Here is a 72,089-nt window from a genome sequence, read left to right on the forward strand (position 1 = left end):
AAACATTGATATTGATTAATTTATTAGGGTTAATTTATTCTTGTCATACTGAGTCATACTGCAAAATGGAATACTAAATGAAATGAATTATCCATATTCAATAAATATATTTCTCTTCCTGAAGTATTTTAATATATTTCCATAACAACAAGCATAAACAAGGAGCAATCAAGCAATATGACCATTCTTGATTCAAAAAGTCTAAAACAAATACTTTACCAATTTTTTCCTCACACTGATAGAGACTGAATTTCAGCTTGTTAGTAAAATATGTCATTCTCTCAATCTTCCAAGTTTATGAATATTTTCAAACATTATTTTGCCCAGTAATTATGAAGGCAAATAATTTGAACGATTAATCACAATTTATATATTTATAGAGATATTACATCCAGCTTTAGCATACAAAGTCAACAAACATTCATAATTTATTTTCTTCCTCATTATACTAAGGCAATCTAGGGCATCAAGCACCATCTCTGAATGAAAAGTTTTTCTTTGGTAACCTGACAATAATTCATTGAAAATTATTTTAAATGGTCTATAGACTTGGTTTGCCCTCTTTTGGCAAAGTTTTGAAGTACAAATGTAAAGACATTGGTGACAAATATATATTTTTTCTGATTTTGAAAAAGGTTACTATCTTTTTTTTTCTTTCATTCTCTAGACTTTCAACGTTATACTTCTGAGAACAGAAATTGTTATTGATATTACACTTAATGGTTTGAAACAGCAAATTTAATTAACCTCCAATATTAAAAATGACTCTTCAGTGATAAAAATACAGCTTACATAATTTTCTGATTTTAAGTGTTATGAAACTTAATATCCGTCCTAAATTTTGAAACTGCACAAACTTAATCATCCGTTGATTATTCATAAAAGCAAGGAGAACACTAAAATTATATTATGCTTTCATTGTCTTCCTAGTAAACGATCAATATTCGTTTTTCAATTTAGTCCAAATGGTAGCTGCTGTTTTCTGACCTACCAACACATTTCCATTCTTTTTATTTTGGAATTGTAAGCTCATTTCAACATGCCAGATTGGTGTTTACATTTCAAACATTAAAAGAAGATTTTAATTCCATAATTCTCAGTTACTTCCTTTCTTAACACATTTTTTTAAAACACAGAATTAACAGCTACAGATCGGTTTTTCTAAGGTAAGAGTTTAGTTTTAGATTAACAAAGGATAAAACTCTCCTTGATTTCATATTATAATACTCACTTTTGTAGCTGCTTAGAATTTTGATGTAAACAAATAATCATTAAATTTTAGGGGAAATAGAAGCTTAGTAAGTTACACTTTGACTGAATTCTGTTTTCTTGCACTTTGTGACAAAATTCTAATGTAGACTCTCAAAAAATATAATATTTCACCTTAAGCAATATAATCCTCAGCAGACTGAAACAATTTGTTTGATTCTGTGGCATACCATGAAATTTATTTTATTCTTTCCTTGGTACAAAAATAATTTCTATGCTATATATTTATTCTGCTTTTGAAAAAGGCATTGTATATATTCATTTTTGATGTAATTGGTTTTTTATTTTCTAGCTTGTTCAATTTAATATTAGATGTCTTAGTTTTATAATTAGAATTTTTAACTAAAGAATAACAAAACTTCTTCAAAGAGCATTAGTCTGAGAAATGTCTTTTAATTTGATCTTTAAATGCACATTCATGAATCTATTTCTTTTTATGGTAAAAATATCTTCCAAAATTATATATGATAAGGGTTAGAGTTGTCATCCTAACATTAGTGTATATTATATTTGTTACACTTGGATATACTAAATAGTATGCTGATTTATATTACTAAGACAACATAAATCTTCTTAGGTGACCTGAAGTAAATTAGTTAATCTCTCTGCTCTATTTTCACATCTTGAAAAGAAGGATACTAATAATACCTAAAAGTAATATGATGATTAAATTAGATTAATACATGTAAAGTGCCTAGCAAAGCGCCTGGCATAAAATGTGCTCCCAATAAAATATTAACTATTATTATTAAAACAATTAGACCTAGATATAGCTTAATATTAATTAACGTTAGTTATAGATCCTTGGGGTGATGTTAACTGTAGAAGAATTATAAACTAAGGGTCTTTCTTAGAATTTGGTTTATTGCATTGCTAATTTCTTCTTTGTTAAAGAAAAAAACAGGCTTTATGTATATTAGAATGATGTAAAAACAAATGATATTTAAACTAAAAGATTAAAGAAGAAATCAAGAACAGAAGGAGAAAATATTGTTTAAATAATTAAAAAATCAGACATAGAACTTGAAACAAATATGCTTAAGATACATGCCCAGTCTCATGATTTCCTAAGACAATTTTTACCTTGAATAATAAGTAGGCTTGAAGGAAATGTGCCATGTTATTATGTATTCTAGAATATGATTGGATAGTATATTTAAATAGATGTTTTTTAGTACTACACAGAAGAGAGGAAGCCCTTGACCTACCTTGAATACACGAAAGTTCTTCAAGATTTCCAAGAATCTGGGTAGCCTATATTATACACTACAATTTGCCAATTTGGATTTACAATGACAAATGAAGAGCAATGATATGTCCAACTTGAAAAACAATTGTCTTTATATTATTATTGCAGGACATCCTCCCTGAATACTGTAAGAGGGAGAAGAGAAAGGCGTGAATCAAGCTGTACTTTAAAATAAAAAAGATCTATGTGATTTTGATCAAATTATTGGACTACTGTGTTGATTGGTATCTTGTAGATTTTTGATGATGTTAAGAAATGAAAGAGGTCAGAGAGAGAGAAGGAGTGGGGTGGAGAAAAGAGAAGAGTATGGTTAGTGAGAATGAGAGGAGAGGTGAGAAAGAGAGAGGAAATCTGGAAAGTAGTAAACCTCAAAATGCTATTTGAATGAAATAAGATGTTCTTCATAAAGGATTTAAGCGCTGTCAGTTCAAGATGGTCAATTAAACAAACACAGTGGCCTCTCCATCCTAGGAAACCGGCATGGAATTAAATTCTTAGTGAATCAGAGACTTAAAAAATGCAGATGAATTACTATCTCTCAAATCATAACAAATAGATTATTTTTTCTTATGTTCATTGCCTAAGGTAAGCAGAACTAGAAGCTATTTGTACATGTCTTGTGTCACTACTTACACATTATTTGTGTGGTTTCATTTTAGGTACATATACTGTAAACTGGCATTGATTTTAATGATGACTCTATATTTAATTGGTGAATTCATCCTGTTGATCTTCATTGTAGTTTGTGAAATGTTTCTATTCATTGTGTTTTCTTATTTTTTCTTTTCCACGTCATGCTTTAAGTTTTATGTTCTTCGTCTCTGTACACATTCTGAACCATTAAGTTTTTCTTTTTTTCTGTTATGCAATTATTTAATTTTTATTCCATTTGATGAACACTTCTATTTATGAAAGTTGTGCATTATACGTCTTTTCCTTTGATCATTACATTCACTTTCAAGTCAGTGTTTCTCTAATCTTAATTTTCACCTCCACAAAATTATAACAATTGTAGGTGAGAATTTTTAAATTGTACACAACTCACCTTGTTTCATTTTTATCCAGAAAACCAATTTTTCTTCAATTATGAATTTACTAAATTATTTTCTCATCATTTCTTGTATCTTATTTCTTGCCCCTGAGTTTACTCAACTTTTCTCAGCAGTGTATCCTACAATAGTGTTTACTTTCAGGGGTTTCAAAGGTGATGGATTTTAACAATTTCTTAACATGTAAAAAAGTTGTAGTTGCTGAGAATCACCTTTAAAACAGTGCCAAGGTGGGTGGATCACGAGGTCAGGAGTTCAAGAGCAGCCTGGCCAACATGGCAAAACCCCCTTTCTACTAAAAATACAAAAATTAGCCTGGTATGGTGGCACACGCTTGTAGTCCCAGCTATTCAGGAGGCTGAGGCAGAAGAATCACTTGAACCTGGGAGGCGGAGAATGTAGTGAGCTGAAATCATGCCACTGCACTCCAGCCTGGGCAACAGAGCAAGACTCTGTCTCAAAAAAAAAAAAAACAAAAAAACAGAAACATAGAGATGTAATACGATAAAGCCAAGCTACTTATTTCCCAGCTTCAACAATTATCAAAAGTTTAGTAATCTTGCTTTATTTATACATTTCTTACCCATCCCACCATCCCATTTACAGAAATCGAAAGTTCTTAATTATCTACAGTACTTTAATATAAATCATGGACGTCACGTAATTTCTGCTATTATTATGTCAGTTTAATTGATAGTAATATTGAAAATTATATGGTCACCTGGCTATTATCACATCTAATAATTTTAGAAATAACTACTTAATATTATGTATTATGCAGTTCATATTCAAATTTCCTAAATTGGCTTTGAAAGGTCCCTTGAAATCCTATTTTTGAAATTAAAATCCAGGCCAGGTGTAGTGGTTCATGCCTGTAATCTCAGCACTTTGTAAGGCCAAGAAGGGAAGACTGCTTGAGCTCAAAAATTTGAGAACAGCATGGGCAACAGGGCAACACAGTGAGACCTAATCTCTACTAAAAAAATAAAATAAATTTAGCTGCGTGTGGTAGTGTGCACCTCTAGTCCCAGCTACTTGAGAGGCTGAGGAGAAAGGATCTCAGTGCTGCAGTGAGTTATGACTGCACCACTGCACTCCAGCCTGGACAACAGAACAAAACTATGTGTCCCAAAAAAGGAATGAAAATTCCAACAAGATCCAACATTCTCTTTGGTTTTCCATTGCATAATCCTTTTCTATTATCTAGCAGTCTTTTTATCTTCCCTTTCTGTCCTGTTTTTTACTGATGGAAATGGATAATTTGTCGGAAAGTTTTGCATTCTTTTTGGCATTGTTTAACATAGTTCTCTTTCATTTCCTTCAAACCGATAGGTGATTTGTGCACTTTCTGTTGCATCACATACACAAAATCATAATGATATTTGGTAGCATCCATACGGTGAAACTAAGATCAATTTGTGATTTTAATTTGTGAACCTAATCCCTCCATTACAAAGCCAATATTTTTAGCATCAATTTGTGACAGTTGCAAATATGAATGATAGTTTTGGCTGAACAGCAAACCCTGGAATAAAAGATTTTGTTTTTCAGAATTAAAAGACAATTGTTAAATGTGCTATCAATTGAATTCTAATCTTTTAAAATATTTTTATTTTCCTTTTTATAGAAAGTTTTGCAGTATATATTCCCTACTTTTGGCACTTTAAAATTTAACTATTATGTGTCAAGATGTGGATGACGTTCATTTTTGTCTGTTTGTTGTTGTGATCTTGACCTTAAACCATTTAAGTCTTTCTTCCATTGGGATAATTTGTTTCTATGATTTCTTTATATATTAATCTGCCCCATTTTCTCTTTCATTATTTTATTTTTTATTTTCTCTCAGTGCTAACTACTGAAAGAATACCTCAATCTGATTTTATTTTTCATTTTTATTTATTTATTTATTTAGTTATTTTTTTGAGATGGTGTCTCCCTCTGTCGCCCAGTCTGGAGTGCAGTGGCACGATCTCAGCTTACGGCAACCTCCGCCTCCAAGGTTCAAGCGATTCTCCTGCCTCACCCTCCTGAGTAGCTGAGATTACAGGCGCGTGCCACTTCGCCTGGCTAATTTTTGTATTTTTAGTAGAGACGGGGTTTCACCATGTTGGTCAGGCTGGTCTCAAACTTCTGACCTCGTGATCCACCCACCTCGGCCTCCCAAAGTGCTGGGATTACAGGCATGAGCCATCGCACCCGGCCTCAATTTGATTTTTTATAATTACTTTTTATTGGTAGAATTTTGTTATTATTATTTCTTCCTTTTCTTTTTCCTCCCCTCCTTCTTCCTCCTCTTCTTCTTCCTTTTCTTATTCTTATTTTTCTTCTTATTATTATTACATAATGATTATGGCAAATATTACTCTGCCACAAGAATATTAGCTCATTCATTTATCTGGACTTTCATATTTCTTATTATTGTGGTAGTTTATTCATAGCAGTAGAATATAAAATAAAAATTATATAATATATGTTGTATATTTTTCCCTTTATTTAGAATAAGAAATATATGCACTTCAGAATTTTTTTTTACTTTGTGTTCTCAAAATCTATCAATTTATAGTATATGGTGATATTCAGTAATCTCTGATTAATTTTATTAAAATGCATGAAACAGACTCAGGACTCTAAGTAACTAGAAAACTCTCATAAATAGATAATATAACTATTATAATTATATGATAAGTAAGGTTGGAACTATGGTAACATGACAAAATTAAGGACATTAAATGGGCCTTGGTGCCTGAGATCAGAGTTTTCAACATATCTAGGATGGCACCTAAACCCCCCTGGTTAGGTAGTTGCTATCTTCCCTTGAGCTCTTTTTCTCCAATTGTTGTCTTACTCTCACAAGGCTGAAGACTGATAAGGTGGAAGAAGCCAAGATAAAAAGTTCAAATCCTTGGGTGGGCTATTTTAAATGAACTCAGCTCCAAGGGTTTAAGGAGTAAATTCTGGTTTGTTCTTTTTTAGGTATATCCTGGGGAAAGGATAAGCTGCTTCTGGTTCAAGAAAATAAATTCTTCATATGATTCTCACCAAGGCTTATGTTTTATAACAAAAATCTTAAAATATCAAGAAAATCAATAATAACACTGTACATTTGCAGGAGCTTTTCTTCTATTTATTTAAGTTCTAGGAAGGTAGCTTAATGGCTGTGATTAATGTAGATGTCTGATTAATAATGAGTTCCAGCTATATCCACAGTCTTACTCTCATCCCCTGAGCTATGGCTTGCCTTTTATAAAAATGAGAAAGTAGGAAAACCAAATATCACAGAGTTTGGCTTAGGATTCCAAGTATTTGAGGCAGAGGTATAGGACCTAAGAGCAATAAAGATTTCTGCTTCTTTATTGTCCAGGGAACAATCTAGCTTCATCAAAATATATGATGAGCATGAAAATAGAAAAATAAACTCATCTTTTGACAATAAGAGGTTGAATTTTAACAGTGGTAAGCTTAATTCTGATTATTTGGCAAGGTGATAGAGCACTATTGAATATATTGCATAAGCTGGATAAATATGCATTCTATGATTACCACAATGTCTATAATACTGTAGGTGCCTCATTTTATGTTTTATAGTATGGCCATATGAATTTACTTCTCTGTAGTAAAATAGTTTGTTAGCCGCATTGCTTTTGAATGTATTACATACAAATAGGTATTTTAGAATACCTAAGTGCCTGTGAAGTTCACTGAAGGTATTAGAAAGATGAGACTTAACTTATGTAAAATGTTTAAAGTAAATTAGATATCCTGAATGTTATTTAAAATGGCAATGAAACAGCTCAATTCAGCAAACTATTGCTTGGTTCAAAATTTATGAGAATTAATTACTATAGACTGTTGGAGAATAGAGAGAACACCTTACCATGTACTGTGGGGAAAAGAAATCTGAGTTGGTTCCTGAAACATGGTTCAGATTTATACTGGCTAAGAGAAAAGTGGTGGCAACTGTTGATATGTGAAAGTGAAAGTGTGAAGACTAAAAAGTATGTTCTGAGTAAGTGATTGAAACTTTTAGCCTGAGTGAATTGCATTTTAGAGTTTAGGGACTCTGAGAAGATCATTTAGTCTTCATTTTTGAAAGCTTTGAGTGTCAAGCTCAGAGTGCAATTTATCCTGTAGGCAATAGGAAATAACCAAACATTTCTGAGCCGAGACGTGGCATGATAGAAGGTTCGTTTTAGGAGTATTGATTTATCACAGTATGAAAAATGAATTGCAATATGGAAAGAGAATGGCTCTTGAGGAAGAATTGAGAAGTTATCCTAGAAGAGAGTTTAGGCTGTACAGGAATGACATAATTCATTTTTAAAACTGATAAATAAACATTCAAGCACGAAGAGATAACAGTAAAGTACAAAGTAGAGAATTAGGAAATGATTATAATTATAATGGATAAGACTCAGTCACTAATTAGATTTTTTTTTTTTGGAAAAAGAAAGAATCATAAGCCCTCTGGTGGTACCAATAAAAATAAAAATTTGGTTATTTCATCTGATAAATACATAACTACTTTTAAAAATAATAACATATCTATAATTTTGATAGCAAATTTACAATCTCCTGAATTATATATATATAGTATGTATGTACACACACATGTACATATGGCAAAGATATAAAGTTTCTTTCTAAATATTCCTTATCTTGGAGGGAGTCCACATTGCTTCCATATTTTGATATGTATAGAAGCACCCTTTAAGTAATCTATATGATTTCAGGTGATTAAACATCACAGTCTTCCATTTGTTGAGGGATGAAAAATTATCTTATATTTTTGCAATATGAAAAATACATTCCTCAATGAAGTGAAAACTATTTTTAGGGAGTATAACAGACTTTATGAAGTTAAATATTGCTGATGATTCTAATTCAAGTAAGGAGGAAAAAACTCTCTTGTCACAGAATCATTTTTCTATAGGGTCTCCATGGGATTGTCAGAAGGCCTGCAAAAGTATATTAGACCACCACCTTATTTATGGCAAGGCCCACATCTACAAGAAGGCTAATTGGAGTAGGAAAATATAAAATGCTCAGCATGTTCAGGACATTTATTTCAATGCATATATCACATTCCTTTTTTTTTCTTGGTGACAAGCTAAATCTTTCCTAGTTCCACTGTCAAAATTGCCATGCCATGGCATCAAAAAGGTGCATGAATTCAGGAGATTCTATCTAAGATTCTTCAATTCTATCATAATATACCTATAATTAGTGCACTATTAGGAACCCAGAATGCAAAATAAAGCCAACAATAGTCAACCTTATACATAATTCAGGAATATCTCCACTTCCTATGGAGATTTTTCCCCTCAATTGAGCCCTGTAATTGATTTATATAGCCCATTTTGCTGTGGTTATGTCTGATTTCTACTTTCAACTTGTAATTAGTTGAGTAACACCTTTTGATTTTTCATGCATAGTCTTGCTTAACTCACCCAGATCGGTGAAAATTTATCATATTTATTGTACATATTAATTCCATAAATCAACCCTCAAAATATATCTTATCATTGCACATGAAGTTTCTGATTTTTGGTGAAGATGGCATTTCAACCACATATGTGATTTCTTCCCCCTTTTAAAATTCTCATTGAAATGGACAAAGGAATAAATGAGAGGGGAATATTTTAATTTTCATTTTTAAACAAAAGTATAAATAGTATACGATAAGACTTACTGGTTAGAGTCTTTGATAAATTGAGTTTTTCTCTTTTCTTTTTCTTCTTAAGATAAATAGCGCTTCAGATAAGGATCAAAATTGTCAGTATTTATGTATGTTAAGAAAATAACTTAAAGTGAGTAGATAGAATCCCTAGCAGAATCAAAAATAACCAAACCATCTGAAAGGCAGAGGGAAACTTTAGAACAATTGTGGAAATAAGTCAAACTCAATTATATGAAAAATTTGGAAGAACACCAAGTTCTAACATGTATATTTCAGGGTCTAAGATGTACTCAAAATGGTACAGCTTAATTTGACATGAATAGAATAGTAAAAAAGCAGGTTCTTTTTCTGAAAGCTCCAAGGACAGATAGTCATCCCACTTACAGAACTAGGAGTCATAACCTATCTAACCACTAATTGTCACAAGTATGAAGAATGAAATATCTAAGATGGTGGTGAGTATATGATGCCCATTTTCCCTGGCATTATATCAGTTCTCATTTGCAACAAGTCAGTTGAATCACATGTCAAACATAGACTCATCTGAGATGACAAAGAGTACAGAATAAATTCAGGGGAAGTTGATAGGCATATGAATCAACACTACATCTGGATTTAGGAATGTGGAATGCTAACACACTTCAAGGTAAATATGGTATGAGAATCTTAAAGAGGGAGAAAATATCTTCTATCATGTTGTTCTTTGATTCAAGGTACTCCTTGCTAGGTAGAGAAGTGAGTAGGGTGTAATGACTTACTAATCACAAAAGAAACAAAAAAAAAATAGTTTGCCATAGGAATAAAACTGCCTGACTTCATCTCCTCAATTTTCACAGCTAATGAAACTTTGCTATAGAAAACAAAAAGAAATCTGTGAGAAAATACATTACTATTTCTTAAGCCACCCAGCCTAAATAGACTAGTACAAAAAGCCTCTCTTAGAAATGAAGAATATTCAAATTATTAAATAAAATATTCAATAGAAAAATGTAATCTAAGATATAAGACAAAGTATATCCAATGAAATGGATTTACTACAAAAAAAGCAGAAAGTATGTATGAGAGAATATGGGTGTGTGTGTGTATGTGTGTGTGTGTTTGTGTATGTGCATTTAAAAAGCCAAAAAATGGGACTGAAACAGATAGGACAAAAACTAGAGACAATAGTGCAGTAGGAGAAAAACTAAGGACATGTGATATCATAGAAAAACAGATGAATTGAGAGAAAGGAGTAATCAACTGTATGAAATCTTACAGAGAATTTGAGAAAATCAGAGCAATAATTTGACACTAAATTTGTAACACAAAACTTGACTCATTTTTGGCAAAATCATTTTAAATAAAGTGAGAAATATCAAAGCCAAATTGGAGGAACACGAGGAATATCTGGGGCATGTGGAAGTGGAACAGTCCAGAAAACTTTTTCAAAGCGCTTTTCTATAAAATACACCAGAACAATAAGTTTATAATTGGAGGAAGGCATGATGTCAAAGGATGGCTGTTGTTATTTTAAAAGATGTTGAAGCATTGTATTGAAGGAGATGCTCCAGAAATAGGAGAACATGAGACTGGCCAGCAGTGTGAATTTTTAGTGTCCTTTTGTACCACGGAAGCTGAAAAGCTAAAAACAACATTTCCAACTCTGTCTTATAGACTATTCTGCATGAGAATTGGATTCTGACAATGAGATGTGCTATTTGAAAAGCAGAGTTCAGGCAGAGGACATTGTCATTCTGTTTCAGCTATTTTTTACTACCCAGACGGATCACGGAGACATGGATTTTTCTGTGGTAGAGTTCCAGGGTCAGGTGATGAGTATCATGGGTCTAGAGAAGCAGTTTCAGGGCTGAGAGCAGTAGCTTTTTGATCCCTAGATTGCATCCATGATGGTGTGTGCTGCAACATGACAGTTACAACAGAAACTTCTTGATTATCTATTCCCCCATTGTAGCACCTGTAGTAATCACCTTTCCTTTGGTTATTCTTGTGTCATTTTTTTCTGGGAGTCATTCCTTAAAGCCAAGACAATACAGACTGTTCTCTCAGTCTCAAATATATTAAAGTAACTTATATTTATTCATGAGTGGATATAGGTTTCATGAGAATGTTTGAAAGTCGATTACAAAGGATAAAATACAGAATTTTGTATATAGAATTAGAAATGAAGGTAAATATTAGAATGAGAAAAAGTGACAAAATATAAATTTTAAAAACTATAAAACAAGGGAGGTCGAGGCGGATGGATCACCTGAGGTCAGAAGTTCAAGACCAGCCTGGTCAACATGGTGAAAACCCATCTCTACTAAATATACAAAAAATTAGCTGGGCATGGTGGTGGGCGCCTGTAATCCCAGCTACTCGGGAAGCTGAGGCAGGAGAATTTCTTCAACCTGGAGGTGAAGGTTGCGGTGAGCCAAGATTGCTCCACTGCACTCCAGCCTGGACAACAAGAGTGAAACTTCGTCTAAAAAACAACAAAAAACAAAACTATAAAACAATATCACAAGGTATAGAAAAATTAATATAACTTAAAAGTATGTGTTTATATCCTTCTAAACATTTTCTTTTTTGGAAACACTAACTTTGATCACTTCTTCATATGACAATAACTTTGTAATATCATTTTATGCAGAGATGATAGAAATAATTTATTTCTGCCTCTAGCATGATTGCTTGAATATTCTTTTTAATTTTGAGAGTTATATGCATAAAACATGATTTTACATAAAGCCACATCCATTGTTTGTAACACTGTTATCATTTTCTGCCTTTCAAAACAAGAATTCTGAAATTCTGATAAACTCTATTTGGCACAATTTTTATCTACAATGGATTTATATTACATATATACCATATGTGTGTATATATATGACAATATATTCATCTCACACACACACAAATTTACATATGTGTGTGTACACACATGTACACACATAACATATCTAATTTTATTTGATGTTTTATAAGTATATTTCTGACATGAAGAGCTTCTGTTCTATTTAGACGTTGATGAAGGACACATTGTCACTTAGACTTTTGCACACGATGATTGAAATACTTTTGTGTCTACATACTTCAACTATTATTTAATCCTCTGTTGCAGACATTCTCTTAGTGACAGGAGCCATAGTACTTGTTTATATCTTGATGTAAATGCTGGCCTTGAACTTTCATAGGGTGAGTTAGGATTTTCAAATGTTGGTGATTAGGACTATTCCTCAATGCCGTTTCTAAACTGAAAGAGTTAGCGAGAGTTTAACTTTACTTGGAAATGATCCATATAAATGTATCCCACCAAGGCTAAATAAATGTATGTTAAATTCAGTTTTTCCATAAGTAAATCTCCAAATATGATGGAGGAGAAGGAAGAGTGGAAAGGGGAAAGAGTATTAATATGCAGATAAAATATCTTTATTTGGAAATTTTTAACCAAGAGAATATAATGCAACGTCCTCTCTTAAGGCTTAAAACCAGTACAAATGAAAACCTCTAAAACAAGCTTCATTAGCCTCATGGCAAGTCGGCCTCTCCATATATTTCTACCATTTCTGCTTAAACTAGTCAGAGTGGTTTCTGCTTCTTGAAAATAAACCCTATCACGAGACAGAAATTAACATTATTTTATGGACCCTTCACCTTAATAAAATTAATTTTAAAAACATCAATGGCTACCTTAATTAGATTGAAACCTTACTTCTCAACATGGCTTAGATCACTCTGCATGTTTCCTGTTCCTTTCCAAACTCCCATGTTGGTACGATTTCAACCATACTTCCTGTAAACTACTAACACTGATCTCTCTTCTCTTTCTCAAATGTGGCCAAACAATTCCCACACGAGGAGCTGTTGTTCCTGGGCCTAGAGCTGTGCTGTTCCAACAGAGTAGACACTAGCTACTTCGGGTATTTTGAATTTAAATTAATCAAAGACAATTAAACTCTAATTTCTCAGTTAAACAGCCATAATTCTAGTGCCAGGTGGCACATGTTCCTAATGACTGGCATATTGGATATCACATATATTGAACATGTTCATCATTGCTGGAAGTCCCAATGGTTGCTGTCGGCCTAGAATGTTTGGCTGGAATTTTTCATACTGACTCATTGTCATCATTTTCGACTGAGATATCTGGTTGCTGTAGTTATTATCACCGTCCACTCTAACCATTAGCTTCCAAACCCTATTATTTTCCCTTCTTGCCACTTACTACTAATCTGAATATGTATTTATGTATATGATTATTTATTTGTATATTAATATTTTGTTCTTGTTTTGATGAGTATATATGTGTGTTTGTATATGAAAGTTATATCCCCAGAATCTTCTAGGATGCTTCCTGGACATATTATATGTACAAAAATATTTGAAAACAAAAAGATAAAGAAAAAAAGAATCAATCTACTCTCATCCTGTTATTCAAAAATAGAAGACATTGCTTTTGGATAAAATACATGATAATTAACAAAAGTGGAGTAACGAAGCATGTATCTGGTACTGCAGAAAACTGAATCAGCCTAAAGGATTCTTATAGGTTAAGAAGTGAATTAAAATTCAAACTAAAAAAATAAGTCCCGTGTAAATATATCAAGAAACAAAAGAGATTATTATTAATTTTATTCAAGTAATTGCTTTTGTTATGTTTATTTTACTTGATGAGTTTTATTCAATGCCTATCATTCTATGCCCATTGCTTGGTAATATTCAGTGAAATGTTATTTTATTTATGTACTAAATAGAATAAAATAAATAAAACAATATTTCCTCGTTCTTTTCTACTAAATAATATGCACTTAAAATACTGCTAGATTCAATCATTTTTCTTTACTAGTATTGAAACAACAGACAAACACATTTCAGTAGTTTTGTTTTTAACTTGTTTACAACATTTGTAAAGATGTTTTTATAAATGTTAGAAGTGTTTGCCCAGTCCTTCTTCCCTTAGCTCACCTAAAAAACTACCAAGTTGTTCCAAATTTTCTTTAAACTCTCACGCCATCTATAACGTGATGACGCGTATTCAGTCTTTTCTATGTGAGACAGATACTGCAGTCAGGCAGTATTTTACTACTCCATTTACTTGTTTTTCTCTCTGCCCTTTTCTACATTAACAACATAATGCTATCCTTGTTGTCTTTCAAGACCAAAATGAAACACCTCCCCAGTGAAACCACCCAGACAGAATAAATGTTTTCTTTAATCTGCACACACAGGAACAACAAGTACATCTGAATTCAATCTTTTAAAATATAGTTATTTGTTAGTAAATTTATTCTATTAGATTATAAGTTGTTTAATACTAATGGGGTTATGTTCTACCCATCATTTTCTCAGGATCTTCCCTTAGTAAGTCCTTAATTACTACTGCTATATCAAATACTAATGCTTTAGTTTACAATAAATAGAAGGTATTCATGCAGTTTTAAAACACAAAATGATCAGGAGGATAACTTTATATTTAGTGAACACTTCAATACATGATGTGTTTAATGTATTGAAAATATATTGCATGTGAAAGCTTCCACTGTGTTCACCAAAATGATTTTCTGGAAATGTCTTTGATTACTGTATTTCTTTTTTTTTAAATTATTATTTATTTATTTTGAGTTTAATTTTAATTATTTTCTAATTTTTTAAAATTTATTATTATTATACTTTAAGTTTTAGGGTACATATGCACAATGTCCAGGTTAGTTACATATGTATACATGTGCCATGCTGGTGTGCTGCACCCATTAACTCATCATCTAGCATTAGGTATATCTCCCAATGCTATCCCTCCCCCCTCCCCCCACCCCACAACAGTCCCCAGAGTGTGATGTTCCCCTTCCTGTGTCCATGTGTTCTCATTGCTCAATTCCCACCTATGAGTGAGAATATGCGGTGTTTGGTTTTTTGTTCTTGCTATAGTTTACTGAGAATGATGATTTCCAATTTCATCCATGTCCCTACAAAGGACATGAACTCATCATTTTTTATGGCTGCATAGTATTCCATGGTGTGTATGTGCCACATTTTCTTAATCCAGTGTATCATTGTTGGACATTTGGGTTGGTTCCAAGTCTTTGCTATTGTGAACAGTGCCGCAATAAACATACGTGTGCATGTGTCTTTATAGCAGCATGATTTATAGTCCTTTGGGTATATACCCAGTAATGGGATGGCTGGGTCAAATGGTATTTCTAGTTCTAGATCCCTGAGGAATCGCCACACTGACTTCCACAAGGGTTGAACTAGTTTACAGTCCCATCAACAGTGTAAAAGTGTTCCTATTTCTCCACATCTTCTCCAGCACCTGTTGTTTCCTGACTTTTTAATGATTGCCATTCTAACTGGTGTGAGATGGTATCTCATTGTGGTTTTGATTTGCATTTCTCTGATGGCCAGTGATGGTGAGCATTTTTTCATGTGTTTTTTGGCTGCATAAATGTCTTCTTTTGAGAAGTGTCTGTTCATGTCGTTCGTCCACTTTTTGATGGGGTTGTTTGCTTTTTTCTTGTAAATTTGTTTGAGTTCATTGTAGATTCTGGATATTAGCCCTTTGTCAGATGAGTAGGTTGCGAAAATTTTCTCCCATTTTGTAGGTTGCCTGTTCACTCTGATGGTAGTTTCCTTTGCTGTGCAGAAGCTCTTTAGTTTAATTAGATCCCATTTGTCAATTTTGGCTTTTGTTGCCATTGCTTTTGGTGTTTTAGACATGAAGTCCTTGCCCATGCCGATGTCCTGAATGGTAATGCCTAGGTTTTCTTCTAGGGCTTTTATGGTTTTAGGTCTAACGTTTAAGTCTTTAATCCATCTTGAATTGATTTTTGTATAAGGTGTAAGGAAGGGATCCAGTTTCAGCTTTCTACATATGGCTAGCCAGTTGATTACTGTATTTCTATGAGAGACTTTAGACTAAAAGGATTATTTATGTATTTTTCTAATTACAGAGTCTATTAATAGCATGAAGTACATCTATCTGTCACTGAAAGGTAGGGTAAAACTGCATTCTATTGCTTCTTATTTATGTGAATTGCCTTTGAAGTGAAAACTTAGAATACAATATTCGGAAAAATATAGAGGACATAAACACCATCACCTTGCTGATTTATTGCATAAGAAATTTCATTATAGAACCCATAATTTCATATAATCCACACTTTAGAGAATTTAAGAATTCTATCACACAATGTTTTCAGTTACTTGTTTTTATTATTTCAATGTAAGCTTTATTTCAGTTTTAATGATCATTAATTGACACTTTAAAAGTTTAGTTATTACTGTAGATAAATTTTTAACGTGAAGTTTACAATAACAATTTAATATTTTTAAAAAGACACAGCAAATATATTTTAATATCCAACTGTGATCATCTTGAGTATGATACATTAAATAGCCTGAGATTAAAAAATAAAAATTCAGAAGTTATTTTCATTTTTATCATGGTATTTGTTAGAGTGTGCATTATGTTGTAAAAGGAGGTTGCTACCCCTCAACCTGAATATCAGTGTAGCTGGAAATACAGTTTCTCACATTTTCTTTTCCTCTGATGATGCACTTTTATTTCTACCACAATTACTGGTTTATATATCCTAATTTCATTATTTCCTTTACACATTAATATATTTTTCTACTTTCAAATTTCTTAGGTACTATTCTTCTATTGCATCTGACATTGACAATCCAGAGCTGAAAGCTTTCTTCTTGACTAACTGAAGGAGATGGATAAGGGGAGAGGAGCTGAAGCAAGACAAAATCCAAACTCATTCATCTTACTCCTTACAAGACAGAGTCATTTTCTCATTAGTGCTTTAATAAATGTAATTTTAATTAGAATGCATCATTTTATAGAATATGTCTGAAACAGAGATAAGGAATATCCTGCTATTTCATTGATTTAAATAAGTGTAATAATAAAAATTATAAAAGAACTAAATAATACAAATTGTAACTTATAATATACAACCTTTCTATTTTCATAGTTCCTGACATAGACTAAGTCCACAATTAAATGTTTATTGAAAAGAAACAAACTAAAAGAAAACATTTAGGAAAAATAAAATAAAATATGGTGTGGATATTTAAGCTCACTGCAAGCTCCACCTCCCGGGTTCACACCATTCTCCTGCCTCAGCCTCCCGAGTAGCTGGGACTACAGGCACCCGCCACCATGCCTGGCTTATGTTTTTGTATTTTTAGTAGAGATGGGGTTTCACCGTGTTAGCCAGGATGGTCTATTTAAGCTAATTTCATGAGAAATAAAAATATATTGTTAATTCCATCTGAAAAGAATCATTATTACTAATTTCTTTTAGAAGTTTTTAGGAATTAAATATTATTATCTAGGCATATTATACTTATGGTCAGTTTTTATTATTATGCAAATCTTTGTGTGTATGTGGTTGGGGGTGCTAAAACAAGCAACATAATATAAACTTTTAAATAATTTTTATAGATGTCAAGCAAAATGTGTCTCCATTGACTAACATCCATTTTATACATTATACTCAGTTTCGATTTTGTAAGGCCAAATTTTTCTTAACTCTGTGCACCATTTTACACTTCCACCAATGATGTCCAAACTTTATAGTTATCCATAGTTTCTTTAATATTTGACATCACAAATGACTTAAACTTTGCCAACTAAATGAATTAAATTATATCTCATTTGAGTTTTAAATTATATTTCCCTGATTACTAATGAGACTGATCATTTTTATGTTTAATCATCATTCATATTTTCTATTTTGCAAAATGACTGCTCATATATTTTGCTGATTTTGTTTCTTGTTATTGTCTATTTAAATATTATGTTTTACAAGAATTTTTTGTATATTCTGGATTTTAATCATTGTCAGTTCATAACAGTTTATTGTGATTTTGAAGAACACAATTTTGGAACTTTTAAAAGCCAATTTTAAATGTGTATATATGTGTGTGTGTGCGTGCATGTGTGTGTGTATGTGTTCTGACATTAATAATCCAATACTGAAAGCTTTCCTCCTAACTGACTGAAGGAAATGGATAAGGGGAGAGGAGCTAAAGCAAGACCAAACCCAAACTCATTCATCTTCCTCCTTACAAGAGGGCTTGTTATTTTTGTTTAAGAAATCATTACATAATCAGAGACTTTAAAAAAATCCATCTATATTTTCTTCAGAAAGTTTTAATCTGCCTGAAATTGGTTTTAATATGGTCAAAAGTTATCTTCTGCATATTGATTCTAGCTTCACAGTACCATTTAATATGTAGTTCAATTTTTTTCCATTAATTTGACACATGTAATATGCCAAGATGTTTCTGTATGTGTGGATGCCATCTCTGAGCTCTGCGTTCTATTCTACTGGTCATTGCATTGTATTCATTAACATAACTTTACTATTAATTCTTACATTTGGTAAGGGAAGCCTCATGCTTTATTGTTTTTCTTTAGGATTGTAGTTGGTATTCATATACATTGCCACTTCATGCATGTTTTAGAATTAGTTTATTTGAAACTCTTTCAGGTATTTATTGGACTACCACTGAATATACAAATTAATTAGGGGAGAAATGACTTCTTTACAATATTAGATTTTTTATTAGTTAACATTCTCAGTGCATTTAGTTTTCCAATATTTTTCAAAAAAGAATTATATATTAATCATAACATATTTTAAATATGTTCAACATTTTGAAAATCACAGTTTCATCTTTTTTTTGTTGGTGTAAAATACAATAAAATTAATTTGGAATCTTATCTGTATATCTTAGTAAGTTATTAATTTTTAAAATCATATATTATTTTTAATTTTCTATGTAAACAATCATTGTCTACTCAAGATTGAATCAGTTTTTTTTCACATTCACATATAATCTACTTATATTACTTGTTGCACTTACAAAACTTCCAGTATGTTACTGAATAGAATTGTTGAATATAAGTATTGAACGTTTCTAAGTTGAATAGTCTTACAAAAAAAAATTGGTAGAAATGCTTGACTTGATTTGATTCTGCAGTTCTTAGGCTTCTTAAAAAAAGTTAAATTAAATTATGAATGGCTGTTGAATTTGATCAAATCATTTTTGCAGATAATGAGAATATCATATTATTCTTCCTAGATCAATTTTATACTTTATAATATTTATAAACTTTCTAATGTTGAGTCACGCTAGCATTTCTGAAGTAAGCAAAATGTGATAAGAATTTATTATATTTTATATGATATTGGGTGAATTTTACACTAATATTAATATGCAAGACTAACTTGTAATTTTCTTTTTTATATTCCTCTTGCCTGTTTTTGATAGAATGTTGTTCTAGCCTTACAAAGGTAATTTTTAATATATTTTTTATTTTTATTCTCTGGAAAATTGCATACAAGTTAGATTGGAAAAACTCACTATTAACTTAGATAAGCCTGATTTATTCATGGTGCCAAGATTTAAAACCATTAATTCAGAACCATTCATGCTTTCTATTACTTTTTGAATTATTTAACTATTTTTCTAGTATATATCTTTACTTTTGCATTTTCACCAATTATATTAAAAACATATAATGAATAATTCGATTAAAATATTTTCAGGTGGAAGTGACCAGGACAGTTCACTAGAAGCAGCTAGTGTGAGTGGCGCTCACAGAGAGGAATAGAAGGGGCCAGTAAATACAGCACCTTCATCTGTAATATCCAGGTACTTGCATTAGGACTAATCAAGGAAATACTTTGACCCACGAAGAATGGAGTAAAGCGAGGCAGGACAATGGCCTACCTGGGAGCAACACAGAACCAAGGAAACCTCCCCCACCCGGGAAGTGGTAAGTGAATGTGCGACCCCTGGAACCCACTCTTCTCTCACGGATCTTCGCAACCCTCAGGTCAGGAGATCCTCTTGTGAACCCACTCCACCAGGCCTTTCAGTCTGACATATAGAGTTACATGGAATCTTGCACAGCAGCAGCTCAGGCATGCACAGAGACCTCAGAGCTTTAGATACTCGGGCTCTCTAGGCTTCCCAGCAAAAGTAGCTTCAACTCTGGCCATGTGGGAGGTTATACCTCTGTACCTACCCCTAAAAAAGAGGCTGAATCCAGGGGACTGAGCAGCGACAGTCGACTGGCCCCACTTCCATGGCATCTAACAGGAAAAGACCCACTGATATCGTGTCCGGAATTGGTGGGTTCTTCATCTCACTGACTTCAAGAATGAAGCCACGGACCCTCGCAGTGAGTGTTACAGTTCTTAAAGGTGGTATGTCCGGAGTTTTTTCCTTCTGATGTTCAGACGTGTTCAGAGTTTATTCCTTCTGGTGGGCTCGTGGTCTCGCTGGCTTCAGGAGTGAAGCTACAGACTTTCGCAGTGAGTGTTACAGCTCTTAAGGCGGCGCGTCTGGAGTGTTCGTTCCTCCTGTCCAGAGTTGTTCGTTCCTCCTGTCCAGAGTTGTTCATTCCTCCCGGTGGGTTCGTGGTCTTGCTGGCCTCAGGAGTGAAGCTGCAGACCTTTGTGGTGAGTGTTATAGTTCATAAAGGCAGTGCAGACACAAAGAGTGAGCAGCAGCAAGATTTAGTGCAAAGAGCAAAAGAACAAACCCTCTACAGTGTGGAAGGGGACCCCAGCAGGTTGCCACCACTGGCTCCAGCAGCCTGCTTTTATGCCTTTATCTGGCCCCACCCACCTCCTGCTGATTGGTCTGTTTTACAGAGAACTGATTGGTCCGTTTTGACAGGGTGCTGATTGGTGCGTTTACAATCCCTGAGCTAGACACAAAAGTTTTCCAAGTCCCCACTAGATTAGCTAGACAGAGAGTACTGATTGGTACATTTACAAACCTTGAGCTAGACACAGTGCTGATTGGGGTATTTATAATCCTTTAGCTAGACATAAGGGTTCTCCAAGTCCCCACTAGATTGGGGAGCCCACCTGGCTTCACCTAGTGGATCGCACACCTTGTGACAGGCGGAGCTGCCTGCCAGTCCCTGGTTGTGCACTCACACTCCTCAGCCCTTGGGTGGTCAATGAGACTGGGCGCTGCAGAGCAGAGGGTGGCACATGTTGGGGGGAGGCTCCGGCTGTGCAGGAGCCCATGGTGTGGGGGAGGCACGGGCATGGCAGGCTGCAGGTCCTGAGCCCTGCTCTGTGGGGAGGCAGCTGAGGCCCGAGGAGATTTCCAGCGCAGCGCCTGTGGGCCAGAACTGCTGGGGCACCCGGAACAAGCTGCTGGCCTGGGTGCTAAGCCCCTCACTGCCTGGGGTAGGCGGCACGGGCCGGTGGCTCTGAGTGCAGGGCTGCTGAGCCCATGCCCACCTGGAACTCACCCTGGCCTGTGAGCGCTGCAAGCAGCCCCGGTTCCCACCCACTCATATCCCTCCACACCTCCCTGCAAGCAGAGGGAGCTGGCTCTGACCTCCGCCAGCTCAGAGAGGGGCTCCCACAGCAGTGGCGGGCTGAAGGGCTCCTCAAGGAAGGCCAGAGTGGGCGCCCAGGCCGAGGAGGTGCCGAGAGTGAGCGAAGGCTGCCAGCATGCTGTCAACTCTCAATATGAAATTCCAGCCAGCCACCAGTAGCAGTATTGCACCTCCCTGGGATGAAGATCTTGGAGACAGGGGTGAGTCACCATCTTTGCTGTTTGGGCAACTGAGCCATTCCAGCCTTCAGGCTTTGGAGTATCTGAACCAACTGAGAATGGAAAGAATTCCTATCACCACACAGCTGCTCTATGAAAACGTGGCCAGACTGCATTTTTAAGCAGGTCCCCAGTCTTGCTCCTCCCGCTGAGTGGGACGTCCCTACAAGCCACCCCCATCAGTGTTCTCCACCTGACACGGATTTGAAGCCTCTCTGGAATCTTGGGGTGGAGCTCACAGAGGGAAGGCTGGACCACTGTCTTTGCTGTTTGGTGACTTACACTTTCTAGCCTTCAGGCTTTGTAGAGTCTATGTAAGGCTGACCTGGAGCAGATGGAGTACCCCAACAAAGCACAGCTGTTCTGTGAAAATGTGCCAACCTGCTTTTAAAAGCAGGTCCCTGACCCGGTTCCTCATTACTAGGTGGAGCTTCCTAACTGGGGTCTCCAGCCACCCCTGCCAGTGTTCTCTGTGCAACTGAGATTTGAAACATCCCTGGGATGGAGCTCCCAGAGAGAGGGGAAGGCAGCATTTTTTGCTGTTTGGGTGGCAGCTATTCCAGCCTTCAGTCTTTGGAGAGTCTAAGGTGATCCAGGGCTGAAGTAGAACTCCAGAACAGCACAGTTGCAACTGCAGCAATTCTCCAACAAGAGTCCTTAGCAAGGATGAACTAGAAGGAATGACAGAAATAGAATTCAGAAAATGAATAAGAACAAATATCATCAAGATTCAGGAGGATGGCAAAGCCCAATCCAAGAAAAATAAGGATTACCCTAAAGTGATACAGGAGTTGGAGGATGAAATAACCCATATCTAAAAAGAACCTAATGGGTCTGACAGAGCTGAATAACACAATACAAGAATTTTGCTATGCAATCACAAGTATAAACAGCAGAGTAAATCAAGCTGAGGAAAGAATCTCAGAACCTGAAGATGAGTTATCCGAAATAAGACAGTCAGGCAAAAATAAAGAAAGAAGAATAAAAATAAATGAACAAAACCTCCAAGATGTATGATATTATATAAAGAGGCCAAATCTATAAATTATTGTCATCCATGAAAGGAAGAGGAAGAAAGAAAGCAACTTTGAAAACATATTTAAGGATATCGTCAATGAAAGCTTCCCCAACATTGCTAGAGAGGCTACCAGTCAAATTCATGAAATATAGAGAACTACAAGATTCTACACAAGAAAATTATCCCTAAGATGCATAATTGTCAGATTTTTACAAGGTCAAAATGAAAGAAAGAATGTTAAAGGCAGCTAGAGAGAAAGGGCCGGTCACTTACAAAGGTAACACCATCAGGCTAACGGCAGACCACTCAGCTGAAACCCTGTAAGTCAGAGATTGGGGTCCTATATTAAACATTCTTAAAGAAGAAAAATATTAACCCAAGAATTTCATATCCAGCCAAACTAAGCTTCCTAAGCAAAGGAGAAGTAAGATCCTTTTTCAGATAGGCAAATGTTGAGGGAGTTTTTTACCACCAGACCTGCCTTACAGGAGTTCTTGAAAGGAGTACTAAATATAGAAAGAAAATAATGCTAACAGCTAATACAAAACACACTTAAACACACAGACCAGTGCCACTATAAATCAACCACACAAACAAGCTGACATAATAACCAGATAATAACACAATGGGAGAATCAAATCCACACATGACAATAGTAACATTGAATGTAAAAGGGTTTAATGCCCCACCTAAAAGACACGAGTGGCAATCTAGATAAAAAAGCAATAACCAAAGGGATGCTGTCTTCAAGAGATCTGTGTCACATGAAATGGTGCCCATTCACTCAAAATAAAGGGATGGAAGCAAATTTAACAAGCAAATGGAAAACAGAATAAAGCAGGGATTGCAATCCTAATTTCAGACAAAACAGACTATAATAAACCAACAAAGATAAAAAAAAGACAAAGAAGGGCGTTTCATAATGGTAAAGGGTTCAAGTCAATAAGAAGACCTAACTATCTTAAATATATATGCACCCAATGCAAAAGCACCCAGATTCATGAAGTAAGTTCTTAGCCACAAAGAGATATAGACTCCCACACAATAAGAGTGGGAGATGTCAACACTCCCCTGACAGCATTAGACAGATTATCAAGGAAGAAAGTTAACAAAGATATTCAGGAATTGAACTCAACATTTGACTAAATGTATCTGATAGGCCTTTAGAGAAGTCTCCCCCCCAAAACAACAGAATATACATTCTTCTCATTGCCTCAAGGCACACACTCTAAAATGGAACACATAACTGGACATAAAGCAATCCTCAGCAAATACAAACAACTGAAATAATACCAAACACACTGTCAGACCATAGTGCAATATAAATAGAACTCAAGATGATGAAAATAGCCAAAACCATGCAATTTCATGGAAATTAAACATCATGCTCCTGAATGACCTTTGGATAAGTAATGAAATTAAGACAGAAATCAAGAAGTTCTTTAAAACCAATGAGAAAAAAGATATAACATACCAGAATCTCTGGGACACAGCTAAGAGAGCATTAAGAAAGAAAGAAATAGCACTAAATGCCCACATCAAAAAGTTAGAAAAAATCTCAAATTAATGATCTAACATCACAACTGGAAAAAAAAAAAAAAAAAAAAAAACAGAAGTAAGAACAAATCAATCCCAAAGCTAGCAGAAGACAAGAAATAACAAAAATCAGAGCTTAAATGAAGAAAATGAAGATGCAATAAACAATTTAAAAGGTAAATAAATCCAGCAGTTCTTTGTTTGTTTGTTTTGAAAACATTAATAAGATAGATAGGGCTCTAACTAAATTAATGAAGAAAAAAAGTAAAAAAAAATCCAAATAAACACAATCAGAAATGATAAAGGAAATGTTACTCCTAACCCCACAGAAATACAAATAACGATGAGAAACTACTAGGAACACCTCTATGCACACAAACTAGAAAACCTAGAAGAGATGAATAAATTATCTACACATACATTCTGTCAAGTCTGAACCAGAAAAAGTTAATTTCCTGAACAGAGCAAAAATGAGCTCTGAAATTAAGTCAGCAATAAATATCCTACAAATCATTTTTCTGCATATGGCTAGCCAGTTCTCCCAGCACCATTCATTGAATAGCGAATCCTTTTCCTATTGCTTGTTTTAGGTTTTTTGAAGATCAGATGGGCTGTAGGTGTGTGGTCTTATTTCTGAGTTCTCTATTCCATTCCATTGGTCTATCTATGTCTGTTTTTGTACCAGTACCATGCTGTTTTGGTTACCGTAGCAATATAGTTTGAAGTCAGGTAACATGATGAAGGCAATGCAAGCTGCTTTTTGGTTCCATATGAATTTTCAGTTTTTGCCAGCTCTGTGAAGAGCTGGCCCCTTGATGGGAATAGCTGCTTGGTAGCTTGTTGGTAGCTTGACGGGAATAGCATTGAATCTGTGAATTGTTTGGGGGCACTATTGCCATTTAGTGATATTGATTCTTCCTATCCATGAGCATGGGATGTTTTTACATTTGTGTGTGCCTTCTCTGATTTCTTTAAACAGGGTTCTGTAATTCTCAATGTAGAGATCTTTCACCTCCCTAGTTAACTGTATACCTAGGTATTTCATTATATTTATGGCAATTGTGAATAGGAGTTCATTCCTGATTTGGCTCTTGGTTATTATTAAAAACTCAAAAAACAACAGATGCTGGTGAGGTTGCTGAGAAAAGGAACATTAATACACTGTTTGTGGAAGTGTAAATTAGTTCAACCACTGTGGAAAGCAGTATGGCAATTCCTTGAAGAGCTAAGAGCAGAACTACCATTTGAAAGAGAAATCTCTTATTTGCAATACAAAAACTGGAGCTTATGACTACTTTGATTTTCTCTGTAGCACAGGATAACCAGTATTAGTGGAGAACACTACAAAAAGTGGCTTGCGGTGAGTTCTTTGCATAGTGGTTTTAAAAACAACCTAGCATCAGAATTAAGAGACTTCTTTAAAACTCACCTCTGAAAAAGCTGTTTGAGTATAAAGATATATCTCATTAGGAAATTCTATTATGTTTTATTTGGTTAACAGATAAAATCGCAGGCGAATCAACAGTATAGAATTATAGCAGCAAAACTGGTTTTAGGTGTTGTGTACAAACATAAAAGCGAGGAAGCAGAGTCTCCAAGTGGTGTGATGTGCTAAGCAGATGGCCTTGCACCAAGTCAGTGCATCTTTCTACATCACTAGGCACACGCCTCTACCACTCAGGAACATTATGGCTAAATCTGAATGTTCTAGATATAAATCAGGAGTGCTCATCAATGCTTAGTCAGTTGTTAAGTCAGTTAAATCAAAGAAATTCAGTATTAAGTATACATGCTGATTCTTGGAAATCGATTCTAACATTAGTGGTTAGGGAGAAAGAAAAGGAAAACATTCACCTCACAAAATACAGAGTATAACACAGCAGTGAAATGCATATGTTAAAAGTACTTCATACAAAAAACACATCAAAAGTCTTTTAAAAATTAAATTCTCAGGCACAGGTACTGTTAAAATATGGATGGCACCCTCCCAAGGATTGAAAACACACAGCTGGATCATGCATCTGGAATGTTTTCTTTTTTATCCAGGAAAGTGTTTTCTCTGACTTTTTGATATGTGCACATCACCTTACACGTGGCGCTCGAGAGCCCCACCATTGCCATATCCACCCTGCGTCTGCATCTGCATCTGCGCCTGCATCCTTGCGATCATCTCTTGCATGCGGCGGAGCTCAGCTTCTTTTTCCAGCAAGATCTGGTCTTTATTCATGTCCTCATTCTCCACTTTCCTGCCTCCTCTCTTGAGTCTCTCAGAACGGAAGTTTTCATAATGAAGGTCCTGGGTCACCTCATGGAGATCCTGCATGTGGGTGACGAGCATGGTTCTCAGCTTCAGAAAGTCATTGTGCTCTGGGTTCTCCACCTCCACAACACCCAGGGGTAGAGGAGGCCTCTGACCTTCTTTTCTTTGGCTTCAATCAACTGATTGGATCCAACCACAGAGAAGGGGATGCTAGCCTTGAGAAGTCTAGTCTGCTCTTTAAAATCTTCATCTTCATCTGATTCTGCATCAGGTAAGTGATAGATTTTGATGTTATGTTCTTCAATTTCATCCAGAATCCTTTTATTCATCCAGAATCCTTTTCTTCAGCCACTCCCGTTTCTTCAGAGTGAGAGTGTCAGCTTTTGCAATGACAGGTACAATAGTCATGAGCTCCAGTTTTCATATTGCAAATAAGACTCTTACCTACAAAATGAGATTCAGTAAACTATTTTTACTCAACCAAATTAAGAATTTTTTTAAGGAAAATTAGCAGTTGGTCTATTCAGAATCCAACTTTTTATATTTTATACTGCACTTTAGTGTATTTTCTGTAACTGTAGGTATTGAAGATCTGCCTCCCCTGTGGAAATTGGGGTCTGTTGGTGGGCGTGCCCTTGAAGCCTGGCTTGCATTGAAAAGTGTTCCTGCCCTAAGGCCTTGGTGCCCTGAACCTCTGATGCCTACCAGGTTCTCCTGATTTGGGCTTCCTTTAAATACTCTCTTTTTGAGTGATTTTCTGATGGGAGGAAAGTAGCAGTAATCATTTTTTGTGTGCAGGCTGTCTCATTTATTTTTAGCCATAGTCGTTTCATTCATTTTGTGTAATATAAACTGTGTGTCATATCAAAGTGAAAGACATTTCAAATCTGTAGCATAGGCTAGTGGGCAGGTGCGCACAGTCAAAGCCACACCTGGTCTGTTTTCTGTGCATTGTAGCCTTAGTGTCACCTTTCCTCTTGTGTCTCCCTGTGGTACACTCCAGTGGTTGCCTTTTTTATCATTTCTACAGAAGTTGGGAAATTCACCCCAGAAAGTGACAGATGAAAGGAGACAATGGTTGTGTAGGGAGATGGAGAAAATGCTTAATCTGAGGATGAGACAGGGTTTTTTTTTTTTGTGGGGGCTAGAAAAAACATAAAATGAGGCAGTTAAATAATAATAGTTATGAAGGTGTGCTACAGAAAATAATCTGGTGTTCTTGCTAACTTTGCACTTCATTGTTGCTTAATTGTGAATAGCCAAAAGCTATACGTTATGGCTTATTGTGTGAAGGTAACTAAGAAAGTGTTCCATGACTTCAGAGTACATCCATGCGGAGTCCATTATTTGAGTTTGACATTTAATAACTTTGCTGGAAAATCTGCAAAAAAGAAAAACAAATTTGCTAGTGACTAAGCCCCACATGCCTGAGTGAAAGTACTTCAGGCACGCTGCCTCCTGGTAACAGCTATCCAGGGAGGGAGGACCCACACTGCTACACTTCTGATCCCCTTTGGTTTTACTACCCAAATCTAAATAGCTACTTTTGGTAATAGATAACTGCTCTTTTACTAAGAGATAGTCTCTACCTATAGAAATGTATTTTGAAAACACTTATTTTACACAGCAATTTTGTATCCATTTAAACTAAACTTTTATCAATAAAGCACTATTGTTTAGATATTAAAAAAAATTAAAGAGCAATCTCATTACTGGGTATATACCCAGAGGAGTATAAATCATTCCACCATAAAGACACATGCATGCAAATGTTTACTGAAGCACTATTCACAATAGCAAAGACATGGAATCAACCAAAATGCCCATCAGTGACAGAATGGATAAAGAAAATGTGGTATATATACACCATGGAATATTATGCAGCCATAAAAGGAATGAGATTATGTCTTTTGTGGGAACACGGATGGAGCTGGAGGCCATTAGCGGGCAAACTAATGCAGGAACAGAAAATCAAATGTTGCATGTTCTCACTTATAAGTGGGAGCTAAATGATGAGAACTTATGAACACAAAGGAGGATACATCAGACACTGAGGTCTGCTTGAGGGTGACAGGAGGGAGAGAATCAGAAAAGATAACTATTGAGTACTGGTCTTAATTTCGGGTGATGAAATAGCCCAGGTATTCCTGGGCAATGAAGTAATCTGTACGACAAACACGCATGACATGAGTTTACCTATGGAACAAATTTTCACATGTATCCACAAACCTGAAATAAAAGTTTAAAAAATTGTCAAAATATCTATCATGCTTTCCAATGTCTTGCTTAACTATAATAAAATATATTTTTCTTCAAATCCCTATTTTTCTAGGAAAAGATGAGTGGAATAATTTTTATACTGTTACAATATGGAATAATCCTGTGAAAATTAAACATTCTACTATTTAGTAGCTCAGTACTTATATGGAATCCTGTACTTGTTTTTAGCGTGAATATTAAATACTATTTTAATTTTCTTTACTTCTCCAAAAGCTACTGTCTTTTATGTGTCTCATTTTTACAGAGATTCTCATCTCTACTCCAAACTTTATAAACCCAAAAGCCTTTTAAATATTTTACAAGGTTGTTTTATTCTGCTTTTTTTAAATGCCAATTCATATTTCCTTTCCCCTCTTGGAGTAGTTTGGCTCTCATCTGCGTGAAGCTGTAGCTCAGCCTCTGACACCCTCACTCCCAAACATGACAGAAGTCTACTATGAGCAGATGCAATTTGTTAAATAAGGAAGTAAGAAAGAGGTCCAATGTTATTAACTAATTTTATCTAGAAACAGATATTTTTAAAGAAATGTTTTCAGAAAGAAAATGTGCCAGTTGATATTCTTAGATAGTATATCATACTCATCTTTTATTTTATATAAATGCAGAGAATTCCACTTCTGGACAAGATGGACTTGTACTGGATTTATCTTACTATGTGAAACAACTAAAATTGCACAAAATATATAGAAAAAATGAGTTACAAGATGCTATATGTCAGGTAACAGACAACAGTGTCTACTGGTGGAAGAGTTTCTTGACTTGGATACAAGGAAAAAGAGTCAAGGCTGAGCCTGGCAGATCGCCTGAACTGAGCTGCAGACAGACTGATAAAACAAAGAGGCAAGGATTCTCAAGGGATAGTATCTCAGAGAAGAGTGGTGGACAAAGCTAGAAATCTGGAGATCTGCATAAGATCTCCTTCAGCTACTCAACTGACTATTGATTCTTGCATGAATGTACAGACACTATCTAACATATGGAAAGAAATAGTCAAAAGGATTAGAACTAAAAATGCTTAGTGTTCATACAGGTCAGAAATAGTGTACGTTTCCACTAGCCAGAAGGGAAAGTCTCAAGATTCATGGGGTATGGGGTGAAGTACACAAAGACTCTTACCTTAGTAGTGGCAGATAATTAGAACTAGTCTAAGCTCTGCTCCAAACCTGAAGAAAAAAATATCTTAAAGTCAACGCACAAAGGATCCAACTATTTTCATGTGAATTAATTGCATCCCTGAACAAAACTTCACGTTTAAGGAATATAAAATTGTCCAACACCAAACAAAGTAAAACCCATAGTATCTAACACCCAGTCAGAATTTATTAGGAATGCAAAAAGTTGAAAACACCAACGTGTCATGAAGAAATAAATCAAAATCAAACCAGAACTGAAATAGATATCTTAAAATCAGATAAGGAAATCAAAATAGCTATTATAAATATTTCATAACTTTTTAAACACATGGAATATTTATAACAACCATTTTGATTTCAGTTATAAATGTAATGCTATTTATAATTATATAAGTATAATCATAAATTATAATTGGGATATATGTATACACATACATATAAATACACACATATGTATATATCTTCCAAATTAATCTTATAAAGATGAAAACTTCAATGTGTGATGAGAGTACTCCATTGGATAAGATAAACAACTGATTAAATATTGAGTAAGAATTAGTGAATTTAAAAATGTATCAAAATATCTCAAAATACGAAATACTTAAGGATAAATCTGGTATATCATCTCAATATACTTGGACAAATCATTTGACTAAATCCAACACCTATGCCTGTTCAAAATTTTCTATAAGGTAGGAGTGCAAGGGAATGTCCTAAATAAGATAGAGGCCATCTATGTGATGAAAAAGTGAATGTTCACTCTGATGGTAGTTTCTTTTGCTGTGCAGAAGCTCTTTAGTTTAATTAGATCCCATTTGTCAATTTTGGCTTTTGTTGCCATTGCTTTTGGTGTTTTAGACATGAAGTCCTTGCCCATGCCTATGTCCTGAATGGTAATGCCTAGGTTTTCTTCTAGAACAGGCAACCTACAAAATGGGAGAAAATTTTTGCAACCTACTCATCTGACAAAGGGCTAATATCCAGAATCTACAATGAACTCAAACAAATTTACAAGAAAAAAACAAACAACCCCATCAAAAAGTGAGTGAAGGACATGAACAGACACTTCTCAAAAGAAGACATTTATGCAGCCAAAAAACACATGAAAAAATGCTCACCATCACTGGCCATCAGAGAAATGCAAATCAAAACCACAATGAGATACCATCTCATACCAGTTAGAATGGCAATCATTAAAAAGTCAGGAAACAACAGGTGCTGGAGAGAATGTGGAGAAATAGGAACACTTTTACACTGTTGGTGGGACTGTTAACTAGTTCAACCCTTGTGGAAGTCAGTGTGGCAATTTCTCAGGGATCTAGAACTAGAAATTCCATTTGACCCAGCCATCCCATTACTGGGTGTATACCCAAAGGACTATAAATCATGCTGCTCTGAAGACACATGCACACGTATGTTTATTGCGGCATTATTCACAATAGCAAAGACTTGGAACCAACCCAGATGTCCAACAATGATACACTAGATTAAGAAAATGTGGCACATATACACCATGGAATACTATGCATCCCTAAAAAATGATGAGTTCATGTCCTTTGTAGGGACATGGATGAAATTGGAAATCATCATTCTCAGTAAACTATCGCAAGAACAAAAAACCAAACACCGCATATTCTCACTCATAGGTGGGAACTGAACAATGAGAACACATGGACACAGGAAGGGGATCATCACACTCTGGGGACTGTTGTGGGATGGGGGGAGGGGGGAGGGATAGCATTGGGAGATATACCTAATGCTAGATGATGAGTTAGTGGGTGCAGTGCACCAGCATGGCACATGTATACATATGTAACTAACCTGTACATTGCGTACATGTACCCTAAAACCTAAAGTATAATAATAAATTTTAAAAAATAAAAAAAAAGAAATGTAAAGAAAAATGAAGGGCTGCACGTCTCTGGGAGCGTCTTCAGTGAATCTGAAATTTCAAGGATGGCTTGGAGGTCCCAATGACTCATGAAACAGGAATGTTAGCCAACCCTGATGTAATATTTTATATGAAGGGCTTTTCATTTACAAAGGTCTCAGTATTTAGCAAACTTAGCTATCCTAAGGCATTCATTTCATCCTTCACAGACTAATGATGTGCAAATAAGATTGGATGGACCTGAGAAGTCATTTAACATACAGCAAGTGTTTATAGCAACTGAGCTAAGTGGATAAAAAAGACCCTGTTCTTTTGAAACTACAGGGTAAGGCTTTAAGCCAGCAGCTACAATGATCCAGCTAAGCTGACTCTGTCCAGGATTCTGGGCTATGGGGAACATGACCATGGACCAACTGTATTTGCTAACCACACATTATAAGTTATGAAATGTTAAGAAAAAAAAGTGAATGTTATTAATCTAAGATCAGACAAGGATGTATATTCTTATCACTTCTAGTCATCTATTCATACATGTAGGTATTATGTCATATATAAGCATTATATGTAATGTGTGCATATATATATTCTATACATAATGTATAGAATATATATGTATATTCTACTGGTACATGTGATGTAAACTATGGTAAAATTTAAACCTGTTAAAATCAGTCATTCTTGAATTTTGTAACTCAATAAATTATGGTGATTATGATTCCTACTATTCAAATAATTATAATGATAGCTAGATTTAGAAAGAAGTGAGCATCAAAAAAATTTCCAGATATAATGTTGAAATATTGTGGTACCTGCAGTCAAAACATTAAGGCAAATTGATAGCAAAAATGAAAGAGATGTTGAAGAGTGACTTTTTCTGCAAATATATTAAAATCTGTCATAAATGTCAATGATTGAAAGTTTAAATTATACAAAATCCTACTTTAAAATCTTTCTTTTCTACTATAAAAAATCTTTTTTTTCCATGTTAGATAGTGTCTGTACATTCATGCAAGAATCAATAGTCAGTTGAGTACCTGAAGGAGACCTTATGCAGATCTCCAGATTTCTACCTTTTTTCACCACTCTTCTCTGAGATACTCTCCTTTGAGAATCCTTGCCTCTTGGTTTAATCAGGCTCTCTGCAGCTCAATTCATCTATTTCTAACTTGGTGCATTGTTCATACAAAATATTATTTACAAGGTACTAAACATGATGCAGAGAAATTAAAAGAAACTAACGTGGTGGTATGTGGGTGGCTTTAGGACTCCTGTTTCAACACTCAAAGACAATTTCTGGAGTTCCAAAATTACCTGGCAATATATCCCCTTCCTATCTTACATAAGTTCTGTTGGGTTCAATATAATTTTGTGATTTGTCCACAGATATTATGTAGCATAAATAATGACAAAATAAACATATAATGTATCATATAACTTTTAAATTATGAAAAGTTTTTAAAAATTCAATAAGCTGGAGGAGCCAAGATGGCCGAATAGGAACAGCTCCGGTCTACAGCTCCCAGCACGAGCGACGCAGAAGACGGGTGATTTCTGCATTTCCATCTGAGGTACCGTGTTCATCTCACTAGGGAGTGCCAGACAGTGGGCGCAGGTCAGTCGGTGAGCGCACCGTGCGCCAGCCGAAGCAGGGGCGAGGCATTGCCTCACTCGGGAAGCGCAAGGGGTCAGGGAGTTCCCCTTCCAGGGGTGACAGACGGCACCTGGAAAATCAGGCCACTCCCACCCGAATACTGTGCTTTTCCGACGGGCTTAGGAAACGGTGCCCCAGGAGAGTATAGCCCGCACCTGGCTCAGAGGGTCCTACGCCCACGGAGTCTCGCTGATTGCTAGCACAGCAGTCTGAGATCAAACAGCAAGTCGGCAGCGAGGCTGGGGGAGGGGCGCCCGCCATTGCCCAGGCTCGCTTAGGTAAACAAAGCAGCCTGGAAGCTTGAACTGGGTGGAGCCCACCACAGCTCAAGGAGGCCTGCCTGCCTCTGTAGGCTCCACCTCTGGGGGCAGGACACAGACAAACAAAAAGACAGCAGTAACCTCTGCAGACTTAAATGTCCCTGTCTGACAGCTGTGAGGAGAGCAGTGGTTCTCCCAGCACGCAGCTGGAGATCTGAGAACGGGCTGACTGCCTCCTCAAGTGGGTCCCTGACCCCTGACCCCCGAGCAGCCTAACTGGGAGGCACCCCCCAGCAGGGGCAGACTGACACCTCACACGGCTGGCCAGGTACTCCAACAGACCTGCAGCTGAGGGTTCTGTCTGTTAGAAGGAAAACTAACAGAAAGGACATCCACACCAAAAACCCATCTGTGCATCACCATCATCAAAGACCAAAAGTAGATAAAACCACAAAGATGGGGAAAAAACAGAGCAGAAAAACTGGAAACTCTAAAAACCAGAGTACCTCTCCTCCTCCAAAGGAACGCAGTTCCTCACCAGCAACGGAACAAAGCTGGACGGAGAATGACTTTGACGAGCTGAGAGAAGAAGGCTTCAGACGATCAAATTACTCTGAGCTACGGGAGGATATTCAAACCAAAGGCAAAGAAGTTGAAAACTTTGAAAAAATTTAGAAGAATGTATAACTAGAATAACCAATACAGAGAAGTGCTTAAAGGAGCTGATGGAGCTGAAAACCAAGGCTCGAGAACTACGTGAAGAATGCAGAAGCCTCAGGAGCCGATGCGATCAAATGGAAGAAAGGGTATCAGCCCTGGAAGATGAAATGAATGAAATGAAGCGAGAAGGGAAGTTTAGAGAAAAAAGAATAAAAAGAAACAAGCAAAGCCTCCAAGAAATGTGGGACTATGTGAAAAGACCAAATCTACGTCTGATTGGTGTACCTGAAAGTGACGGGGAGAATGGAAACAAGTTGGAAAACACTCTGCAGGATATTATCCAGGAGAACTTCCCCAATCTAGCAAGGCAGGCCAACATTCAGATTCAGGAAATACAGAGAACGCCACAAAGATACTCCTCGAGAAGAGCAACTCCAAGACACATAATTGTCAGATTCACCAAAGTTGAAATGAAGGAAAAAATGTTAAGGGCAGCCAGAGAGAAAGGTCGGGTTACCATCAAAGGGAAGCCCATCAGACTAACAGCGGATCTCTCGGCAGAAACCCTACAAGCCAGAAGAGAGTGGGGGCCAATATTCAACATTCTTAAAGAAAAGAATTTTCAACCCAGAATTTCATACCCTGCCAAACTAAGCTTCATAAGTGAAGGAGAAATAAAACACTTTACAGACAAGCAAATGCTGAGAGATTTTGTCACCACCAGGCCTGCCCTAAAAGAGCTCCTGAAGGAAGCGCTAAACATGGAAAGGCACAACCGGTACCAGCCACTGCAAAATCATACCGAAATGTAAAGAACATCGAGACTAGGAAGAGACTGCATCAACTAACGAGCAAAATATCCAGCTAACATCATAATGACAGGATCAAATTCACACATAACAATATTAACTTTAAATGTAAATGGACTAAATGCTCCATTTCAAAGACACAGACTGGCAAACTGGATAAAGACTCAAGACCCATCAGTGTGCTGTATTCAGGAAACCCATCTCACGTGCAGAGACACACATAGGCTCAAAATAAAAGGATGGAGGAAGATCTACCAAGCAAATGGAAAACAAAAAAAGGCAGGGGTTGCAATCCTAGTCTCTGATAAAACAGACTTTAAACCAACAAAGATCAAAAGAGACAAAGAAGGCCATTACATAATGGTAAAGGGATTAATTCAACAAGAAGAGCTAACTATCCTAAATATATATGCACCCAATACAGGAGCACCAGATTCATAAAGCAAGTCCTGAGTGACCTACAAAGAGACTTAGACTCCCACACATTAATAATGGGAGACTTTAACACCCCACTGTCAACATTAGACAGATCAACGAGACAGAAAGTCAACAAGGATACCCAGGAATTGAACTCAGCTCTGCACCAAGCGGACCTAATAGACATCTACAGAACTCTCCACCCCAAATCAACAGAATATACATTTTTTTCAGCACCACACCACACCTATTCCAAAATTGACCATATACTTGGAAGTAAAGCTCTCCTCAATAAATGTAAAAGAACAGAAATTGTAACAAACTGTCTCTCAGATCACAGTGCAATCAAGCTAGAACTCAGGATTAAGAATCTCACTCAAAACCGCTCAACTACGTGGAAACTGAACAACCTGCTCCTGAATGACTACTGGTTACATAACGAAATGAAGGCAGAAATAAAGATGTTCTTTGAAACCAACGAGAACCAAGACACAACATACCAGAATCTCTGGGATGCATTCAAAGCAGTGTGTAGAGGGAAATTTATAGCACTAAATGCCCACAAGAGAAAGCAGGAAAGATCCAAAATTGACACCCTAACATCACAATTAAAAGAACTGGAAAAGCAAGAGCAAACACATTCAAAAGCTAGCAGAAGGCAAGAAATAACTAAAATCAGAGCAGAACTGAAGGAAATAGAGACACAAAAAACCCTTCAAAAAATAAATGAATCCAGGAGCTGGTTTTTTGAAAGGATCAACAAAATTGATAGACCGCTAGCAAGATTAATAAAGAAAAAAAGAGAGAAGAATCAAATAGATGCAATAAAAAATGATAAAGGGGATATCACCACCGATCCCACAGAAATACAAACTACCATCAGAGAATATTACAAACACCTCTATGCAAATAAACTAGAAAATCTAGAAGAAATGGATAAATTCCTCGACACATACACCCTCCCAAGACTAAACCAGGAAGAAGTTGAATCTCTGAATAGACCAATAACAGGAGCTGAAATTGTGGCAATAATCAATAGCTTACCAACCAAAAAAAGTCCAGGTCCAGATGGATTCACAGCCGAATTCTACCAGAGGTACAAGGAGGAGCTGGTACCATTCCTTCTGAAACTATTCCAATCAATAGAAAAAGAGGGAATCCTCCCTAACTCATTTTATGAGGCCAGCATCATCCTGATACCAAAGCCTGGCAGAGACACAACCAAAAAAGAGAATTTTAGACCAATATCCTTGATGAACATTGATGCAAAAATCCTCAATAAAATACTGGCAAACAGAATCCAGCAGCACATCAAAAAGCTTATCCGCCATGATCAAGTGGGCTTCATCCCTGGGATGCAAGGCTGGTTCAATATACGCAAATCAATAAATGTAATCCAGCATATAAACAGAACCAAAGACAAAAACCACATGATTATCTCAATAGATGCAGAAAAGGCCTTTGACAAAATTCAACAACCCTTCATGCTAAAAACTCTCAATAAATTAGGAATTGATGGGACGTATCTCAAAATAATAAGAGCTATTTATGACAAACCCACAGCCAATATCATACTGAATGGGCAAAAACTGGAAGCATTCCCTTTGAAAACTGGCACAAGACAGGGATGCCCTCTCTCACCACTTCTATTCAACATAGTGTTGGAAGTTCTGGCCAGGGCAATTAGGCAGGAGAAGGAAATAAAGGGTATTCAGTTAGGAAAAGAGGAAGTCAAATTGTCCCTGTTTGCAGATGACATGATAGTATATCTAGAAAACCCCATTGTCTCAGCCCAAAATCTCCTTAAGCTGATAAGCAACTTCAGCAAAGTCTCAGGATACAAAATCAATGTGCAAAAATCACAAGCATTCTTATACATCAATAACAGACAAACAGAGAGCCAAATCATGAGTGAACTCCCATTCACAATTGCTTCAAAGAGAATAAAATACCTAGGAATCCAACTTACAAGGGATGTGAAAGACCTCTTCAAGGAGAACTACAAACCACTGCTCAAGGAAATAAAAGAGGATACAAACAAATGGAAGAACATTCCATGCTCATGGGTAGGAAGAATCAATATCATGAAAATGGCCATCCTTCCCAAGGTAATTTACAGATTCAATGCCATCCCCATCAAGCTACCAATGACTTTCTTCACAGAATTGGAAAAAACTACTTTAAAGTTCATATGGAACCAAAAAAGAGCCCGCATCGCCAAGTCAGTCCTAAGCCAAAAGAACAAAGCTGGAGGCATCACACTACCTGACTTCAAACTATACTACAAGGCTACAGTAACCAAAACAGCATGGTACTGGTACCAAAACAGAGATATAGATCAATGGAACAGAACAGAGCCGTCAGAAATAATGCCACATATCTACAAGTATCTCATCTTTGACAAACCTGACAAAAACAAGAAATGGGGAAAGGATTCCCTATTTAATAAATGGTGCTGGGAAAACTGGCTAGCCATATGTAGAAAGCTGAAACTGGATCCCTTCCTTACACCTTATACAAAAATCAATTCAAGATGGATTAAAGACTTAAATGTTAGACCTAAAACCATAAAAACCCTAGAAGAAAACCTAGGCATTACCATTCAGGACATAGGCATGGGCAAGGACTTCATGTCTAAAACACCAAAAGCAATGGCAACAAAAGCCAAAATTGACAAATGGGATCTAATTAAACTCAAGAGCTTCTGCACAGCAAAAGAAACTACCATCAGAGTGAACAGGCAACCTACAAAATGGGAGAAAATTTTCGCAACCTACTCATCTGACAAAGGGCTAATATCCAGAATCTACAATGAACTCCAACAAATTTACAAGAAAAAAACAAACAATCCCATCAAAAAGTGGGCGAAGGACATGAACAGACACTTCTCAAAAGAAGACATTTATGCAGCCAAAAAACACATGAAAAAATGCTCACCGTCACTGGCCATCAGAGAAATGCAAATCAAAACCACAATGAGATACCATCTCACACCAGTTAGAATGGCAATCATTAAAAAGTCAGGAAACAACAGGTGCTGGAGAGGATGTGGAGAAATAGGAACACTTTTACACTGTTGGTGGGACTGTAAACTAGTTCAACCCTTGTGGAAGTCAGTGTGGCGATTCCTCAGGGATCTAGAACTAGAAATTCCATTCGACCCAGCCATCCCATTACTGGGTATATACCCAAAGGACTATAAATCATGCTGCTCTAAAGACACATGCACACGTATGTTTATTGCTGCATTATTCACAGTAGCAAAGACTTGGAACCAACCCAAATGTCCAACAATGATAGACTGGATTAAGAAAATGTGGCACATATACACCATGGAATACTATGCAGCCATAAAAAATGATGAGTTCACGTCCTTTGTAGGGACATGGATGAAATTGGAAATCATCATTCTCAGTAAACTATCGCAAGAACAAAAAACCAAACACCGCATATTCTCACTCATAGGTGGGAATTGAACAATGAGAACACATGGACACAGGAAGGGGAACATCACACTCTGGGGACTGTTGTGGGGTGGGGGGAGGGGGGAGGGATAGCATTGGGAGATATACCTAATGCTAGATGACGAGTTGGTGGGTGCAGCGCACCAGCATGGCACATGTATACATATGTAACTAACCTGCACATTGCGCACATGTACCATAAAACCTAAAGTATAATAATAATAATAATAATAATAATAATAAAAGAAAAAAAAAAAAAAAAAAAAAAGAGCAACAGCCCCAATACCTGGAGTCTGCTGGACTCAGTACAATGTGGAAAAATGTGTTCTCCTGTTCACACTTAAAGAACAAAATAAAGATTGCACCTCCTTCTACCTTGAAACTGAAAAAAAAAAAAAAAAAAAAAAATTCAATAAGCTTAAAGATGCATGATTTATTTATAATTGTACAGACAGACCCTATTCTTAGGTAATAAAAATAGAAAACTTCAGTTAGCAAATACCTTTAAATTACTAAATGAACTTCTTTCAAAAGTTTCTGTAACCTATAAGTTTACTTGCTGGAATATTTGGCTAAATAGGTAATAGTAAATTCATGTGAGAGTATTACTTAATTTGGTGAATAGATTTTTTTGTATCAAAATAAACATAAAATATGTATTGTTTTATTTTGATAACTCATGTTCAAACACCTTGTATCTGGAGAGAAGTCTAATCAATAAATATGTTGTAATGATTCGTTGGAAGCACAAGGCAATCTGAAGAACTAATGGAATGTTGGGAAAATGACAGCTAAAAAAAACAAATTGGAGCTGTCGGCATGGTGGTGATAGTGCAGCTGCAAGCTAACATGGAAAAGGTCAGGTAAGGGTTACAAATAAGGGCAGAGAGTAAGTCCTATTCAGATTTAGATACAATAAAGTGTCACTTAGCAGAGTTGGAAACATGCTTTGATGTGAGGTTACACAGAGTACAGAAAGAACAAGTATAAAAAATTGCCTGGTCATGGGTGGAAAAAATAAGAGTCCTTCTTGTTAACTAAAACTGTTATCTGGATCATCTCTAGATCTGATCTTCACAATGGAAGAAAAATAAAATATAGCTTTAAGTAGTCAGAGTTTCACACAATGAGAAGCATAATAGATCATATAGCCGTAAGTACAATTACTTAGTAATGCTACGAACTTCAGGTATTGGTACTTATACTGGAAGTAGAGCCAGGTTTTATTTTAATTTTGGGGGTGGTGGTTGGTCTTATTAAGCCTAAAAGGTCAATATAATAAAAAGCCAGAATCAATTTTCATATTAATGAATCTAATATTTAAAACTTTATGATATGTTTCAAAAGATTGTGTAGTTTCATTTTGTCAGTTATAAACTCTTACATAAATTTTCTCCTCTGCATTAAACACTGAATTGATATTTGACTGTCTTTGTGATTAGATAGAAAGAAGAGGAATATAAAGACAAGGGTGAGAAAAATTGATTTACTTTGTCATCATGTAATATAATGATTATATTATAAAAATTAAAATATACATAATATATTTTCTCAAGTCGTTGGCTTGTTAGTTTGTGCTGCTTTAAAAAATATAAAGTTTCAAATTTTAAAATCTTGAAGAAAGAGGCAAGGAAAGTCTTTGGTAATTGACATTAGTTTAAAAAGTGTAGTATAGTAGACCTTTTAGAAAAAATTAAAGTGTCACTGGAGAAAACATATGTAAATAGGAAAAATATATTGAAAAAGATGCTATAATACCTGGGGGTAACCATGAAAGTAAAGAGGAAAGCTGCAAATAAAAACACAATTTATATGGTTATCTTTTTCCTATTGATTTCTAAACAACAAGCGTTTGCTTAGGACTTGTTTCAGTTGTGTAACAACCATCCCCTTTCTTGATGATTTAGAGTGATGACTTACTGTTTGTCAGCCTCATGTGGGTTTACTGGACTGTTCTGTTCCATGTGGACTTAGATGGGACTTTAGGGCAATTGTATCCAACTTTAGGCTTGACTGAGGGTTAAGCTACTGCTGTTGACCAGAGAGGCTGGATTCTCTTTCAGTGGCCTCTTCTTCTTGTTGCTGGAGAGTCCTGAGGAGCATAAGGGCTGGGTTCCAAAAAACAACCTTCAAGGAGGGACCATTTCAAGAGTAAGATAGTGATAACTACCAGGCCAAGTAAAAGTCCCATTTCAGAAAGAAAACTTGCCAAGGGCCAGGATGCAGAGATGCATGGTCACCAAAGGTCTTCATATAGAATTTTGTATATAGACAATGACAGCCAGTGGTCATCTTTAAAAATGATTTAATTTTATAAATATAAATGTCCTGAGACTTGGTTTGATAAATATAAAAAGTGACCAATGCAAGGAATACCCATTTAAAAAACAAGGGAAAGAGGTTGGCAGAATAGCAGAATGATAAAATAAAGAGACTGATTTCTACTTTATTCTAAATTAATATATACAAAATATTCTAGCAATTGACTGGCTTTTTGAGATTAGTGTGTAATCTCCCAAAGTATTTTAAGTCACCAGTACCCAACATTTTGGGCACCAGGGACCGGTTTCATGAAAGAAAATTTTTCATGGGATAGGGGAGGGAGGTGTTTCAGAATGAAACTCTTCCACCTCAAATCATCAGGCATTAGATTCTCATAAGGAGCAGGCTATCCAATCTCTCACATGCACAGTTGACAATAGGGTTTGGGCTCCTATGAGAATTTAATGCTGCCTCAGATCTGACAGGAGGCAGAGCTCACCTACCACTCACCTCCTGCTGCGTAGCCCGGTTCTTAACAGGTTACCAACCAATACTGGTCTGCAGCCCAGGGAATGGGGACTCCTGCTTTAAATTATAAAACTTAATTACATGGTAAGTTTTAATGTGTATGTTTAAAACTTTTGTTTTGGAATGTGTGTGTGTGCAGATATACTATACAGTGATAATATGTTAAATGTAATCTGCTAATATTAAAAACTCACAACTGTATAGATGGATATCAAGACAATATACAGCACCATGCAAATTAAGCAGTGCATAAAACATATTTAAAACCAACTGAGAAGAGAAACATCAAATTTCTAGTCATGTCACTTACTAGGGGTATTAACCAGCATTTATGGTTGAGCACATGAGAAATCTGACTTACTTAAGCATTAAAAAAAGCATTTACCTATGCAGAAATGCAAAGAAATCTGCAGAAATGGGCATGGACGATAAAACAGGAATAAGAGGTGGCAAAACATCAACAGTCACAGCAAACATACTCCAGGCCTTTCCAGTAGGGCCACAACACTGTTGGCCATAGAGATTGCAATGCTGTAACCACAGGCATTGGCTTTGGATCACAATTGTCAAGTTTGCTTGTCGGTGCTGCCACTGCCTCTCTGAGGACATAATATAGCCTCATTGCTACTCTGTCTTCCTTGAAAATGATTGCAGTGTGGTCCGTGCTTCTGGTTGTCACTGGCTCCCAATTCAGTCTGGTTTCCTGCTCCTAGCTACAAGTGGTAGTGGACCCTTTTTTTCCTACCAAGGCTTTATAGGAAGGAAATAGGGCTTTGTGGCTTCTTCTTTTCCCATCCTTCCTGATGTCCCTCTTTTCTTGGACCAAACAAACAAAAACATATTTTGAAAAACTGAACTATTTTTCTTTTCTGAAAACACATTTTAGAAGTCTAAAATGGATTTAAAATTCTTTACTGATTCAATTACAATGCATAGATTTATTTTATAAATTATCTATTAATATATGAATAGATCAATGGAAAGATCACATTAGCTGAACATTCCTATGTGTTTTTTATGGTAACATTGAGGTTCTGTCTCAAACCTACAAAAGCAAGAAGTAACATGCAATTCAGAAACAATGAAAATATAGTAAAATAGAAATACAGCTATTATATTCCACAGGGTGGAAAACTTAATAATGAACAAATAGAATTCCCTTAAAATCCCAGTTATTAAGAAGTTTATTCTTAACTGAGTGCAGTGGCTCGCACCTATCAACTCAGTTAATTAGGATGCTTAGGCAGGAAAATTGCTTGAGTCCGGGAGTTTGAAACCAGCCTGGACAACAAAGGGAGGCCCCATCTCCAAAAATATGCAAAATAAAATCATTTTGTGGCTGTTGTGGTACACACCTGCAGTCGTAGCAACTCAGGAGGCTGAGGTGGGAGGATTGCTTGAGCACAGGAATTGGATCAATCACATCCCCAACCTCAGCATCACACAATATACCTATGTAACAAACCAGCACATGTACACAGTGAATATAGAAAAAGAAAAAAGTGAAACAATTGTTCACAATTTGGATAAAAGAACTTTTCCTTTATACTATTTTTTTCACTCAAGCAAATTTAAATGAAAAGGCAAAATGCAATAACTTATTACTCTTGTAAGTGAGCTTCAAGGTAGTTAAATATGAAATAATGAAATAACACATCATAAAATATCTAAAAATAAAAGGCACAAAAATGTATAACCTGAATTTTATCATGAGGAATAATTAAATAAAAACAGAGGGACGTTGTACAAAATAACTGGCCAGTGCTGTTCAGAAGTGGCAACATCATGAAAGAATAAAAGGACTGCGGAATATTCCAGAATAAATGAAGCTAAGAAGATATAACAATTAAATGAATTCAGACACAGAAGAAAAGATATTAGAAAGAGAAAATGACAAAATGAGCATACCACGTGTGGATTAATCACTTTACAGCTTCACATCAGTTCTAACTTCCCAGTTTTGAAAATTGTGCTCTTGCTATGTAAGATGTTAACATACGGGGGAGCTGAGCATATGGCATGTGAGAATTCTTTGTCCTGATTTTGCAACATTTTATAATTGAAAATTAAAATTAAAACTGTTTAAAAATTAAGTTAAATAAGTCAAATTTTATAAATTAAATAAATGAACAAGCAGAATAAGTATAATTGAAATCATGCACCTCTATAGACAGTTTTTTCTAACTGGGTTAAATATATCTGGAATTAGACTTTACTTAACATAAACACTCTGTGTATTGATATAAACCTTATTCTTGTTGTCTCAACTATTCACAGAATTCCAAAACAAGTAGATGCATGTAATGAGTGTTCTGTACACAGACAGTTTAAAGTATATTCAACACGAAACTGAGATAAATAAAGATTTTAAATTTATACTTTTATTTTCAACAGTTTTCTTAATGACATAAAATAATGAATAACAGGCCGGGCGCAGTGGCTCACGCCTGTAATCCCAGCACTTTGGGAGGTCGAGGCGGGCGGATCACGAGGTCAGGAGATCGAGACCATCCTGGCTAACACGGTGAAACCCCGTCTCTACTAAAAATACAAAAAATTACCCGGGCACGGTGGTGGGCGCCTGTAGTCCCAGCTACTTGGGAGGCTGAGGCAGGAGAATGGCGTGAACCCGGGAGGCGGAGCTTGCAGTGAGCCGAGATCGCGCCACTGCACTCCAGCCTGGGCGACAGAGCGAGACTCCGTCTCAAAATAAATAAATAAATAAAAAATAATGAATAACAAATCATGAGCCGTTTTAAAAGGCTAATAAACAAAAAAAAACATATTTTATTTATATTCTTCATTACCCATAAAACAAATTGTAAACTCTGTGTAAACAATGGGTTGGAGAGAACTGAGGTTAAATGGTGCAAACTGGTGGATGACATGAGGTTTTGGAGGCCTGAACGAAAGCAACTGCTCTTAAGATGCACACAATGGACCGATAAGAGGAATATTTAGGGTGCAATATTTCAGAAAACCATGTTTTCCCTAGAATAAAAGAAATAAAATAGTTTGCTCTTCACCCCCAATCTATTTAGAGCAATTTGTCCCATCCCACTGCTGATATTTCAGTCAAATTTTGTGACTTTTTGCTATTTTTGTTTGTTAAAATTTAGGGTGTTAAAAAAATCTATATCCAGTTCACAACTTAGTCAATGTAAATTTAATCTTCACATGAGGATTGTCTTGTTTCTTGAAGGTTCTTCCCTCTCCCTCCTTTACCTTGGATTGACATCCAAGTCTGAGCAAAATTGAGACATTACTGATGGCAGAGGCGGCCCGTCTGGACAGGCCACTGCCATGAGGCCAGGTGCAGTGGCGGAGGCGTGGCTGGGGCTGGAGCCCGGTTCTGGAAACAGGCGGGAGCCCCACCTGCTTCTGAGTTTGAGGGGCAGGATTCCCACCCTCTTGGGTACAACTGCAGCTGCCTATTGGCGGCTGCAGATCCGGATAACTCCGCCTCACAGGGACCTGTGAAGCTCACCTCTCACTGTAGGATCAGAAGTGCCTGATTCCACTACCTGGCCTCTCCCAGCTCTCAACACCCCTCCGATTTCGGAACAAAGTTGAGGTCAAACCCAGGTGCTGTCACAACCCAGCCGGCTGTGTGTGCACTTGGGAAAGTGCTAACACACCATCCCCCTGCCTCACTGGCCCTCCCCAGACATTGATTCGTTGTCGAAGAGCATGGGAGGGCCATGGGGGCACTGAGGGCAGCTCCACGTGGGCCTGCAGGTGCCCCTTGGCACCAATAGCCAGGGAGCTGTGGGCATTGTGGACGGCAGTTTGATGGTGGCAAGACGCAGATAGGCTCCTGGGTGGAAAGGGGCGGGTCCAGGTGAAGCTCCACCTTCAAGCCAGGGATGACCTGAATCCTGGGGACCATGCTGCCAGTTCCAGGGACTAGAGTGAGAACTTAGGGTGTTTTGTCTGGTCCCACCATGGCCGCCCATGGACCAATCAGCATGTACTTTTTCCTCTCTGAAGCTGATAATAGCCCCAATTTCCACTAGACTTGGGTAGACAGTTGTACGACCTGTCTGTGGATACAAGCTTCCCACTTCAGGTCTCCTCTTCCCTGCGGGCTGCATAGATGATGGGTTAACCTGTCTGAGAATAGGAGCTATGAACTCCAGGTCTCCTTTCTGCTGAGGGCTGCACAGATGTGGGGATAACCTGCCTGCAGATAGTAGCTATCCACCTTGGGTCTCTTGAGAACTCTTTGAATAGGAGCTACCCACTTTGCGTCTCCTGAGGACTGTTCTACCTCTCAGTGAAGCTCTTCTTCCCCTTGTTTGCCCTCCAGTTGTCTGCTTACCTCATTCTTCCTGGACATGGGAGAAGAGCTCAAGACCCAGTGAATAACAGGACTAAAAGAGCTATAACACAAACAGGGCTGAAACACACCCCCCCATACACACTTGCCACATTGTGGGGAACAAGGAGAGAAGAACTGTGGCTCTTTGGGGATCTCAGATCTAGGGGCTCCCCAAGCCAGGCCTGTGACACCCTCTTTGAGGTTCTGCCGTTCCTGGCATCTCCAGGCTTCTGGTGTCACCCCTTCCCCTTGTCCAGGTGCAGGTGCATGCCCACAGCCCATGTGCTATATGCCTGGTGTAGCTGCAGCCTCGCATGGAGCTGGAACCTGTCACAGTGCCTGGAACTGCCTGTCCCAACTCAGCAGCCAGCATGCCTGGCTGTGACAGTGGCTGAACACCTCACTCACTCACCCACACACCCTTTGCCACTCTGCACCTGGACTCGAGCAGAAGGTGCTGCCGGCCACAGAGGCTTCTCTCAGGCAAATCAACACTCTAAGGATCCTGTGACATTACAACATAAGGTAATGGTCAATGTGTTTTGGTCCCTATTTTCTCTCTGCTGATTGCCATCATTGGCTTATCTTGTTGCATTCTGTTTTGTGAAAGACCTCCAAACATTTCCTTAAAAAAGCTACACATAGTCTGATATAGATTATGTTTGGCAGAAATCCCTCTGTGTTGAGGATACCCCTGGGAGACTCAGCTACCCCTTCTTTTTGAGACTATCAGGCAGAATCATGCTCTCATTCCTTTGATGGCTGTGTTTTTTTGTCTCATGTTAAGATATTCCCTGGCAAGCAGACAGACCCACTTTCATGTAACTTCTGTGCTTTCATTGTCCAGAGAAACTGTTACTATCCTGTTTCACATTATTTGAGGACATACATAAGAAAATTAGGGGAAAAGTGGTGACTGCAATCCTTCCTCTTCCGCATGGCCACAACCTCTACCATTTCTCTCCCGTTATTGTGTCTCCTCTTTCCCTTCATCTTATAGAGTATTTCTCCTTCATTCAAAGAGACTGCCTATCACTGATTTCTACTCAGGAAAGGAAAAGTAGCAGATCCTTCTTTTTCCTTAGATATAAAATCATTTAGTAGGAAATCCTCTCATTCCCTATCCAGCACTCTATCTTGGCTAAATAATGAAACTTTTATGTGTCGTGAATTCCCACTTTACATTTCATACTAATGTGTTCCAAAAAAGGGATAATAATGTTGCCTGGTTCAATTAATACTTTAGTGAAAGTAACTTCTGACTTTGAGTAATAATCTATAATCTATTAGTGAGGTAAAATGACAGCATGAGTTCCCCTGAATATTGCTGAGAATTGTAGATTTATCAGAATATGATTTCCTATTACTGTGACTTCCTATCTTTCCCCTCATTGGTACTCTGATTGGATTCCCTTATCCTGTCTTCTTACACAATGACATGAAACAATCATGGGATGTCCTACTCTTTGAGGTGTAGTACCCCACTCCAGCTTGCATCAGCTGATATTTAAATGTAACAATCTGGAAGTATCAGGGATATGGGACAGGATTGCTAATGGTTAACCACTATTAGTAGTTTTATCTGGCAGGTGTTTGTTTTCACAGAAGCTGAGTTTTATTTAGTCTTGACTCATTGAGCCTGAAATGCCTAGAGACACTTCAGGGAACTTAGCTCCCTGCTGTTCAAATGGCAGGGCTCTGTAAATGAGTTCCTTAGGTAGATGCCAGCACATGCTGCTTTAGATTGCAAGATTACATTTTAAAATCTACCAGAAAATTATAACACCAGGTTTTAAAATGAAAAGGAGTATTAGTGGCTGCCCTGAGGACCTTATAATTGATGGAGATTTATCATAAAGACATTTGGGATTCTTAACCCTTCCATATTTTTATTCTTAATGTTTCAATATTTTGTTAATATCACCACATCTGTATATATTAGGACATAATGGTTTATTCAGAATTAACAAAAACAATGCAATATCATAAAATAATATTTTAACAGCTGATGGTAACAAATGTCACCTTCTTGAGAATATCTAAATCAATATGCAAGTTTTAGCACTGTCTACATTTAAAAAGAAAAAAGTGCTAGATATATAATTACAATGTACAGAAAATATAAATATTTATGAAATTTTATGCCATGGAATATAAAAATTCAATTAGAAACATGTCCTCAATGAAAATCAGAAAAATTCCCTTCAAACGTATATATTTTAAAACACATCATTTTGCCTCATTGAAATGGGAAGTAGAATAAGATGTTTACATAGATAAATAAGTAAAATTATTTGAATCTCATGTATTCCTTAAAACTTTTTTAGTCAGCATTATTGTGGTATAACTGACATTTAATGAACTGCATATGTTTAAACTGTACAATTTGACTTTATGGCATACATATACACCATGTAACTATTACCAAAATACAGATACTCAATGTGTGTATTACTACATGTGTTTCCTCATGTCCTATGTAATTATTGCTTCTCTGCCACAGCTATCCCTGTCATCAAGTGTCCAGGAAACCACAGATCTTTCTTTGGCTGTGCAACAGTTTGCATTTCCTAGAATTTTATACAAATGAGATCACAGGGTATGTACCTTTCTTTGGGTTGTATCATTCAGCATAATTAGATTTCACGTAAGCAACAGCAGTGTTTGAGTTCCTCCGTTCCAAAAATTAATATAAACTGTCTTTTAATTTTTAGCCATTCAAGTAGTTGTACAGTAATATCACATTGCAGTTTTAATATGCATTTACCTAATGACTAATAATATTGAGCCTTTTTTCAGGTGCTTACTTGGCATCTGAATATAATCTTTGGTAAAATACATGTTTTTATCATTGAACAATTTGATTTTTTAATTGAATTATTTTCTTTTTATTGAGTGACTGTTTTTTATATACTCCACTTCCACTTACGTATATTATTAGATACTTGATTCACATTTTATTAAAACAGTTTAAACATTTTTTTATCTTATTTTAATGAGGTTCATTTTCATAATGTGTTAATTTTCTAGTCTAATCCAAGGTCACAAAGGTTTCTCATATGTTCTTTCAAAAGTTTAGAACTTTAGCTCTTATTAAGGTATGTGTTCCAGTTTGAGTTAATTTGTTTATAGAGTGAAATATGTCTGAGTTTGTTTAATTTTAATTTTTACATATGCATTTCCAATGGAAAATTCTCTGCCTTTTAATTGGTGTATTTAGACAATTTACATTTAATGTGATTATTGATTTGATTAGGTAGAAATTTATCATCTTGCCATTTGCTTTACATTTATCTTACTTCTTCCTTTTTTTCCCTTTTATTTTTGTATTTCAGTGATTAATTCAATAAATTGTATGCTTCTATTTTATCTTCTTTGCTGGTTTAGCAACTATAACCTTTTGTTTTATTTTAGTGGTTGCTTTTCTATTTATAGTATAGATTTCTTATCTTATTATTATCTACCTTTAAGTAATATTATAAAACTTAGCCTATAGTTTAATACCATAAGTAAAAAAGTTTCCTTTCTCTCCACTAGACTTTTGTGGTAATATTGATGCGCACTCTACACAATATATTGTTTTTATTGTTTAAATAGTTGATTATATTTGAAAAATATTTATATAGCAAGATAATGTATTCATTTTATCTGGATCTCATATATTCACCAAGGAAGCTGTCATTTCTTATTCTGTCCTTGGAGCAGATCCATATTCCCATCTTGAATCATTTTGCATTTTCTTAAAGGAATTCCTTTAACATCTTAAAGTTGGGTCTGCTCATCACAGATTATTTCAACTTTTGAATGTCTGAAAGTCCTTATGCTGCCTTAATTTTTGAAAGATATTTTCTCAGTATAAAACTCTATGTTCACATAAAGTTTTTTCTTGCAATACTTTAAAGAAGTTATTTTCATACTTTAAAGAGGTTGTTCTATTCTCTTTTTACTCGCATGCCTTCAGTAAAAATTTTGTCATCACCCCATCTTTGTTTCTCTATATTTTTTTCTTTGGATGTTTTTACTATCACCTGATTATAGATTTCGAATGATTTATTATGATGTATATTTGTTTAGTTTTCTTGATATTTCTCTTGTGCTTGAAGTTTGAATTTCTAGAAGTCTTGAGTTTATAGTTATTATCCAATTTGTAATATTTAGAGTTATATTATTTTAAAGATGTGCTGTTCTTTCTATAAAAACTAGACATTTTAGGATATTACCAAGTCTTAACTAAGAATTTGGTGGGTTTGGCGAGAAGTGTACCACGGAGTAGTTAAAGACTATATTTCCTGATTGACTTGAAGAAAGAAGGTGGTTGAATGTAGTCTTGAAGTGTACACTGTAATAAATTAGAAAAATAAACTAGCTTTGGTTATGCCAAATTTGAAATATTTTGTTAACAATAGAAACCATTTAAAAATGTATGTCAAAACCATAATTAACTCAAGGCACTCAGAAAGAATTCTAGGATTGATGGGAAGCAATTTTTAAGAGGAAAACCTGAAGTGCAATCTGGATAGGAGGATGAAAATGTGTGAAATATTTTATGATATACTTAACTCTTTTGTTTTTTCACACACCTGATTCAATTTATCCAGAAATTATTTTGATCATGGCTTAAATATAACCAGATTCCAACCACTTAACACCTCTAGGGCTACCATTCTGAGCCAAGTCACCCATTAACTTTTATTAGGAAATACACTAACTCCATACATTATCTCTCTGCTTCTGCTCTTGCTTCAGTTAGTCTCTTCTAAGCATAGCAGCTACACAAATCATTTAAAAATTCTAAGCCAAATATTACAATTTTCTTACCAACATCCAATTTATTTAGTGTAAAATCCAGTATTTTTACACTGGCCTATTAGGCAGGCCATGGATCTAATTTTCCATTATCTCTTTGACATTATATTTCACAGTTCTCATAGAATACCTCCTCCTAGAATACCTGACTCCAGTATTTCCTCTGTCTAAAATATAGATCCCCAGTATCACTAATATAATTCTTATCCAAATGTTTTCTTTTCAATAGACTACCTGCTAGCCTATTTAAAATTATTTTTACACTTTGATTTTCTATAAAATATGTAGCTTTCTATCATACTATGTAATTTATAAATATCTTTACCAAGAAGAGGATTTTTGTTTTGTTCACTGATATTTTTTATTTTTTACTTTAATTTTAATTTTAATTTTTGTGGTTACATGGTATATATTTATAGGGAACATGAGATGTTTTGATACAGGCATGTAATGTGAAATAAGCACATCATAGAGAATGAGATATCTATCCCCTCAAGCATTTATCTTTTGAATTACAAATAATCTAATTACACTCTTTAGTAATTTTAAAATGTACAATGAAGTTATTACAGACTATAGTAGGTCTTATTTATTCTTTCTATTCTTTTTTCTGTAACTATTAACTATCAACACCTCCTCCCTAGCCCCTTACTACCCTTCTCAGCCTCTGGTAACCATCCTTCTATGCTCTATATCCATGAGTTTCAGTTGTTTTGATTTTTTAGATCCCACAAATAAGCAAGAAAAGTCAATGTTTATCTTTCTGCGCTGGCTTATTTCACTCAACATAATGATCTCTGCTTCCATCCATGTTGTTGCAGATGACTGGATCTCATTCTTTTCTGTGGCTGAATAGTACTCCATTACGTATATGTACTATATTTTCTTTATCCATTTATCTGTTGATAGACACTTAGGTTGGTTTCAATTCTTAGCTATTGTAAACAGTGCTGCAACAAATATAAGAGTGCAGATATCTCTTTGATATACTGATTTCCTTTCTTTGGGGTATATACTCAGTAGTGGGATTGCCAGATCCTAGGATAACTCAATTTTTAGTTTCTGGAGAAATCTCTAAAGTGTTCTCCATAGGGGTTGTACTAATTCACATTTCCATCAACAGTGTATAAGGTTTTCCTTTTTCTCTGTATCCTCATCAGCATTTGTTTTTGCCTGACTTTTGTATATAGGCCATTTTAACTGGGGTGAGATGTAATCACCTTGTAGTTTTGATTTGCATTTCTCTTATGTTCAAAGACGTTGAACACCTTTCCATATGCCTGTCTGCCATTTGTATGTCTTCCTTTGAGAAATGTCTAATCAAATATTTTGCCTGTTTTTTAATCAGAAGACTGAAATCGGACCTCTTCCTTACACCTTATATAAAAATAAACTCAAGATGAATTAAAGACTTAAATATAAAACCCACATTATTAAATATTTTTCTATAGTGATTTGAGCTCCTTATATATTCTGTTTATTAATTCTTTGTCACATGGGTAGTTTGCAAATATTTTCTCCCGTTTTCTGAGTTGTCTCTTCACTTTGTTGATTGTATCTTGTGCTATGCAGAAGTTTTTTTAACTTGATGTGATCTCATTTACCCATTTTTGCTTTGGATGCCTGTGCTGTGGGGTATTGCTCAAGCAATTGTCACCCAGATCAATGTCTTGGAGATTTTCCCAGATGTTTTCTTATAGTAGTTTCATAGTTTGAAGTCTTAGATTTAAGTCTTTAATCTATTTTTATTTGACTTTTATATATGGCAAGAGATAGGGGTCTAATTTCATTTTTCTGCATATGGGTTTACAGTTTTTCTAACACCATTTATTGAAGAAAAGACAATCCTTTCCCCAGTGTATGTTCCTGACACCTTTGTTGAAAATGAATTCCCTGTAGGTGTGTGGATTTGTTTCTGGGTTCTCTATTCTGTTCCACTGGTCTATGTGTCTGTATTTATTCCAGTGATATGCAGTTTTGGTTACTATAACTCTGCGGTGTAATTTGAAGTTATATAATGTGATTTTTCTACAGAAAAATTAAAAAGAATAACAAAAAGAGAGGCAATCAACAGTAATAGAGAATTATCAGAAAAAACAGAATCAAATAATTAGTATTGTGAGATAATAAAATAAATATAATGTGTAGAAAGTTCATATTTTATACTGCAATAAAAGTTAATACTTGTATATGATAACTTTAATATTCAATACAAAATATATAAAAGAATGTAACTAATGGAATGAAAAATAAACACATGATTATATAAAAGATAAACTTAAAATCTGAAAATAGAAGCTAAATATTAACAAATAAGAGACTATGTACTAATAGTTTAAAAGTGCATACAAATAAAGAACACTAAAATAGTTAATTTTAGTAAAAATAAAGACTTAAAAACAATTACAATTAAATAAGTCAAAGTAAAAATGAAATTATTTAAATCAAATAGCTTTGGCATTAGGGTCAATAAGATTGAGTAAAAATTCAGAATTTTAAGTCTTCAAGCAATAGATTTAATTTTCTAAGCCTTGGATTCTCACATGTAAAATAGAATAATTTTTCACTTTTTAACTTAGAGATTGTTAGGAGTAAGATAATGCACTTCATGTATGTAACATGGATCTTAGCACATAGTAAATTGTCAACAAAGGATTGTTATTTTTATAGTGGATCAAGCTATTCTAAAAAATGAGCCCTGGAGAGTGAGAAGTGGATTGTAAATACCAATAATAATTCGGCATCAAGAAATTGTTGAAGGTATGTTAAAATGTTAAACCATATAAGTTTTTGCATAAGTTTACGCAAGTATAGGTGTATATAATTTCAAACTGACAATACAGATTAAATCTTAGTAATCAGAAACTAGACTTACTGAAATCCTAAAAGTGTATAAAATAAAACATTAAATGGTATTTGTATCTTATCCCCTATGCCAAAGGGAGCCACCTCATCAACTACCAAGAGGTGATCTAACAATAACGCTCAGCTTTAGCACTCCTCCACAGCCCATTAATAGAAAGTATTATTTATGCTCCCAGTTACCTTCTCCCAATAGTCATAGTCACCTTCCTCTCGAGTTCACTGTTGTGTCTTATTTCTTGAGTAGTCCTTTATTTCTTGCCTTTAAATATCTGCATCTATTTAGCCATTACAGGCCATTTCCTGGGAGGACTATCATTGCATTCTAAAATCCTCTAGTGATTCATAGCACTATCACTATCTGCAAGTTAGAATTGCCTAGGTAGCTGTAATGAATCAAAAAAATAATAACCAAACAAGCAAAACAAATGAAATAATCCACAGATTGCCAGACTACATCACAGGTCAATTAAGTCAGAAACTCAGTGAAATTGGTTCCAGAAAATATGTTCTATATCTCCTCAGGTGATTTTCAGCCTACATTGAGAACAACCACTTTGCATCATGTATAAAACACTCTTGATGGATATCTTATTGTAAGATTTGATTTTAGATAGGGTAATTATTTCTCTTTCCATTTGCTCTTTATTGTCAGAGTTTCTTTACCCAAATTTTGTACATAGTTTCTATTTTTTTAGAGTATGAAAGAAAATATTGCACCGTTCAATTTAATCTTCAAAAAGCCCAGCAGAGCAGGTCTAATCTAATATACATGGCGTTTCTTTCTTTCTCAAATAGCAGAGTGTGACTCATCAAAAATATCTCCAAAATACCATTTTTTTGTTTATTTTTGCATTCCTATGCTTATACTTATATAACCTTTGGTGCCTGATTTCAAGTAGCAATTTTACTCAAATCTCTCACTATGTGCATTTAATACATGAAACAAAAAATATTTCAGTGTTCCAAATGGATGCTTTGAAAAATGTATTGGGAGGAGGGAAGGACCAGTTTACAATGAGTATTTATGTGAATCATAGGAAACACAGCAAAACAGTTATTTGCTGATCTGCTCTACTATTATGAATGCATTTATTTGTGCATGTGTATGTATATGTGAACCTTTAAATTAAATGTGATACTACCATTCTAACCACAGTTCTAGAAAATCAGAAGCAATTACTTAATTAGATAAACCTCAACAATTTTTAGAAACTTCACATTTCCTGCAAGCATAACTTCTCAATGTCAAAAATACAGAGTGCCCGAGTTTTAATTTGTGGTAAAATAATCTGGGCACCACTCTAGAATTTACCTTCTAAATTTGGCATTCTAATTTCACCTTACAGCCCTGCCTACAAACATGGTTTGAAAGCCCCTGCCTTTGTATAGTGGTCCTTGGTCTTGACTTTATATTAAATCACTTGGGGTGCCTTAAAAAGAATACTATGACACTGTTATGGATTAATTAAATTAGAAAATGGGAAAGGTGGTATCACTGCATCATCATTTAGTGGTTTTTTCCTTGAATTTTTGCTTTTTTTAAAAAAATAGTATATTTACTTCTATTATTAAAACGTTCATCCAGGACAATATTATATGAAATGGTTAAATTAGAGTAAACGTGGTAAGAATTCTAGGATATTCCTTTTTTTATAAGAGCAAATCACGCAAGTGCTTGCCCAAGTTATTGGGAGGATCTACATGCTGGAAGAGACAATCTCAATATTTTCTTAATGGAGGGTATGGGAATAAAAATAAATTTCCATAATTACAGTCCTGGTAACATGGATACAGAAAGCTGGAATCATCCTCTCCAGAAGACTGATGGGAAAAGTCGAAGCAATTATGAAGAAAAGGTCAGTAACACTAAGCAACTCTCAACAGCACTGCTAGAAAAGCCAACTTTATTTAATTCTCATAACTATTGAAAAGGTTGGCAGTGAGTACAGGATTACAATAGGTATGCAGTAGTTTTCTTCAAAAGATTAAAGAATAACTGTTGTTGCTTTAACTGGGCTTCACAGACAAGTAATATTTAAAATACTTCAAGTTGACCTTTAAATGGAAGAACAAAGCTGAAATGCCAACCAACTAATCCATTCCATGTGTTCTATGTTCCTATTTATAAGAGGAAATCTTTAGAAAAATTATTTCAAAGTCAATAAAGAAGCTATTTCAGAAACAAAATATTTAGAGTAATATTTACTGTGTATGTAATTTATTTAAACTTATACATTATTATTTCAATTTTACAACTTTATTGTAAAAATACTGCTTTCAATTGCACATTTAAATATTTCTGTTGAATTGTATGTCAGCATTTTAGGACAAGATTATGAGTAGCTGGTGAAACTTATTAAGTTCAGAACTGTGGTTCATAGGTTGACCTCACTGATGATAGCTTTACAAAGGACACTTTTCTATGAATATAATCTATATTTGCTATGATAAATATTGGGTCACAGACCAAAATAGGATGAATGTAAATTCCAGGGAAAACTTATTAATTACAAACAAGTTATTTATTGGTTAGTAGCAACAGAATCTCTCTCCATCTACTATCAATCTATCTATCTACTATCCTTCTCTATATTCTCCTAGCAGATAATGACTGGAATGTCATTTTATTCCAGAAATATAATTATTTTCCATATTGTAAAGCTTATTTAATTATAATATACATAACGAAAATGACAAAATCCTTAAAATGCATAGCTAAATATATATTTTTAAAAAAGTAAATAAGCCCATCTAAACAGCGTCCAAATCAATGACACCCCATAACTTTCAACCCAGAATAAAAAAAGAGCCCACATAGCCAAAGCAATCCTAAGCAAAAAGAACAAAGCCAAAGGCATAATACTAGCTGATTTTAAACTATACTATAAGGCCATAGTAACCAAAACAGTATGACACTGATAAAAAACACATACATAGATAAATCAAACAGAATAGAGAACCGATAAAGTGATACGCCTGCAACCAGTTGATCTTTGATAAAGCTGATGGTAACAAGCAATGGGTAAAGGACTCCCTATTCAACAAATGGAGCTGGGATAACCAGTTAGCCACATGCAGAAGAATAAAACTGGACCCCTTCCTTTCACCATAAACAAAAAGTAACTCAGAATGGATTTAAATGTACGACCTCACATTACAAAAATACTAGAAGAAAACCTAGGAAATATCCTTCTTGATATCAGCTCTGGAGAAGAGTTTTTGGCTACGTCCTCAAAAGTAATTGCAACAAAAACAAAAATTGACAAATTGACTGATTAGACTAAAGAGCTCCTGCACAGCAAAAGAAACTACCAACAGAGTAAACAATCTACAGAATGAGAGAAAATATTTGTAAGTCATGCATCTTATATAGTTTGGCTGTTTCCCTATCCAAAATCTCATTTTGAATTATAATCCCCACAATTCTCACGTGTCGTGGGTGGGACCACAGATGAAGGTAAGTCGATCATGAGGATCATTCCCCAGTGCCGTTCTCATGATAGTGAGTGAGTCACAGGAGATCTGATGGTTTTCTAAGCACCTGGCATTTCCCCTGTTTGCCCTTCTCCTTCTTGCTGACCTGTAAATAAGGTGCCTTTTTCCCGTTTGCCTTCTGCCATGATCATAAGTTCCCTAAGGCTTTCCTAGCTGTTTATAACCGTGAGTCAATTAAACCTCTATCTTGTATAAATTTCCCAGTCTTGGGTATTTCCTTTTAGCAATGTGAGACAGAACTAATACAGCATCTAACAAAGGTCTGATGTCCAGAATTATTTAACAATCCATTTCATTATTATTTAATAATTAATGAATTAAACAATTCAATAAGCAAAATACAATTCCAATGAAAATCAGCAAAGGACATGAACAGACACTTTTCAAAAGAAGACATATGGCCAGGCGCGGTGGCTCACACCTGTAATCCCAACACTTTGGGAGGCCAAGGTGGGCAGATCACGAGGTCAAGAGATCGAGACCATCCTGGCCAAAGTGGTGAAACCCCGTCTCAGTTGGGCGTGGTGGTGCACACCTGTAGTCCCAGCTACTCAGGAGGCAGAGGCAGGAGAATCTCTTGAACCTGGGAGGTGGAGATTGCAGTGAGCTGAGATCCTGCCACTACACTGCAGCCTGTCAACAGAGTGAGACTCCATCTCAAAAAAAAAAAAAAAATACAAGTGCAACAAACAAGAAACAAAATTTATAGTCATTAACCATCAAACAAATCCAAATCACAATGAGATATCATCTCACATCGGCAAGAATGTCTGTTATTAAAAAGTCAAAAAATAACAGATGCTGGCAAGAGTATGGAGAAAAGAGAATGCTTATACACTGTTGGTTAGAATGTAAATCAGTTCAACCACAATGGAAAGCAGTTTGGAGATCTCTTAGTGAACTTAAAACAGAGCTACCTTTCAACTTGGAAATCCCATTCTTGGGCATATGCCCAGATGAAAATTAATATTTCTCCTAAAAAGACACATGTACCTGTATGTTCATTACAGTGCTATTCACAATAGGAAAGGCAACTTAGGTGCCCATCAATGGTGAATTGGATTGAAAAAATGTGATTCCTGTAGGCCATAGAATAATACACAGCCATACAAAGAATGAAATCATGTCCTTTGTGGCAACATGGATGCAGCTGGAGGCCATTGTACTAAGCAAATTAATGCAGGAACAGAAAACCAACTACTACCTGTTCTTCCTTACATGCACAAGCACGCATGGACATAAAAATGAGAGCAATAGACTGCTAGAGGGGGAAGGGAATCAAGGAGGAATGGGCTGAAAAACTACCCATTGGGCACTATGCTCACTGCTTGGGTGATGAGATCAACCATATCCTAAACCTCAGCATCGCACAATATATCCATGTAACAAACCTGTGAATGTATCCTTGAATCTGGAATAAATATTGAAATTATAAAAAACATAATGTTATATATCATAAATATGTATTGCCATTTTTCAATTAAGACTAAATTTTAAAAAGGAAGAAAGAAATCATATTGTATCATATGTATTACTCTGTGTCTTACTGTTCTTGCTCTACATTGTTTGTGAGGGTCATCATAATTTTTTGCTGTAATTGCAGGTTTTTCATTCTCATTGCTGTGTAGTATTCCATTGTATGAATTATCACAATGTATTTATTAATTTTGCTGTAGATGGATATTGCATCTTTTAAAAAATAAATCCAATTAAGTCAAATCAGCATTAATAACACTCAGTATTATATTAAATCAGTGTTTACATTGCTGAGTTATTGATGATTGCAAACTACCAAAGAAAGGCTATTGAGAATAGCATCCCTGTAAGGCTTCTAATGTAGAAACCATATTTCATAATAAAACCATATTTCAATAATAAAATATAGCACAGATTAATCAAAAGTGTTGAAGAAATGTATTCATTATGTGTATGTATGCCTATATTAAAACAATAGTTGAGCGGGACAAAATGGATGTCCTTATGAACATAAGGACGATGTGCCGACATCGTCTCAGATAAAGAGAGAAACTCACTGCAAGAATATGACTGAAGTAAGAATCTGCTGTGAAGAAATAAGATAAGTGTCTTTTTCATTGAATAGAAAGGATATTTGGGTTGATAGAATGACAAATTGTGAACCAAGGGCCAAATATGGTACCTTGGGTGTTCAATATATATTAAAAGGCATGAGGCAGGTTCAGCATTTTGATAGTAAGTCAAAGTTGGGAACTACACATTGGAAAAGTGGAGGAAATATAAGTTAGTGTTAAGCGGGCTGGAGATATTTGTGACCATTTGTGAAACTGAGACAGGGGTGGAAGAGGTGATAAGAAAACTCAAAATATAATAACTAGAATTAGAATTTAGCAAAATGTTCAAAAAGAGTGTTGAAGAATTGGGTAATATCAAGCCCAATTTAAGGGTTACAATTAGATACAAGGAAACAAACATGGGGTAGAGTTCATAGGATTGTAAGAAGTGGTGACATAATAGTTTAACTAAAGGTATGACACTTCATTCCAGAATATAGTATTTCTGTTCACTATTTTATATTTAAAATGCCTTCCTGGAGTGAGGAGACAAGATAAAGGGATTTTGACTCTTACCTTATTTGACCCATCAAATCTGAACAAGGGAAATAATTTTGACAGAAAGCTAAAATTTTGGAAAATTTGATTTTAAATCTACTTGTGCTAGTTTTTTAAGGTAGTATATTTTCCTTAAGAATGAGGAAATTCTTATTTAAATGGGCTACCTTTCATGATGTTCCCTAAACCCAAAGTAAGTGATGTATTTTCTTTCCTGCTGCTCTATACTGTCTTCCCTTCTTCACCACCGTATTGGAGAGAAAATGTTGGGAAGAAACAATAACACTTATTTAACTGATGCTGTACTTCACTCTTGGTTATCATGACTAGCTACTCTGATGAATTCTGTTTTTTAACATTTCTGAATGATTCCAATACATACCTATGTAGAATAAAAATACATAAATAACACCTAAAAATGTGCATTTTACCCCTCTGGCATTGTAGTGTCATTAAATTTTCTAGCATCTCTCTTATACACAGATATAACTAAATTTACGTAATTTTAGGAACAATCTAAGTCATTACCTAAATTTCCTCAGATAGCCATATTTCCCAGAAGTCTGGAATATATCTGAGTATTTATTTTTACTTACATTTTCTTCATTAGAAAGAGTAATAGCTTTTTTCTATCCTCCTTATCAATTAACATTTTCTTTAATTTCTCTAATTTTGAAATCGTTTTCTTTTACATTAGTTGTGACTGTATTATTTTGATTCTTATTTTGTTTTCTGTCTTTGTAAACTCACTATTTAAAATCTCATTTCGTTATATTATTGCCTTGTCTTGGTGCTCTTACTTTACAGAATCATTATGTTTATTATGTTCTTTAAAGCATTAAATGGATGTCTTCCCCTTAATTTTTCCTTTAATATCTTATCAGATTCTTAAACTCTAATTTCTACTTTTATTTTTTATTGTAATATATTTGCCTATTTTACATTATTTGCTATTGTTAATATTGCTGTTGCTGTTTACATTCAATTTGAGTGGCTCTGTTTAAACCTTCTCTTGGCTTTAATCAAATGTGAGTACATTCTTGTCTCCCGTCGCACTGTATCTGACCATTATACTTGTTCTTTTTTGAGTGAGATTTTGAAATCTTTGGTTTGAATTCCCTCTCATTTTAGCAGCCTAGGATAACTAGTCAGGGGTACAAAGAGACTTCTGATACATCTATGTCCAATATTTTTCTTGAAATCTGAACTCTGTTATTTCTTCAAAAACTTTTTTTTTAATCACCTGCATCAGCATACATCCTGAGAGTGAGTGGTGTATTCTATTCTGGGGACACCAGGTTTCAGATAATTTGTTTTTGACATTGACAAATTTTGTTTTTCCTTCCTCTGCTAAATCCTGTAATGGAGGGGGATAATAAATAGAATTGTTTATCCTCAGGAGTTTTACATTATATTTTTCCCATGTTGGCTACTCACTCTCTCACTCAATCTTCTTATTTCCGTATTAAGAGTAATTAGGAAAATATTAGAGATTTTTCCTGCTCGCCTGCATTCCCCTTTCACCTTCCATAGAAGATGACTGCCAGTCTAGGAGTCATTTCATTCAATGTAAAGCCACCAGAAATATTAGCTACTGGACATACTCTTGCTGTGTCACACTCACAGTCACCAAAAAAAGTCCTTAAAATTGCATAATCTATTTATAAATACGTCAAAAGTCAATTATTTTTTTCATTTACCACAATGACTACATATTCACTATCCTTTTTAAACTTAAGACCCTTAATTCCCACATCTTAGAAGATGGTCCTGCCTCCTATTTCACAGAAAATAATGACAGCCACCAGGAGAGAACACCTTTAACTTCTTTGCAACTAAGTTACCAACATGTACAACATGCTTTCCTCCTGTATTCTTTATACCAATAGAAGAGTTGTTTCTTTGATTAGGGTCTCTTTTTTAACCTACACCCTGGAGTTCATGCCTTTTTAACTCCTCAAGGAACCTGAATCCAAATGTATCTTTCTCGTTTGTATCTTCATCTCATCCTCTAATTTTAATAACTATATTGAATCAGTATTAAAATACTTCAATAATCAATTCATCTTTAAATGCATAATCCTCTCTTTTATTACTCCTGCCAGGAGCCACTCTATCTCCATGCCTAGAGTAAAAGTTTCTTAAACAGTTGTCTAAACTTTTAGCTTTTATTAAATCTACTATCTCTCTTAATCCAATAAACCACTAAGCAATTTTAATGCTATGTCATAAATACTTCTAACTTCAATCTAATTTTGCCATTTTCACTGAAAATATATTCATCTGGGCTACAACATTTTTTTAAGAAAATTACCTTAGTTGAATCTGTAAGCTAACTCACTTTCAAACTACAGCCATATCACCTAAGAATGGGGATACATGCTATACAATTGAGGTTTGTGTAAGTAAAACACATCATTAGGAAATGTAATTATGCTTCAAGCCTCATAGAGTATACTTACACAAACCTAGATGATATAGCCTACTACATTCCTAGGTTTTATGTATAGCCTACTACACTTGGGCTATAAACATGTATACTATGTACTGAATAGCACAGGCAATATGGCAGTTATTTACCATTGTATATCTAAACTTATCTAAACATAGAAAAAATACAGTACAAACATGGTATAAAGGATAAAAATCGTACACCTCTATAGGGCACTTACCATGAATGGAGGTTTCAGCACTAGAGGTTGCTCTGACTGACTCAGTGTGTGAGTAGTGAGCGAATGTAGGGACCTAGAAAATTCTGTACATTACTCTAGACCTTATAAATGCTGTACACTTGTGATATACTAAATTTATTATAAAAATAAAAATTGCACCATTATGATGTCTACAACATAACTAAGCAATAGAAAATTTTCATCTTCATTGTGGTTTTATGGGACCACTGTGTTACATGCAGTCTTTTATCACCAATATGTCTTTTTGTGGTACATGACTAAAATCAAAGCAACCAGAGTGGACTTCCAGTAATGCAAATATATTAGCATGTCTGCTTTTAATGGTTCATTCACTTCTTGTTTTCCTTAAAATGGAATTCAACCCTTAAACACCATAAGCAATGTTCTACAAGATCTCTTTTGTAGACTTATCTAGCCTTAGCTTCTTCTCCTTTACCATATGCTTACTATGCATTAGCTATAATAAATATTTCCAGTGCTTCCCAAATACAATGCATCTTATTTCCGTTATGACACACTCTTCCTTTTTCTCTTCTAGAACGAAAGTGCCTACTGGTAGCTACTGCTCCTCTTTTGTGCATGTAAGTTAAAAATTACTTCCAAAGGGCATTTTTTCCTTGATTATTAAAATAAAGGTTTTGCTCTGTTTTTAATGATGTCTATGTTTTCTCTCTAATAGCTTTAATTATACTTTATTGTTATGACTTTTATAATGCATATTTTTGCAAACTATAAATGCTTTGGAGGTAAAAATCATACTGCCTTTTTTCCAGTAAATCCCTATAGCTACTACAGTTGCTGAATCCTAATATATGTTTCTTTTCTAATGAAAGAGAGAAGAAAGTGGGTATGAATCTAAACAGCATGCTGATCACATTTTCAGAGAGTATTGGAGAATGAATTAGCTTCCACTAAGAATGTTTGAAAAGAAATTGTACCTTAAACAAAAGGTGGAGATGTTGTAAACATTTGGAGAAAACATTTAGAGATAAAGTTATTAAAGACCGTAGGGAATTCCAAAGAATGAAGCAGAAATATTAAGAGTAGAGTAAAGAAAATCAGGAGAAAAGAAAATGGAATAATGGCTCAGAGGAGAAGAAATAGTGAATAGGAGCAACTGTACAGTATTAAGAATACTGTGTTCTATGAGTTCTCTGCTTCATTTTTCTATTTTCAGATACACACACACATGCACACACACACACACACACACATACACACACACAGACATTATGGTATAGAAAACTCTTAGGTTAGCTGAAATATCCTTATTCTTTCCCCACAGTCTAAATCATTTTCTTGGATTTATATTTCTTTAGGTTATTCTAGGATATCTGGCTAGCTTACTTGAATTCTGATACTTATAATTTATAGTTTAATGAGCTAATAATTCTTTACATTATGTTGGAATTTTAATAATTAACAGTATTTGTCGCAATGATAAGGTGGATGTAAATTTTTCTGAAAGTCTACAAACTAAAAATATTAAAAGTAGATTTTTTTTTCCTGTCCTTTCTTGCTTCACATCGCAGTCAGCAGTCTTTTGTGCATACATACAAAATTGACTTTGGAGAGAAGGAACATAAACAAAATTAAGTGGCTATTCAAGAAGGCACTTTTCTTCAACCCTCATAGTTTCTGAAGGCTAGTATTTAAAAGATGTCCGCTAATTTTCTCTGGTCATTTCCCTAAGCCAGGTCCGCATTTTAACATAGCATAATCACAAATTCAATGCAATGTTTAATTCTCTTCTTTCTTGAATGGAAAGTTAGAGCAGGTGAGTAGTGAATTTTCTGAAGGCAGATAGATCATTGTGCTTTAAGCTCAAATAATATGCTACTGCATTCTATCAGTCCCTTAAACTACAGATGAGACTGAAAGGAGTAATGGGATGGGAAGCAGGGTAGAGCTTCCTTCCGCAGTGGTGACCTCCTGAGCATGGAGGGAAAACTGAACTGACTCATGCTTGGAACCAGATGATGAATACCTGAGAGGAAGTCCTGAGTGGTGTTTATTTTCCACCCTTTATGCTGATCTTAAAAATGTTCCAGTTCATATTCTCTGTGGGATGTTCACAGGTGCTGAAATTACTGCAATTCATAGTCCATATTATTGTTGGGGAATAAAGCTCAACAAACTATAGAGAATATTGGCCAGTCATTAATATTAGCATATTAATGCAATCAGAGTGACTCTAGAAGGAATCTGAAAGAGAAAAATAAAATGATTGTATTTTACGTGACCTTTCCTTTAAATAAGCATAAGGAAATACTTGTGAGAACGTCTGTGAATAATTTCTAAGATCTATATCAATTCGCAATCACAGAGAGAAGATTTTTATCCTTTCTCTGAACTATTCAAGGTTTTAAAAGCTTTATGGATTCCTTTGTATATGTATATATGTATGTATGTATGTATGTATGTATGCATTTATAGGGGCAGTTACACAAGTGTGTGTAAGACACTGGCTAAAATTTTGACCTGAGTTTTCTAGAAAAGCACCCTATATTTTAGTTAACTTATCTAGTTAATCAATTTTTCAAATTAGTTTTTATTTTAATGAGCATGCACACATTGTATCTATCTCTGTAACTATGAATGCAGGTACAAATATATATCTATCATCTATCTATACACATAGAGAACATCATGAAATTCTAGTTTCTGATAGCTTTTGTTAAAATTTTTATGTTTAAATTTTTTGTATTTAAAATGTTTCTGTCTTTCAAACATGAAAAAGTGTCTTAGAGCTCTTTAGGAGCTTTTTAAAAAATCTCCCCATTTTATAATTTTAACCATTCTTTAGAACTTATTTTCAAACATATTCTATAATTATACCTATAATTTATTTAATCAAACACTTTTTATGAGAAATTTTTATCATTTTTAGATTCTTCAGAATTATAAACCTGGGAATTATAGGATATATTCTTAAATAAATTTGAGGACAGGTTGTCAATTATTTTCCTAGAAACTGTACTGAAAAGTGTTTATCATATTATACTAAATTACCCTCTCAAACTGTAAGTTCTTTTTGTACACCCAGCAGCACTGTGCAATATTGCTAATTTCTTTCCAGAAATTAGAAATTATAAAAGACATACATACACACACAAAGAAACAAATATTGCTATATTATTGAAATGTTATCTTTCAGTAAAATCGCTCTTTTAATTTGCATAGCTTTGGATGCTGGTGATATAAACTATTTCTTCATTATTAATTAATTATCACAAAATTATTTTTATTTGTATTTTAAATTTATCTGAAGTACTTAAATATATTTACTATGTTCTTTCTGATTTCCAGACGTTCATTCCCAATTCACTGTTTGCCTTCGAGTTCTGAAAAAAAAATTCTAAACAATATTTCTACTTTTATGTAAATAAATGTATTGTCTTTTCTCCTTCATGCTTGACTTTTAGGAAGTTTATTTCCAGTAGAAGTCACAGTTATATTAAATAAGTCACTAGTAAGTCCATTTATGTGTTTTCAAAATACCGCTGTGTAAACCGTGATCACTGTTGCTGCTAGCATAATCCCGTTTTCTGTATAAATGAAGGTATTTACAGAAATGTCAGATACTTTTCAGGAAGGGGAGCACACCACAACTGCATTAGCCAGCTGGCAGGGAAGGTTAATAAAACTCTTACGACAAATGTTATCACATAAAAAAAGAACCCATCAATGTTATTTAGACATGGCAACAGGATTCAAGATCCAAAAAGATTGGTGATTCCAACTTATAGTGTGAGAGCAACCATATTCACCCATCTTCTCTCACCTTACCTTGGCAAATGTATGTACCCAGGTTAAAAAAATTATATAAGGATGAATAAACCGAAAGCCTCAGACCTGTAGTTTAGGGTAGGATTAGAACCAAAAATCAAACTACTTGGTATGGTAAGCAAGAATAAAGATTGTTCTCGTTCCAATATTAAAAGAGATAGCTAAAATAACCAGTATTTTATTTAGGCAATGACAGAAGTCTGAGTAGTCTTCGATAGGTTTGTTGATAATTCTGGCTATAGCAAATGAGTGTTCATTATTATTTTTCGGTGTAACTATCAGATACAGTAGCCTCAAAATTGTAGTTTTACTTGCTCCCATATCCACTGAATATTTATTGGGGCAGGTAAGACATATTATAAAGTTATTTCTAAAAATTGTTTGAGAAGTAGATTCTTTAAGAAACTTTGATTTTGTAGATTGAGACTCCAAGTAAGCACTTAGCAGATAAAATCAATGCCATTCAGGTAATATGTATGTAAATAATAAATTTATCCAGATTATTAAAAGCTGTAGGTTAAGGTAGGATTAGAACCAGGAAAAATTATGTAATAAAAGTGATAAAGAATTTCTGAGGACACAAAGTATGTGTAAGTGGTCTAAAATGCTAAGGAAAAGAGGACTAAACCATCAACTGGATCTAACAATTGGACTAAACAGTCAATTGGATCTAACAGTTTGTAAACAAGATGAAGTACAGACAATTCCTAACTTACGACGGTCCAAGTTACATTTCTTTTTTGACTTTACGATGGTGCTCATATACCCAATCTGTTTCTCATTTTTAGTACAGTATTCAGTAAATTCCATTAGATATCCAACACTTTGTTATAAAATAGTCCCTGTGTGAGATGACTGTGTACAACTGTATTCTAATGAAAATGTTCTCAGAATGTTTAAGTTAGGCAAGGCTAAGCCATGTTGCCTCAGTAGGTCAGACATAGTAAATGCATTTTTGACTATGATAGATACTGTTTCCAATTGGCTTATTAGAATGTAACCCCATTGTAAATCAAGGAGCATCTGTATGTTGTTCCAATAGACTGGATGCATCAGTGATGGTGAAAACATATGGAATATAGATGCAAATGTCGATTATATAATATAAAAGGAGAAAAGAAAAGTGTTAAGACCGAAGACATCCAATTGCAAGTTGGTGAAAAAGAATCAAATATGGTGTTATCATGAATGAATGCAATTCTAGGCACGTGGTACTTAATAATAGAGCATAGTAAAACTAAGATACCCTCTAAGAAATTCTCTGTATTCCAAATATAATCTTCCTCACCTGTACTGTGGAGTCGTTGTTCAGTTTCTCCTTGTTATTCAGGATCACTGACCTCAACCAGCACAGTAACTTCCTTTTTTGCCTGGTGATTCAGAGGCATAAGGAGCCCTGAGTAGACGGGCAGTACTATTAACCTTCAGTTCAATGGAATCACTGTTGTGTCTCCTGATGGAAGCATTCTTTACTTTGGAACTAAGATCTCTTGGTCAGTAGACCATAAAGGTGCAGGAACAGAAATCAAACATTTCTCTAGTGAGTCGCCAGGGATAAGAGTGAGTGGTGCCAATTCCGTTTGCACACTTTGATTCTTGAACCTGTGAGTCCTGGCTACAGGAGAAACAAAACCATGTATCGGATGCTGATTCTGAGCATATACAACCTTGTGAGGACTCTTGCCCTCGCCCTGCATGTTATTGCAACCTGATTGGCATTGTAACTAAATATTCAAAAGGCCAGCCTTTGCACTGTTCTGTTGAGCCAGTTGTTTCAGAACAGTGGACTACATGGTAAGGCCAGTGAATTCCATGAGCATGGGCCCTTTGCCACACTTCATTTGCTGTGTAGTGAGTTCCTTGCTCTGTGGAATACAATGATGGTAGATGCGGCATTCTGTAAGTCCACAGATGGTAGTTTTTGGCAGAAGCATTGTGTGCAGAGAAAGCAAATCCATATGCAAAGTGTTTATTCCAGTAAGAGCAAAACGCTGTCCTTTCCATGGCAGAAGCAATCATCCTATCACGGTAATCACCCGAAGGAATGGTGTGCCATCAGAGACTTGAATTTGGCTTTTGCTGCTGGCAGATGATGCACTCAGCTGTGGTTATTTCCAGATCAGCCTGTGGGTATGGAAGTCCATGTTGCTGGACCCCTGTGTAACCTTCCTATCTGCCAACAGGGCTACATTTTTCATGAACCCATTTATGGATGACAGTGTTGGTTGAGGAAGAAAGCTAAATGATATACACTGAAAGAATGATGCTATTCAGTTTATTATTAAAATCCTCTCCTGCAGAGGTCAACTTTTGAAAAGCATTCACAAGAGACATAAATAACTTCATTTTTTTACTTTTGTATATTCATAGAGGTTTATCTGCACCTCTTCCCCATATTTCCTTGTTACCAGTTTTTTAATAATGTTCCTTCCAAATCACTAGCCATCCAGCTAACCACTGGCCACAGACAGTGAATTAGTATCTCATCACCTGTTTGGCCATTTCTCCTTCAAAGCAAAGCGAACAACCAGTGATACATATCAAATGAAAAAATGTCAAAAACTTCTAAGTCTCTATAAACAGAACTTTGAGTAACTAAATGATTCCATTCTCATATAAAGGCTTACTATACCACAATTAAAAACATTTTATACATAAACATTGATTAATATTAAAAAGCATTTTTGTATGTCTTCATATATATCAAGTGTGATTTATCAATCGTTTTACATAAATATTTTCTAACATTTCTATGAATATTATTAATTTTGTAATTAAAAATATGAAATATAAACAACAACTAGTTCATCAATCCAGTATTCCCCTTCATTTCTTGCCTCTTTCCCTTCGGGTTCATTGTTAAACTGCTTTAAAGTATTTTTCATACTCACTGCTTCTACTATACCTTTTAGGCACTCTCAACCCCACAGAAATCTGTCCTGTATTTACATGAAGTCTCTGAAATTTTTCTAAACATGTATACCACTAACCTCTTGACATTAAGCATTCAACGGAGAATGCTTCATTTACCTGATCTCTTTTTTTTTAATTTTATTATTATTATACTTTAAGTTTTAGGGTACGTGTGCACAATGTGCAGGTTTGTTATATATGTATACATGTGCCATGTTGGTGTGCTACACCCATTAACTCGTCATTTAGTGTTAGGTATATCTCCTAATGCTATCCCTCCCCTCTCCCCCAACCCCACAACAGTCCCTGGTGTGTGATATTCCCCTTCTTGTGTCCATGTGTTCTCATTGTTCAATTCCCACCTATGAGTGAGAACATGCAGTGTTTGGTTTTTTGTCCTTGCGATAGTTTGCTAAGAATGATGGTTTCCAGTTTCATCCATGTCCCTACAAAGGACATGAACCCATCATTTTTTATGGCTGCATAGTATTCCATCATTTACCTGATCTCTTAATATGATTCTATACTTTGTGAATTGCCTCTTCTTTTAAATTGTTTATTCCCTTATTTTCTATGAAAGCATATTTGCCTGATTTTATTTTTACTTTTCAATTTTATTTGAGATTATTTGGTAAACTCTTCTTTCTTTTGTTGGCATTCTCCCAAATTCTGATTTCACTTTTATACTTGCTCTGCATACTTTTGTTATTTCATTCATGCTTATGGTCTTGCTTAACCCTAAATATGTATGATTTTTTTTCTTACCTGTTGCCCAGTATTTTATCTTGAGCTTTAGATTCCAATTGCCCCCAACCCCACCATTGCATTTGGTTGTCCCAAGGATAACATTAACTTCCTTCTGTCCCCTTACTTTCTTCCCACCAAAACACTAGTTTCTTCTGGGTTTTACAGTTTCAGCAAATGTAATATCTATTCATTCAGTTATCTCAGTTAGATACATGAGTAAGCTTTGACACTGCTTTATGTCTCTTAAAAACAAAATAAAAACTGTATTTTTTCTCAGTTCACAATTATATCTTAATTAAATTTTGTATCTCATTGATTCCCATCTTAACACATTCTAATGTCTTCTCACCCCACCTTTTGAAATATCTTGCTTAAATTCAATTTGTTCATGCCATATATCATATTGGTCAGGGTTTTTGTTCAGGAAAATAGAAACTACAAATTACTGTAGGCATTTCAATAGAAAGTTGCTTAATCAAATTTAGTGTTTAATGTAGTGCTTAACAAAATGTTTGCAATGGCTGGAGGAAAAATATTGGGAAAATATTTTGCTAGATATAGGGTTTTATATAACTTCCCTAATTCAGAGAAGTTTTAGGAGCCACAAGAAACTACACACAATGATCATATCTTTCTGGGGACATGAAACTGAGTGAGTGCAGTTAAATGCCCCAGAGATGTTACAAAAGACAACTTTCCTCAAAGCCCCCAGTTCTGCTCCCTACTGCTGGATGAGCTGTAATGTGACTTCATATGTTCTTCCATCTTCCAAATTTAGCAAAAAATGACTTTTGCACACAAAGGATTTGGGAAGAGGTATTCAAAGTTCAGTTCCTGCAAAGCAAGAGAGAACATAGGTGGGGACAAGAGTACTGGGTTACTGACCTGCAAACAAAATTACCTATAAAATCTTCTATATGCATATGCAAAACTCGTAATTTTATAGATTTTTAAATAGTTTGATCTAAATTTTAAACCTATATTACAAGATCTTTTAATATCTTGCCTCTATTTAATATTCCATCTTTATTTAATCACTGACTATACTGCCAATTTTTTTAGTAAGCTAATTTTGCAATTTTATTTTTTTTCCTGTATTTTCCTCTCCACATCAAAATTCTTTCCTCAAAGGTAAGTTTAAATGAAATTTCAGTTAAAATAATTTTTCTGCATCTTCATTAACATGTTCTTCTACTTCAAACATTCCTGATAATATGTAATTATACCTTCCAATGCACTTTTAATTGTATGTTGTAATTAGCCCTTTTTCTGGGGTTCTACCCAAATTGGTTGCATGTTTGTCGATGACAGGTATTACTTCTTTACACAATTGCATACTATTTTGTTTATATAAAGCATTAAATTATTATTTGAAAGAATATATTAATGAATGAATTTTTAACAATGTCTCTTTGGTCTTTATCTTAAGTTCACTTTTTATTTGATAATTTTTGAAGTTAAAACAAGAATTTGGTTAATACTTATTCAAATAAAGGCAAATTTTGTTTCATTACCTCTTCTTAATATACCTTTTTTGGTCTCCATTTCACAACTATTTTAAAAACACAAGAATTTGTGTTTACCTCTATTAAATTTTGTCTATGTTCCTCCTCATATCACAGGATTATCAAGGTCTTTAAAAATAAGGTTAGTCTAATTTTCTAATGTAATAACTATCTCTTCTATAGCCTTGATGTCATCTAAAAATTCAATAAGAAAGTTTTCCAAGCCATCATTGTAGATGCTAAAGCCATTATGGTACAAACTAGGATGGGCAGGTCAGGTCCATGTCCTTGGTGACCTTGCCACATACCCTTCAAATCTTCTAATTTTTTAAAAATCCATGAGTCATTAATCAGTCATTGAATGGGCAAGAC

The 72,089-nt window shown here is 35.2% G+C and overlaps 1 pseudogene; it reads right to left on the reverse strand.

Moving 5' to 3' along the window:
* Positions 1–26,294: 26,294 nt before the first annotated feature.
* On the reverse strand, positions 26,295–27,048 carry LOC129042413 (septin-2-like; annotated as a pseudogene).
* Between the last annotated feature and the right edge of the window lie 45,041 nt (positions 27,049–72,089).

The sequence above is a fragment of the Pongo pygmaeus genome, chromosome 1, assembly GCF_028885625.2.
Source record: "Pongo pygmaeus isolate AG05252 chromosome 1, NHGRI_mPonPyg2-v2.0_pri, whole genome shotgun sequence".
NCBI classification, from domain to species: Eukaryota; Metazoa; Chordata; class Mammalia; order Primates; family Hominidae; genus Pongo; species Pongo pygmaeus.